The following is a 70,817-nucleotide window of genomic DNA, read 5'->3' as shown; positions in this document are numbered from 1 at the left end:
CCCCTGAGAGGAGATGGGAGTCGACCTGTCCGTCAGAAAAAAATAAGTATCAAATCATCTACTGATCCCCAAATTCTTGGAAACATTTACTGCTACTATCAAATGACTTGGACCAGGATCCCTCTCTCTCTCTCTCTCTCTCTCTCACATTTTTAGATTCCAGATGAAAAGGTGTTTGGACTTATCCTCCCAGAATATTTCCCCAATCCATTTTCAGGAGAAAGAACTCGGGTTAGGATGTTGCTTTTACTCCTCAAAATCCGGGCAGGGAGAGAGAGGAGGTATGGGGAGTTATTAAATAGGAAGAAATAATAAGGAAAGTCAGAGAGAGATTAAAAAGAGATTTAAATTTCCCAGGGAAATTTACCTCCTGTCCCCCTCGAAAGAAAGAATAATCCACCCTAAATTGAGGCTCCCCGCTGTTAGAGCAGTTCACTCTCCTGACTACTGGGATTGGGATTATATTCCCTGTGAGGCTTGGATTTGTTTTTAGGAGAGAGAAAAGACAATTCTTGCCCATCTTGTAAAGGTGTGTTTCTGAATGCGATCTGGACAGGAATTCCTGCCGTAAAGCGGTGGTAGAGTCCGAGTTGAAACCCAGGTGGATATTTTTCAGAGACTTCACCTGTCCATTTCTGGGAGCCCCTCGGACCGGCAGGCATCCACCCCGGGCATCGAGCTGCAGCCTCAGACGTCGGCAGAAGCTGACCTACAGGAGAGCGAGAAGGGCTAGATGATAAGATGCTGGCAGCAGCCGAGGTAGGAAACCAGATGGGAAGTGTTTGGGGGTGGGAAGAGAGAACTCTGCACCCCGTTCCAGGCCGGCCAGAGGGAAGAGGGATCAAGGCAGGGAGAGATTCCTGCGCCTGTCTTGAGGGATTTTTGACCAACGATGCTAGCCTGATTGCAGCTCATGCTACCTGTACAGATCACTAAGGCTAATGAAGGTATTTTCTTTTTCCACCCCAGGACCGCGGCCTGATTTCCAAGCCTCCGATTGACCCGGCTTCTCCAAAGCTACCGGAAGAATGAAGACTGCCGTGAGAGAAGACCTACCATCTGGATCGGGCGGCAAGTGGTGGATAAAGGGAAAACTCTTTTAGGCCCCTACCTAATCCCTTCAGCTGTATCCCAAGTCTTTGAGGCCAGGAAGATGAAGGAAAAAAATAGTTTTCTATAGGCAAAGTGTCTCCTGCTTTTATTTATCGACTTATGGTCTTCACAGCCTGAAAGGAGCCTATGGTCTGTTTGAGAAGAAAAAGGGAGGCGGACTGGCTGGAAAATTAAGAAATCATGGCCTCTTGTCCTGGGCTACAGGGAAGTTGGATTCACGTCCTAGGCAGACCCTGATTTGCAAAGTGTATTTCTAGCCACTGCGAATTTTGCCACACCACAGGAATGGGCAATCTTAGTTGGGAAAACTGCCGTTGAATGTAAATTTCCTATCTCCATATCTATTTAGGAAGCAAATCAAATGTCTTCTTCCGTGGGTCCCCTTCTCTTGACTCCTGACATTGGGAACCTTGTCCCTAGGAGGTGTGGATCGATTTAAAGAGAGAGAATTGAAATGACTTGCCTGTCTCGAGGCCATATGAATTAATGGTGGCTTGGGAAAAGGAATTCCTTGCTGTTCTCTAGGAAAGGCCTCTCATCTCTCGGTGTTGAAACCGAGGTTGGAAATTTGAAGTGCCCACTTGACCCTCGGCTCCAGGAGATGAGAGGGGGAAGCACCCGAGGAGGAAGGAGGAGACTCGAATGTCCTGACCACCCCCGCGCCAACCAAGCCGGACAGGGAGATCCCGGCGGCAGCGGTGAGGCCCAAAATGGTAGGAGAAATTCTTCGCTTGGACTGAGTGAGATCGTGATCGACAGGCTCTCGGGGAGGAAGAAGGCCTGTTATGTGGGTGGGAGGGATTGACTGTGTCCTTGGGTACCGGGGGTATTTGATTGACTCATCCAACTTTTAGCTTTCTTTTTTTCCTGGTAGAAAAAAGATGAAGAAAGCTCTGTAATGAATATGAGGAATCCCCACCAAAGTCCAGAAGGCACCGTGTTGCTTCTCCTGCTCTGCAGTGAGGTCAAATTGCCTTTTAAATACCTCTGGCAGGGATTTGGGCCAGCGAGCCACACCCAAGGGGAAGAGGACAAGGCAGAAGTCGAACGGGGGATCGACCCAACCCGGGGAGACCAGGACACCCCTGAGAGGAGATGGGAGTCGTGCTGCCCACCAGCCAAAAATAAGCATCAGATCATCTACTCATCCCAAAACTCTTGGGTAAATTTCCTGCTAGCATGAAATTATTTGAACCAGGATCAATCTCTCTGACATTTTTAGATTCCAGATGAAAAGGTGTTTGGATTTTTCCTCCCAGAATATTTCCCAATCCATTTTCAGGAGAAAGAACTCTGGTTAGGAGGTGGCTTTTCCTCCTCAAAATCCAGTCAGGGGAGAGAGAGGTGGTCCAGGGAGCTATGAAATGGGAAGAAATAATAAGGAAAGTCAGAGAGAGATTAAAAAGAGATTTAAATTTCCCAGGGAAATTTACCTTATGTCCCCTTCAAAAGAAAGAATAAACATCAGTCACATGAGGCTCCCCGCTGGGATTGGGATTATATTCCCTGTGAGTGAGGCTTGGATTTGGTTTTAGGAGAGAAAAAAGAATCTTCACGCAGGTTCTCTAAAGGTGCGTTTCCGAAGGCGATATGGAAGAGAACTCTTGCCCTGAAGCGGTGGTAGAGTCTGAATTGCAACCCAGGCGGGCATTTTTCAGAGCCTTCACCTACCTACTACTGGGAGCGCCCCCGACCGGCAGGCATCCGCTCAGGTGGAGAGCTGCAGCCTCAGTCGTCGGCAGAAGCTGACCTCCAGGAGAGCAAGAAGGACTAGATGAAAAGATGCTGGCAGCAGGCAAGGTAGGAAAGCAGGTGGGATGATGGAACTAGAAACCCATTTCCAGGCCAGCCAAAGGGAAGAGTGATCTTAGCATCGGGGCAGGGTGAGATTCATGCACAGGTCTCGAGGGAGGGATTTTTTGACAAACGTTGCCAACCTGATTGCGGTTCACGCTACCTCTACGGCCATCTAAGGCTAATGAAGGTATTTTCTTTTTCCACCCCAGGACCGCGGCCCAATTTCCAAACCTCCGCTTGGCTGGGATTCTCCAAGGATACTGGAAGAATGAAGACTGTCGTGAGAGAAGACATTCCATCTGAATCGGGCGGCAAGTGGTGGATAAAGGTGAAACCCCTTTAGGCCCCTCCCTAATCCTGCCAGCTGTATCCTAGGTCTTTGGGTCCCGAAGATGGAGGAAAAAGTCAGTTTTCTTTAGGCAAAGAATCTCCTGCTTTTATTTATCGGGTTCAGGTCTTCATGGCCTGAAAGGGTCCTTCGGTCTGTTGGAGGAGAAAGAGGGAGGCGACTGGCTCGAAAATTAAGAAATCATGTCCTCAGGTCCTGGGCTGCCAGGAAGTTTGAATCGCCTGCAACCAGGCCCTCCTTTTCAAAGTGTATTTCTAGCCACTGCGAATTTTGCCACAGCACAGGAATGGGCAATCTTTAGTTGGGAAAACTGCCGTTGAATGTCCATTTCCTTCCTCCATATCTATGTAGGAAGCAAATCAAATGTCTTTTTCCATGGGTTCCCTTCTCCTGACTCCTGACATTGGGATCCTCTCCTAGGAGGTTTGGATGGATTTAAAGTGAGAGAATTGAAATGACTTGCCTGTCTGGTGGTCATATGAATTAATGGTGGCTTGGGAAAAGGAATTCCTTGCTGTTTGCCCAGGCAAGTCCTGTTTTCGCTCTGTGTTCAAGCCAAGGTTTGAAATTTGAAGTGCCCACTTACCCACGGCTCGAGGAGATGAGGAGGGGAAGCACCCGAGGAGGAAGGAGGAGACTCGTATGTCCTGACCACCCCTGTGCCAACCAAGCTGGCCAGGGAGATGCCGGCGGCCGTGAGGAGGCCCAGAATGGTAGGAGCAGTTCTTCGCTTGGGAGTGAGATAGTGATCGACGGGCTCTCAGGGAGAAAGAAGACCTGTTGGGTGGGAGGGATGGACTGTGTCCTTGGGTACCTGAGGAATCTGATTGACTCATCCAAGTTTTAGCTTTCTTTTTTCCTGGAAGAAAGAAAATGAAGAAAGTTTGTCATGTCTACAAGAAATTCCCAACCAAGGCCAAAGGCCACTGTGTTGCTTCTCCTACTCTGCAGTGAGGTCGAGTTGCCTTTTAGATACCTCTGGCAGGGATTTGGGACAGAGAGCCGCACCCAAGAGGAAGAGGACAAGGCAGATGTCGACTGGGGGATCGAGCCAACACGTGGAGACCAGGACAGCCCTGAGCGGAGATGGGAGTCGACCTGTCCACCAGAAAAAAATAAGTATCCAATCATCTACTAATTCCAAAATTCTTGGAAGAATTTCCTGCTAGTATCAAATTATTTCAACCAGGATCAATCTCTCTGACATGTTTAGATTGCAGATGAAAATTGTTTGGATTTTTCCTCCCAGAATATTTCCCCAGTCCATTTTCAGGAGAAAGAACTCTGGTTAGGAGTTCTCCATATCCAGTCAGGGGAGAGAGAGGTGGTCCGGGGAGCTATGAAATAGGAAGAAATAATAAGGAAAGTCAAAGAGAGATTAAAAAGAGATTTAAATTTCCCAGGGAGATTTTCCTCATGTCCCCTTCAAAAGAAAGAGTAAACATCAGTCACATGAGGCTCCCCGCTGTAGAAGAGTTCACTCTCCTGACTACTGGGATTGGGATTATATTCCATGTGAGTGAGGCTTGGATTAGTTTTAGGCGATAAAAAAGACAATTCATGCAGGTTCTCTAAAGGTGCGTTTCTGAAGGCGATATGGAAGAGAACTCTTGGCATGAAGCAGTGATAGAGTCCGAGTTAAAAGCCAGGTGGATATTTTTCAGAGCCTTCACCTACCTACTTCTGGGAGCGCCCCCGACCGGAAGGCATCCCCAGAGGCGGAGAGCTGCAGCCTCAGACGTCGGCAGAAGCTGACCTACGAGAGAGCGAGAACGGCTAGATGAAAAGATGCTGGCAGCAGGCAAGGTAGGAAAGCAGGTGGGATGATGGAACTAGAGACGCATTTCCAGGCCGGCTAAAGAGAAGAGTGATCTCAGCATCAGGGCAGGGTGAGATGGATGCACAGGTCTCGAGGGAGGGATTTTTGACAAACGTTGCCAGCCTGTTTGCGTCTCAGGCTACCTCTACGGACATCTAAGACTAATGAAGGTATTTTCTTTTTCCACCCCGGGACTGAAGCCCGGTTTCCAAACCTCCGAATGGCTCAGATTCTCCAAGGATACTGGAAGAAGGAAGACTGCTGTGAGAGACGACCTTCCATCTGAATCGAGCGGCAAGTTGTGCATAAAGGTGAAACCCTTTAAGGCCCTTACCTAATCCCACCAGCTGTATCCTAGGTCTTTGGGTCCAGGAAGATGGAGGAAAAAATTCGTTTTCTTTAGGCAAAGAATCTCCTGCTCTTATTTATCAAGTTAAGGTCTTCACAGCCTGAAAGGATCCTTTGGTCTGTTGGAGAAGAAAGACGGAGGCGATTGGCTCGAAAATGAAGAAATCATGGCCTAAGGTCTTGGGCTGCCAGGAAGTTTGCAAAGGAGGGCCTGGCTAGGACGCGATTCAAAGTGTATTTCTAGCCCCTGCGAATTTCGCCGCACCACAGGAATGGGCCATCTAAGTTGGGAAAACTGCCATTGAATGTCAATTTCCTCCCTCCATATCTATTTAGGAAGCAAATCAAATGTCTTCTGCCATGGGTTTCCTTCTCCTGACTCCTGACGTTGGGATCCTTTTCCCTAGGATCCTTGTCCCTAGGAGGATTGGATGGATTTAAAGTGAGAGAATTTAAAAGACCTGCCTGTCTGGTGGTCATAAGAATTAATGGTGGCTTGGGAAAAGGAATTCCTTGCTGCTTGCCAGGAAAGTCCTGTTATCGCTCTGTGCTCAAACCAAGGTTTGAAATTTGAAGTGTCCCCTTAACCCACGGCTCCAGGAGATGAAGAGGGGAAGCACCCGAGGAGGAAGGAGGAGACTGGCATGTCCTGACCACCCCTGCGCCAACGGACCTGGCCAGGGAGATCCCGGCGGCAGTGAGGAGGCCCAGAATGGGAGGAGCAGTCCTTCGCTTGGGAGTGAGATGGTGATCGACAGGCTCTCAGGGAGAGAGAAGGCCTGTTATGTGGGTGGGAGGGATGGACTATGTCCTTGGGTCTCTTGGAAATGTGATTGACTCCTCCAGCTTTTAGCTTTCTTTTTTTTTCCTGGAAGAAAGAAAATAAAGAAAGCTTTGTGATGTCTATAAGAAATCCCCAACAAAGGCCAAAAGCCACTGTGTTGCTTTTCCTGCGCTGCAGTGAGGTCGAGTTGCCTTCTAGATACCTCTGGCAGGGATTTGGGACAGAGAGCCGCACCCAAGAGGAAGAGGACAAGGCAGAAGGCGACTGGGGGATCAAGCCAACACGGGGAGACCAGGACACCCCTGAGAGGAGATGGGACCTGTCCACCAGCCAAAGGTAAGTATCAAATCATCAACTAATCCCAAAACCTTTGGAAAAATGTACTGCTAGCATCAAATTATTTGAACCAGGATCAATCTCTCTGACATTTTTAGATGCCAGATGAAAAGGTGTTTGGATTTTTCCTCGCAGAATATTTCCCCAATCCATTTTCAGGAGAAAGAACTCGGGTTAGGAGGTGGCCTTTCCTCCTCAAAATCCAGTCAGGGGGGAGAGAGGTGGTCCGGGGAGCTATTAAATAGGAAGAAATAATAAGGAAAGTCAAAGAGAGATTAAAAAGAGATTTAAATTTCCCAGAGAAATTTACCTCATGTCCCCTTCAAAAGAAAGAATAAACATCAGTCACATGAGGCTCCCCGCTGTTAGAACAGTTCACTCTCCTGACTACTGAAATTGGGATTATATTCCATGTGAGTGAGGCTTGGATTTGGTTTTCGGAGAGAAAAAAGACAATTCATGCAGGTTCTCTAAAGTAGCGTTTCTGAAGGCGATATGGAAGAGAGTTCTTGCCCTAAAGCGGTGGTAGAGTCCGAGTTGAAGCCCAGGCGCGTAGTTTTCAGAGAATTCACCTACCTACTTCTGGGAGCGCCCCTGACCGGCAGACCTCCACACAGGCGGAGAGATGCAGCCTCAGACATCGGCAGAAGCTGACCTCCAGAAGAGGGAGAAGGGTTAGATGAAAAGATGCTGGCAGCAGCCAAGGTAGGAAGGCAGGTGGGAAGTGTTTGGGGGTGGGATGATGGAACTGGAGACCCATTTCCAGGCCGGCCAAAGGGAAGAGTGATCTCACTGTCAGGGCAGGGGGAGATTCATGCACAGGTCTTGAGGGAGGGACCTTTGACCAACGTTGCTAGCCTGATTGCGGCTCACGTTACCTCTACCGATATCTAACGCTAATGAAGGTATTTTCTTTTTTTCCACCCCTGGACCGCGGCCTGATTTCCAAACCTCCGCTTGGTTCGGCTTCTCCAAGGATGCTGGAAGAATGAAGACCGCCGTGAGAGAAGACCTTCCATCTGGATCGAGCGGCAAGTGGTCGATACAGGGAAAACCCTTTTAAGCCCCTAGCTCATCCCTCCTGCTGTATCGCAGGTCTTTGGGGCCAGGTAGATGGAGGAAAAAAATTAGTTTCCTTCAGGCAAAGAATCTCCTGCTTTTATTTATCGTCTTAAGGTTTTCACGGCCTGAAAGGATCCTATTTGGGTAGATAAGGAGAATTCCTGGGCTGCAAGGAAGTTTGACTCGTATCCTAGCCAGACCCTCATTTGCAAAGTGTATTTCTAGCCACTGCGAATTTCACCGCACCACAGCAATGGGCAATCTCAGTTGGGAAAACTCCCCTTGAATGGAAATTTCCTTCCTCCATATCTATTTAGGAAGCAAATCAGATGTCTTCTCCCGTGGGTCCCCTTTTCCTGACTCCTGACTCTCTCCTGACTCCTCACATTGGAATCCTTGTTCCTGGGAGGTTTGGATTGATTTAAAGAGAGAGAATTGAAATGACTTGCCTGTCTAGGGGCCTTATGCATGAATGATGGCTTGGGAAAAGGAATTCCTTGCTGTTCCCTAGGAAAGCCCTCTTATCTCTCTGTGTTCAAACCAAGGTTTGAAATTTGAAGTACCCACTTGAACCACGGCTCCAGGAGATGGGGGGAAGCAGCCGAGGAGGAAGGAGGAGACTCGAATGCCCTGACCACCCCAGTACCAAACAAGCCGGCCAGGGAGATCCCAGCCGCAGTGGTGAGGCCCAAAATGGTAGGAGAAATTCTTCGCTTGGACTGAGTGAGATTATTATCGACAGGTTCTCAGGGAGATCGAAGGAATGATATGTGGGTGTGAGGGATTGACTGTGTACCTGGGTACCCGGGAAATTTTGGCTTATTGACTCATCCAAGTTTTAGCTTTCTTTTTTTTTCCTGGAAGAAAAGAAATGAAGAAAGCGTTGTAATGTCTGTAAGAAGTCCCAAACGAAGGTCAGACGCCACTGTGTTACTACTCCTACTCTGCAGTGAGGTCGAGTTGCCTTTTAGATACCTCTGGGAGGGATTCGGGACAAGAGAGCCGCACCCAAGAGGAAGAGGACAAGGCAGATGTCGACTGGGGGATCACGCCAACACGTGGAGACCGGGACACCCCTGAGAGGGGATGGAAGTCGTCCTGTCCATCCGAAAAAAAATAAGTATCGAATCAACTACTAATCCCCAAACTCTGGGAAAAATTTCCTGCTAGTATCAAATCATTTGAACCAGGCGCAATCTCTCTCCCATTTTTAGATTCCAGATGAAAAGATGTTTGGAGTTTTCCTCCCAGAATATTTTCCCAATCCATTTTCAGGAGAAAGAACTCTGGTTAGGATGTTGCTTTTACTCCTCAGAATCCAGTCAGAGGAGAGAGAGGACATGCGGGGAGCTTTTAATTAGGAATAAATATAGGGAAAGTCAAAGAGAGATTAAAAAGAGAGTACTGGTAGGATGTTAAAAGTAGATTAAAAAAACCCTGAAACTTCACTGTAAATTTCCCAGGGAAATTTACCTCCTGTCCCCTTCCAAAGAAGGAATAAAGCAGCCTAAGACGAGGCTCCCCGCCCTGTAGAACAGTTCGCTCTCCTGACTACTGGGATTGGGATTATATTCCATGTGAGGCTTGGATTTGTTATTAGGAGAGAGGCAAGAATATTTTTGCACGTCCTCTAAGGGTGTGTTTCTGAATGTGATGTGGAAAAGAATTCCTGCTGTAAAGTGGTGGTAGAGCCCGAGTTCTAACCCAGGTGGACAGTTTTCAGAGACTTCAGCTACCCACGTCTGGGAGCGCCCCCAACCGGCAGGCATCTCCCCGGGCGGAGAACGGCGGCCTCCGACATCGGCCGAAGCTGACCACCAGGAGAGCGAGAAGGGCTAGATGAAAAGATGCTGGCAACAGCCAAGGTAGGAAACCAGGTGGAAAGTGTTTGGGAGGAGGGGGAGGATTGAACTATAGACCCATTTCCACAGCAGCCAAAGGGAAGAGTGCTCAAGACAGGAAGAGATTCATGCACGTGACTTGTGGGAGGGATTTTTGACAAACGATGCTAGCTTGATTGCGGCTCAGGCCACCTCTGCCGATAACCAAGGCTAATGAAGGTATTTTCTTTTTCCACCCCAGGACCGCGGCCTGATTTCCAAACCTAGGATTGGCTCGGCTTGTCCAAGGCTACCGGAAGAATGAAGACTGCCGTGAGAGATGACCTTCCTTCTGGATCGGGCGGCAAGTGGTGGATAAAGGGAAAACCCTTTTAGGCCCCTAGCTAATCCCTCCAGCTGTATCCCAGGTCTTTGGGGCCAAGAAGATGGAGGAAAAAAATTAGTTTCCTTCAGGCAAAGCATCTCCTGCTTTTATTTATCGACTTAAGGTCTTCACGGCCTGAAAGGGTCCTATGGGGGTCAAAAAAAGGAGAATTTTCTTTTAGGCACAAACTCTCTGGGTTATTGGATTACCTAAGGGCTTAAAAGGCTTTCAAAGAAAATACATGAGGAGCGAAAGGAGAGATCTGCCGTATGGCGAAGCCGTCTTCTGTATGTTAGTCCACCTCATGTCTCCAAGGCCTTTTATTGGAGAATACAGCGAGAGTTATTGAGGTGTCAGAGGAGAAAGCTTTTTGTACCTGCACAAATTCTCCAGATTTCATTTCCCTCCCTTGGGTCATCAAGGCCTTCAAAAGAATGTTTGAGGTGACAAGGGAGAAATTTGCTTCAAGCGAATACTCTCCACCTTTTCTCTCTCTGTCGAAGGTCTTCAAGGCCTCCAAAGAGAATATTGGAGTGAAAAGGAGGAAATTTGCTTTGTCCAAAACAATCTGCTCTTTTCTCTCTTCTCACGGTCTTCAAGGCCTGAAAGGACAATCTATGGAGTTCAAAAAAGAAAAAACGGGAATTTTCCTTTGTGCAGAATCTCCCTGCTTCTCCCTCCACCTAGGGTCTTCAAGGCCTCTGAAGAGAATACTGGGGGAGTAAATGGAGAAATGGCTTGTTGCAGATCCATCTCCTGTCCATTACTCCACCTCAGGCCTTCAAGGCCTCTGAACGGAGAATGAATGAGAGACTTTTGGAGGCGTAAGAGGGGAAATTTGCTTCATGCAAAAATCTCCAGATTGTATTTCTCTATCTCTGGTCTTCAGGGCCAGAAAAGAGAATAGTAATGGGCAAAAAGGAGAAAATGGCCTCATATTAAGCTCTGGCTGCAAAAAGGAGAAAATCGCCTCATGTTAACCCCTGGCTTTCCGATCCCTACTGAAGGTCTTCAAGTCCTCCGGTGAGGGTATTTGAGGTGAGAAAGTGAGTTTCATGGACGCAGCTCCCAGTTTATGTTTCCCTAGGGTCTTCAAGGCCTCCAAAGAGAATATTTCAAGGAAAAGGGAGAAATTGGCTTCATGCAACCAATTTCCTGCTTCCAGTTCCCTCACTCAGGTTATCAAGGCCCCGATATGTATAACATTTAAAAAGAGAGAGTTTGGCTTCATGCCAAAACCTTCCAGCTCATTTGTCCGGCTGTGGTCGACGAGACCTTCAAAGATAGCATATGCAGTGAAAAATGATCAATTTGCTTCATGCAAACCATCTCCAGCTTTTCTTTCTGCAGGGCTTTAAAGGCCTGGCAAGGGAATGATTGAGGTGAAAAGGGAGAAATTTGCTTCATGCAGTAGATGCATCTCCCGTTGATTCCTCCATTTGAGGCCTGCAAGGCTTTTGAACTGAGAATGAATAGAGACGAGTTGAGGTGGCAAAGGAGCCAATTGCTTCATGCCAAGCATCTCCAGCTTGTATGTCTCTCCCTGAGGTCTTCCAGGCCTTCCAGGGAAATATTTGAGGTGCAAAAGGAGAAGCAAACTCTAGTTTTGGTTCCTCTAGGGTCTTCAAGGCCTCCCAAGAGAACACTTGAGGTGAAAAGGGAGAAATTGGTTTCATTCCAAACTGTCTCTTGCCTTCTTTCTCTCATGTCTCTAAGACCTGAGAAGATAGTTTATGGCATACAAAAAGGAGAATTTTGGTTCCTGCCAAATCTGTTCAACTTATTGGTCAATCTGAGGTCTTCAAGACCATCAAAGAGAATGTAAGAGGCTTCCTGCCAAAAACCTCCTACTTTCCTTTCTCTCCCTGAAGTCTTCCGGACCAGAAAAGGGAATAGTTGAGATTGGAAAAAAAACAGGAGAAATTTGCCTCATGCAAGCCACCTCCCAATTTCATTTCTCTACCTAAGGTCCTCAAGACCAGAAAAGAGAATATGTTTGACAAGTCCAAAAGGGGCAAGTTTTCTTCCTGCAAAGCATCTCCTGCTTTTGTGTCTCTACCTAAGGGCCAGAAGGAGTAATGTATGGGGTCCAGAAAGGAAATCTTTTCCTGCTACAAAACCTCACCTCATCATTTTTTCACCTAAGGTCTTCAAGACCTGAAGAGAAACTACATGAACTGGAAAAGGAGTCATTTGCTTCATGCGGAAACATCTCCCGTGCCTTGGTCCACAAGAGGCCTTTAAGGCCTTTGACAAGACAATAAATAGAGAACATTGGTGGTGAAAAGGAGAAATGTGCCTCATGCAAAACAAATCTGCTTTCATTTCTCTGCCCAAGGTCTTCATGGACCTGAAATGAGAATCTTTGAAGTGAGAAAGGGGAGGTTTGCTCCATGCAGAAACCTCTCCTGTTCATTACTCTTCTTGAGGTCTTCAAGGCCTTTTAAGAACCTAAGAATGGAGAATATTGGTGGAGAAAAGAGGACCCCTGCTTTATGCAAAAAAAAAAATCTGCTTCTGTTGTACTTTCTAAGGTCTTCAGGGCCTGAAAAGAGAAACTTGAGGTGAGAGAGGAGAAGTTTGCTTCATGCAGAAACCTCTCCTGTTCACTTGAGGCTTTGAAGGCATTTTAAAATATGATGACTAGAGAATATTGGTGATGAAAAGGAGACCTTTGCTTCATGCAAAAAAAAAAAAATCTCTTTCACTCTCTAAGGTCTTCAGGGCCTGAAAAGAGAATCTTGAGGTGAGAAAGGAGAAGTTCGCTTCATGCGGAAACCTCTCCTGTTCGTGACTCCATTTGAGGCCTTCAAGGCCTTTGAAGAAAGAAAGAGGTGACAAAAGGAGAAATTTGCTTCATGCAAATCGTCTTCTGCTTTTGTATCTCCACCTAAGGTCTTCAAGACCTGAAATGAGAATTCAGGCCGTACAAAGACCAAGGGAGTTTTCTTAATGCATTCTCCTGCCAGGGTTTCTCCACCTAAGGTCTTCAAGGCCATCCAAGGGTGGGGGGAAAAAAGGAGAAATTTTCTTCATGCAGATCTACTTCCTGTACAGTTCTCCACCTCAGGCCTTTAAGGCCTTTTCATGGAGAGAAAATAGGGACCATCTGAGGTACAGAAAAAAGCATTGGGTTCATGCAAAGCATCTCCAGCTTTGATTTCTCTCCCTGAGGTCTTGACGGCCTCAAAAGGGGTGATTTGAGGTGAAAAATGAGAAATTTGCTTCATGCAAACAAGCCCCAGCTTCTCCTTCTTTACCTAAGGTGTTCAAGGCCATAGAAGAGAACATCTGCAGTGAGAATGGAGAAATTGGCTTTATGCATGCAATCTCCAGCTTTTATTTCTCAGAGGTCTTCAAGGCCTCAAAAGAGAACATTTGAGGCTTCAGTGGAGACATTTGCTTCATACTAATGATCTCCTACATTGATTTCTCTTCCTAAGGTCTTCAAGGCCGCCCAAGAGAATCGTTGAGGTTGAAAAGCAGCAGTTGGCTTCATGCCAACTACCTCCCGCTTTCAGTTCTCTCCGTAAGGTCTTTAGCCCCCAAAGGAGAATATCTGTGTGGAAGATGGACACGTTTTCTTCATGGAAACAACCTCCTGCTTCTGTTTCTCCCCCTGAGGGCCGGAAAAGGCAATACGTGAGTTTCAACAAGGAGACATTTGCTTCACGCAGACACTCTCCTGCTGATCTGTCTAAGGTCTTCAAGACCTGAAGAGAAAAATATATGAACTGGAGAAGGAGACATTTGCTTGGTGCAGAATCATCTCTCTGGCATGAGTTCATTTCAGGTCTTCAAGGCCTTTGACTCAAGAGTGAAGAGAGAATATGTCATTTGAAAATGGGGGAATTTACTTCAAGTCACTTTCTCCCACTTTTCTTTCCTTAGTCCAAGGTCTTCATGGCCAGAAAAGAGAATATTTGGGTATGAAAAAAGAGAAATTTGCTTCAGTGTGCCAAATCTCCTATTCATTATGCCACATCTCACCTATGAAGGCGTTGCAGTTGAGAATATTTGGAAAATCGCCAATGTGCAAGAGAAAGAATTTGCTCCCTGGGAAAAAAATGATCTCACTTATTTCTCTGCCCGCGATCTTCAAGGCCTGGCAAGAGAATACGTATGAGCTGGAAGAGGAGCAGTTTTGCTTCATGCAAAAAGATGTTCCCGTTGCTTAGTCCGCCTAAGGCCTTCATGGCCTTTGATTGAGAAGTTAAGAGTAGACAAGGTGGAAAAGGAGAAATGTACTTCCAGGTCTTCATGGCCTGAAAAGAGAGCGTCTATGAGGTGGCAAAGGGAGAAATTTGCTCCCTACACAAACCACCCTGATCATTTTTCTTACTTAGGGTCTTCAAGGCCTGAAGAGAAAACGTATGAGCTGGAAAAGGAGAGATGTTTCTCCTCCGGACCCATCCCCTGTGCATCAGTCCACCTCAGGCCTTTAAGGCCTTTGAATTAAGAGTCATTCTCGAATCTGTGAGGTGAAAAACCTCCTGTTGATTCCACTAGCTCAGGCCTTCAAGGCCCTTGATGGTAGCATTGAGATGAAAAAGGAGGCAGTGGAGGTAGACCACCTGGACTGCAGTAAAGAGGATAGATTCCTACCCGCGGTCTAACTGGTTCCATGCAAAAATCTAACTGTGCATCCTCCTGAGCTCTCTTTGGGCTCCACCCCTGGTCATTAGGGCCTGGGCTTTGGGAGAGAGCAAAGAGGTAGGAATGGAGTGAAGAGCTTCCTGCTAATAATCCCGGAAAGGGTTTTCCCTTTTATCCTTCCACTCTGCCTGCTCTGCCCTCTTAACCGTGGACAAAGTCACCAAGCCACTCTGGGCCGTCTGACCAGGTAAGAATTTGCAGGTTGAGGATTCTTCGGGAATGCTCATTACGGATGCTTTTGGGGCTCAGTCACTCCCGATGTGTTGGGGATTTCCAAAATGTATATGAAGCTGCAGCTTGGAATTCTTTCAAAATCACCAAGGCTTTACTTCAACATTGTGCCTTGGTTGAAATATCTCCTTCAGACCTGCATGAATATGTTAGTTTCTTCTCTCCACATTGCAGTTGACTCTTGACTCTCTTGCCTCTTGGCTAGAGCCCTGCATCCTAAGAGCTGAGCTCATCTGATGTGGAAATGACAGATGAAGAAAGAGGTAAGCAGCCCTTGCAGACCATACATGGCAAGATGCAAAAAAGTGTAATTTACAGTTCCACAGGTGGGATGCCTGGTTGATTTTTCCTTTCCTATTGGGTGTGTCCGGTGAAGTATTGGGACCTGAAACCAATCTGGCATCCCTCCTCATTGCTTAAACAAGCTTTAATCAAGCTTTGCGAAGGAGAAAGAGGTATAAAAATGAAGCTGATTTGAACTCCTGAATCTAAGTACTAGATGTATTTTTGAGGTGGCCTCATTTTCTGTTTGTCTGCAGGGCCAAGCTCCACTACTCCAGAAAGGCTCCATTTCCTCCAGAGAAAGTTCATCTCTAGAAGAATAGAGGATGAAGGAAATCATCTGATGGTTGGGTTTGGAGAAAATCCGGCTACTGTTTAAGGGGAAACTGTTCTGGACCCAAGGCTCAGTCGGGGACCTCTGGTCCAGGCTATTGGAGGGTGATCCAAGAAAATTTGAGGTGGAGGAGGAGGGAGGGATTTGGCATCATGCCCAATTCTTGTAAAACATAGCTTGATGTCAAACTTAACCTCTCCTCTGATGATCTCCTGCCTTGGGTCTTCAAGGCCCAGGGCCGAGTTGGGAGAAAGTAGCCTTATGCAAAAGCGTCCTGTTTGATACATCATCTCCCATCCTGGCTACTCCGGTCTTTGTGGTGGATGGTGGGGATGGGGCGACGGGGGGACGGGGGCAGCTCACCCCAGAGAAACCCATCAGGGGGCAAGAGAGAAATTGTCTTCTTGCAGAACCTCCTGGAAAGCATGGTCTAGCCTTCCAAGAACTCCCAAGTTTGGGCTTTATGGCTGCACTTCTGCACCAAGCGAGTATCCTCATAGACCACCTGGGCTATTTTTCTTGTGGGCCTTCTGGTTTTCAGAGAGGTTAGAGCTGCTCGAATTTGACCATGTTGGTTGATTTTACCTGTGAAGAAGTCATCCAGTACTAGAGGGAAATACCTTTTACAATTCTATAGTGTTAGGTCAGGATTACAATTGGAAACCTGTATGACGAAAGCACAACAGAGTCAACTCCTTGTCCTCCTGTAAATCCTGATTGACCAGCTCAATGTTCAATGGAATGGTATTTTTCTCTCACCCGGTTGACATGAAAGAACTAGAAGACCTAGGCAGTCCATCACACCAGCAAGCATTTCGTAAGTCAATAAAATAGCTAAATAGAATTAAACTAAATATAAAACGCAACTCCGGGTAGCACAATAAAATACAATAAAATAGTTTAAAATAAAAATAACTACTAAAATCATTAACATATAAAATAATGACATATAAATGCATACAGCACTCATTCCATTGAACGTAGACGTCTGGGAAATCTGAGGATTAAAAAAAAAAAACCAAACCCCGGACTTGGGAAGACCAAAAATGGGGAGCGAGGTTTATCTCTCTGGCTTTAATAATGGCATCTGCTGAATGGCTTTATGACCGCAAACTGACTCTAACACTATAGACCCACCCAAAAACTCTGAGGGGAAATTCAATCCAATTTCAAGGGAGTTTTGCCTGGCCTGCTAGGTTTCAGAATGTCTGTCACCTGGAGTATTTTGTCCCCAAGGTTTGGATTCTATACAGATTTAGGGGACTGCTGTTGTGGGCTGGACCTTGCCTGTCTATGGTCGGCCTGGTAGGACCTGAGGTAAGCGCGGGCCCGGAGGGAGAAATGGACTAATTCCCACAAAGGGTGGGTTGAAGGGCTATCCTGAGGGTGGCCCTGGGAGCTGGCAAGCGTTGCCTCGATGAACATCAGTGCGTTTCCACCTGCCTTAGCTTTTGCATCTGAGAATCTGCCGGTAGGATTTGTATTCCGCTGCCTACAGCAAGGGGAGAATCGAGGGTCCTAGGTCTGGAGAAAACAACTGGAGGTGAAGGTGCAGCAGAGCAAGAAGAAGAATCCCCGCGATTGTGCCCGCCCCGGGAGGAATGGCCGCTGCCCCTGCGGCCCCGTCTTGTGGGGCGGGGTGGGGGGGAAGCAGGGGCAGCCTGGTAAGAGGGGCCGGAGGGAGGAGGGATGTCACGGACCAGGCCTGCGGAGGTGGGACGGAGGGTCTGAGCCCGCTGCAGCACTGCCACTCGGTGCCCCCTGATCATCAGTGGGAGGTCCACTGCAGGGGGGACAGTGGCAGTGCAGGGGAGGGAGCGGCCGGGAAGAGGGTGTTGCTGGGGATCCCTTCTCTATCTTTTCCCCTCTTCATTCCCCCCTCGCCCCCCCCGACGCCCCCGCTTTTCTTCCAGCCACTTCCATTTCTCCTTCTTCCCTTTCTTCCGTAAAATAAAAGTTAAAAAAAGGTTGTTTCAACAGCACCTCAACGGTTCGAGGAGCACATCCCTCCAGCCAAGCCAGCTCTAGCTTCTTCCCGGACTGGATTTGCAACAGCCCCAGAGAACAACCACCTGAAGCGTTCCTGTCTCCAGCCCAACGCCACACCAGCCCGGACCCAAGCCTCCGCATGTCTTCTGGGATCTGAAGTTGCCTCTCAGCCCTCCAGCCAAGCCAGCTCTAACTTCTTCCTGGACTGGACTTGCAACCGCCCGAGGGAACAGCAACCTGAAGCACTCCTGACTCCACCCCAGCCCCACACCAGCCCAGACCCGAGCCTCAGCTTGTCTTCTGAGGCCGGCCCGGAGATCCCTCTGACCAGCCCTGCCACCCACACTTGAGCCCTGCCCCTGGCCTCACCCTACCCCCTTTCACTTAATCCACCCCTCCCCCTTCCAGAATTTCCAAGAAAACCTTTACTTGGTCCAAACTCTATGTTAATAAATAAAAATCGTTCATATCCCATCTGAAACCTGAGGGTCTCCCTTTGTTTTGTAGATTGGGTTCTCCTATGGTTCAAAGTCATGGTGTCAGCCCAAGATAATACCGATAGTCCATTAGGGGTAATGACTGAAACCCCTGCTTGTACAAAGGAAAGGGAAGGTGGCAGCCCTGCTCCCCCCAGGGCTGAACAGTAAACAGAGGGGTGGGAACTCGTGAGGCAGATAAAGATGTGTCAGTTCTGTGGGGGAAAGTGGAAGGGTGATCTATGACACTTAGATGCCCCATCTTCCTTAGAAGTTTTTTTTTCTTTTTTTCTCTGCCATCTCCCAGGAGACCTGGTGTGCAAAGGAGAACTCCCAGGACATCTGGATCAGTGCCAAGTATAGTTGGTTGTGTGTTTCACTTGCCTTAGTGTAACCACTGGCTCCTAAACCACTCTTTGGCACATTCCCTCACTACACAACCCTAGCACACCCTACTTGTCTACTTCCCTTTACCCACCCTCATTAATAATGATAATGATAATACCTGTGGTATTTATGAAGGGTTTTCTATGTGCCAAGCGCTGTACTAAGCAGCGCAGTGGGTACAAGCCAATCAGGTTGGATAACAGTCCCTGTCCCTCTTGGGGCTCACTGTCCAAATTCCCCATTTACAGATGGGTTCACTAAGGCCCAGAGAAGTGAAGTGACTTGTCCAAAGCTACACAGCAGGCAGATGGTGGAGCTGGGATTAGAACTTCTGACTTTCTGACTCACGGGTCTGTGCTCTATCCATTTCCCCAGGCCCCTAACCCTCCCACATTAACCCACACCTTTGCTTTTCCCTTATGGTCCACACTTCTTCACACATACTGCTCTAACTTTCTTCCTGCGCTGCCCACTACTAAAGACACAACCCCATGCACATTCCTAGCACTTCCCAATCCACCTGAGACACATGCAACCATTCCTCTTCAGAGCTGGTGAAGAGGAGAAGACAGCGGTAGAGCAGATGAGAAAAACTTGCTGCTGCCGACAACAGCAACAGGTCTCAGGAGTTGCTCCTAGGGCTAGACCGGTCTACTTTACCCATGGCAAAAACTGTACCTGTGCTTTCCTAATCAGCCTTAACCCTCAACTTTCAGGTTTTCCCACTTGCATGTTTCACCCCGTTCAAAATTTAGGGATGTAGAGCATAGCCTCTCCTCACCCCCTCCACAATGAAACCCTGACTCGTATGGTAAAGCAGCATGGCTCAGTGGAAGGAGTCTGGGCTTGGGAGCTAGAGGATGTGGGTTCTAATCCCAGCCCCGCCACTTGTCTGTTCTGTGACCTCGGGCAAGTCACTTAAGTTCTCTGTCCCTCAGTTACCTCATCTGTAAAATGGGGTTTAAAAGTGTGAGCCCCACGTGGGACTACCTGATTACCCTGTATCCAATCCAGTGCTTAGAACAGTCCTTGGCACGTAGTGAGCGCTTAGTAAATACCACAATTGTTATCATCATTATTATTGCGTAAAAAGTCATAGAACTTTTTTAGGTGTTTTACAGTTGAGTCTAGAAAAGTTATGTGACTACTGTGCATGGGCTGGGGAGTCAGAGGACCCGGTTCTCATCCCAACTCTGCCATGCGTCTGCTGTGTGACCTTGGGCAAGCCACTTCACTTCTCTGAACCTCGGTTATCAAATCTGTAAAAATGGGGATTAGGACTCTGAGCCCCCCGGAGGACAACCTGATGGTCTTGTTTCTAACCTAGTGCTTAGAACAGTGCTTAGAACCTAGTAAGGGCTTCACAAATGCAGTTATTATTATGATTCTAATTACGGCATGACGGTAAAATCAGTTCAGATGATGAGCGTTTTTAATTGTGTTTCTAATGAAGAGAAAGAATTCGTTATAAGGTTCCACCCCAAGGATTTCTATACGCCATGAACTGTTCTCAGCGGTTGGGTTGATTCGAGGTCAACGGGTTGATCAGAGTCCCTGTCCAGGGCTGGGGCTCACAGCCTTAGCTCCTGCTTGACAGATGAGGAATTGATAGATGGACTCGGGTGGAAAGGTTAAGTGGAGAAGACGATTTGGAGGGGCAGGGGAAGAGGAGGAGCTACACCACAGTCCTATTGACCTGTTGAGTATTGGCAGAACACCCGTGGGCCGCTAGCCTGCTGGTTCGATGAAATGGAAGACTGGGGCAGGGGAGAGAGATAAGGGTTAGCAAGATAGTTGTGGAAGTTATCCCCACTGAGATGGTACCTAAAGGCATGGGGGTGGATGAGTTTCCGAAGGAAAGGAACCTAAAAGGAGAAGAATAGGAATGACACAGTTCATTCCTTCATTCATTCAATCATATTGATTGAGCCCTTACTGCGTGCAGAGCACTGTACTGAGCGCTTAGGAAAGTACAATGCGGCAACAGAGAGAGACGATGCCTGCCCACATTGAGCTCAGGGTGAGAGGCTAAAGAGCGGAAGCAGTGACAAAAAAATGCCTCATAAACATTTCCATATCTTCCATTACTTCTTAATCCCTGTTTTACAGATGAGGCAACTAAGGCCCAGAGAAGTGAAGTGACTTGCCCAAGGTCACGTGGCAGACAAGTGGCAGAGCCAGCATGTGACCCCGGGTCCTTTTGACTCCCAGGCCTGTGCTCTATCCACTAGACCACACGACCTCTCTGTACCCTGTAAACTCCTTATGGATAGGGAACGGGTTTACCAATTCCATTATATTCTATTTCCCAAGCACTCTGTAATAATAATAATGATAATATATTATATAATAGGGATAATTATTATATAGATGAATAATAATTATGGTATTTGTTAAGTGCTTACTATGTGCCAAGCACTGTTCTGAGCACTGGGGCAGACGCAAGGTAATGAGGTTGTCCCTCTGAGGGGCTCATATTCTTAATCCCCATTTTACAGGTGAGGTAACTGAGGCCCAGAGAATTTAAGTGACTTGCCCGAGGCCACAGAGCAGACCAGGGGCGGGCCCCGGATTAGAACCCATGACCTTCTGGCTCCCAGGAAATGAAGGCCTTGGGTTCTAATCCCAGACCCACCACTTCTCCGCTGTGCACCCTTGGGCAAGTCTCTTCACTTCTCTGGGCCTCACTTATTAATCAAGAGAGTCTCTCCGGGGTAATGACTGGAAACTCTTCTTTATAGAAAGGAAAGTGAAGGTGGCAGCCCAGCTCCAGTCAGTATAGCTGAACAGTAAACGGAGGGGTGGGAAGTCCTGAGCTAGACAAAGGTATAACAGTTCTGGAGGTGAAAGTGGAAGGGTGATCTATGACACTTAGATGCCCCATCTTCCTTGGAAGTCTTTTTTCTTTGTTTCCTCTGCCCCCTCCCAGGAGACCTGGTGTGCCCCAGGTCCAGCCCGATCTGGATCAGTGTGCAAAGTCTAGTTGGTTGTGTGTTCGACTTACCTTGTTGGAACCACTGGCTCCTAAACCACTCTTTCACACCATTCCCTCACTACACATCCCGAGCACTCCCAACTTCTCTCCTTCCTTTTACCCACCCTCCTTAATAAGTCCCTGTCCAGGGCTGGGGCTCACAGCCTTAGCTGCCGTTTGACAGACGAGGAATTCCCAGCTTGATCGATGGACTGTGGTGGAAAAGTTAGCGGAGAAGAGGATTTGGAGGGATAGGGGAAGAGAAGGAGCTACACCACAGACCTGTTGACCTTTTCAATATTGGCAGAACACCCGTGGGCCGATGTCCTGCTGGTTCGATGAAATGGCAGACTGTGGAAGGGGACAGAGATAAGGTTGGCAAGATAGATGTGGAAGTTAACCCCACTGAGATGGTAACTAAGGGTAGGGGAGTGGATGAGTTTCCTGAGGAAATGAACCTAAAAGGAGAAGAATAGGAACGACACAGTTCATTCCTTCATTCATTCAGTCATATTGATTGAAACCTTACTGTGTGCAGAGCACTGTTCTGAGCGCTTAGGGAAAGTACAATCCCAGCCCCACCACTTCACCGCTCTGCGACCCGGGGCAAGTCCATTCACTTCTCTGGGCCTCACTTACTGCATTTCTAAAATGGGGGTTAGGACCGTGAGCCCTACGGGGGACAAGCTGATTTCCTTGTGATTAGAACAGTGCTTGGCACCAGAGGAGTGTTGAACAGATAGCACCATCATCATCATTTTTATTACGATACGGCAATAAAGAGAGTCGATCCCCGCCCACAATGAGTGCCGAGGGAGAGGCTGAAGAGGTTGAAGCAGTGACCCCAAAATGCCTCCTAAACCTATCCATCTATTCCATCCCTTGCCCTCATTTAATCCTAGTAAGAATGCGAAATAGGGCATCTGCCAAGTGCTCGTTATGTGCAGAACACTGCTCTCAGCGCTTGGGTTGGGTTACTATGTGTCGATCAGTGTTTTGAGCACTGGGGCAGCAGTGTGGCTCAGTGGAAAGAGCCCGGGCTTGAGAGTCCAACGTCCTGGGTTCGAATCACTGCTCTGACACTTCCCAACCGTGTGACAGGGGGCAAGTCACTTCAGTTCTTTGTTCCTCAGTTGCCTCATCTGTAAAATGGGGATGAAGACTGTGAGCCTCACGTGGGATAACCTGATTACCCTGTAGCTACCCCAGCGTTTAGAACAGTGCTCTGCACATAGTAAGCGCTTAACAAATACCACAAAAAAAACCTTGTCCCTTTGAGGGCTCACGTTCTTAATCCCCATTTTACAGATGAGGTAGCTGAGGCCCGGCAGACCAATGGCAAGACTGGGATTAGAACCCAGTCTTGGAGAAGCAGCGTGAGAAGCATTCTTGGAGAAGCAGCGTGGCTCAGTGGAAAGAGCACGGGCTTTGGAGTCAGGGCTCCTGAGTTCGAATCCCAGCTCTGCCACTTGTCGGCTGTGTGACTGTGGGCAAGTCACTTCACTTCTCTGTGCCTCAGTTCCCTCATCTGTAAAATGGGGATTAAGACTGTGAGCCCCACGTGGGACAACCTGATTCCCCAGTGTCTACCCCAGCGCTTAGAACAGTGCTCGGCACATAGTAAGCGCTTAACAAATACCAACATTAATTAATTAACCCATGACCTTCCAGCTCTCAGAAAATGAAGGAGCTGGGTTCTAATCCCAGCCCCGCCACTTCGCTGCTGTGCGTCCTTTGGCAAGCCATTTCACTTCTCTGGGCCTCACTCACCGCGTTTGAAAAAGGAGGATTAGGACTGTGAGCCCTACAGGGGACTAGCTGACTACCCGGTGCTTCAAAGAATGCTTGGCACATAATGAGTGTTTAACAGAAACCATCGTCATCATCATTATCATTATTACCATACGGCAATAATAATGATTATGGTAATTGGGTAAGCGCTTATTATGTCCTGAGCACTGTTCTAAGCGCTGGGGTAGATAGAGGGGAAAGAGATTGTCCCACGTGGAGCTTACGTTTTTTAATCCCCAATTTTTTTTACAGATGAGGAAACCGAGGCATAGAGAAGTAAAGTGATGTGCCCAAGTTCACACAGCGGACAGATAGAGGAGCCGGGATTAGAACTGACGACCTCTGACTCCCACGCCCAGGCTCTTTCCACTAAGCCATGCTGCTTCTCAACAGAGAGAGACAGACAATCCCTGCCCATGATGATTTCCGGAGTGAGAGGCCGAAGAGGTTGAAGCAGTGACCCGAAAATGCCTCCTAAACATATCCATCTATTCTATCCTTTGGCCTAATTTAATCCTAGTAAGAATGAGAATTAGGGCCTCTGCCAAGTGCTTGTTATGTGCTGAGCACTGCACTCAGCGCTTGGGTTGGGTTACTAAGTGTCAATCACTGTTTTGAGCACTGGGGCAGCAGCGTGGCTCATTGGAAAGAGCCCGGGCTTGGGAGTCCGAGGGCCTGGGTTCGAATCCCTGCTCTGCCACTTGTCAGCCGTGTGACTGGGGGCAAGTCACTTCCCTTCTCTGTGCCTCAGTTCCCTCATCTGTAAAATGAGGATGAAGACTGTGAGCCTCACGTGGGACAACCCGATTACCCTGTAGCTACAACAGCGCTTAGAACAGTGCTCTGCACAGAGTAAGTGCTTAACAAATACAAAAAAAAAAGTTTTTCCCTTGAAGGGCTCAGGTTTTTAATCCCCATTCTCCAGATGAGGGAACTGAGGCCCGGCAGACCCATGGCGGGACTGGGATTAGAACCCATGACCTTCCGGCTCCCAGGAAATGAAGGTCTTTCTTGGGTTCTAATCCCAGCCCCGCCACTTCACCGCTCTGTGACCAGAGGCAAGTCCCTTCACTTCTCTGGGCCCCACTGACCGCATTAGAAAAATGGGGGTAAAGACCCCATCCCCTACGGGGGACAAGCTGATTTCTTTGTCCTTAGAACAGTGCTTGGCACCGGAGGAGTGTTGAACAGATAGCACCGTCATCATCATTTTCATTACGATACGGCAATAAAGAGAGTCGATCCCCGCCCACAATGAGTCCCGAGGGAGAGGCTGAAGAGGTTGAAGCAGTGACCCCAAAATGCCTCCTAAACCTACCCATCTATTCCATCCCTTGCCCTCATTTAATCCTAGTAAGAATGAGAATTAGGGCATCTGCCAATTGCTCGTTATGTGCCGAGCACTGCTCTCAGTGCTTGGGTTGGGTTACTATGTGTCGATCACTGTTTTGAGCACTGGGGCAGCAGCGTGTCTCAGTGGAAAGAGCCCAGTCTTGGGAGTCTGAGGTCCTGGGTTCGAATCCCTGCTCTGCCACTTGTCAGCCGTGTGACTGGGGGCAAGTCACTTCCCTTCTCAGTGCCTCAGTTCCCTCATCTGTAAAATGGGGATGAAAACTGTGAGCCTCACGTGGCCCAACCTGATTACCCTCTACTCTGTACCCTGTACTATGTGCTCTGCACATAGTAAGCGCTTAACAAATACCACAAAAAAAAATCTTCTCCCTTTGAGGATTCACGTTCTTAATCCCCATTTCACAGATGAGGTAGCCGAGGCCCGGCAGAACAGTGGCAAGACTGGGATTAGATCACATGACCTTCCAGCTCTCAGAAAATGAAGGTCCTGGGTTCTAATCCCAGCCCCGCCACTTCCCCGCTGTGCGATCTTGAGCAAGCCATTTCACTTCTCTGGGCCTCACTCACCGCATTTGAAAAAGGGGGATTAGGACTGTGAGCCCTACAGGGGACTAGCTGACTACCCGGTGCTTCAAACAGTGCTTGGCACATAATGAGCATTTAACAGATACCATCGTCATCATCATTATCATTATGACCATACGGCAATAATAATAATTATGGTAGTTGGTAAGCGCTTATTATGTGCTGAGCACTGTTCTAAGCGCTGGGGTAGATAGAGGGTAATGAGATTGCCCCACGTGGAGTTCACATTTTTTAATCCCCATTTTTTTTTTACAGATGTGGTAACTGAGGCATAGAGAAGTAATGTGACGTCCCCAAGGTTCCACACCGGACAACTAGCAGAGCCGGAATTAGAACCGACGACCTCTGACTCCCACGCCCAATTTCTTTCCACTAAGCCACGCTGCTTCTCAATAGAGAGAGAGAGAGACAATCCCTGCCCATGATGATTTCCGGAGTGAGAGGCTGAAGAGGTTGAAACAGTGACCCCAAAATGCCTCCTAAACATATCGATCTATTCCATCCCTTGCCCTCATTCAGTCCTAGTAAGAATGAGAATTAGGGCATCTGCCAAGTGCTCGTTATGTGCAGAGCACTGCTCTCAGCGCTCGGGTTGGGTTACTATGTGTCGATTACTGTTTTGAGCACTGTGGTAGCAGTGTGGCTCAGTGGAAAGAGCCCGGGCTTGGGAGTCCGAGGTCCAGGGCTCGAATCCCTGCTCTGCCACTTCCCAACTGTGTGACTGGGGGCAAGTCACTTCATTTCTCTGTGCCTCAGTTCCCTCATCTGTAAAATGGGGATGAAGACTGTGAGCCTCACGTGGGATAACCTGATTACCCTGTAGCTACCCCAGCGTTTAGAACAGTGCTCTGCACATAGTAAGCGCTTAACAAATACCACAAAAAAAACCTGGTCCCTTTGAGGGCTCACGTTCTTAATCCCCATTTTACAGATAAGGTAGCTGAGGCCCGGCAGACCAATGGCAAGACTGGGATTAGAACCCATGACCTTCCAGCTCTCAGAAAATGAAGGTCCTGGGTTCTAATCCCAGCCCCGCCTCTTTGCCACTGTGCGACCTTGGGCAAGCCATTTCACTTCTCTGGGCCTCACTCACTGCATTTGAAAAAGGGGGATTAGGACTGTGAGCCCTACAGGGGACTAGCTGACTACCCGGTGCTTCAAAGAATGCCTGGCACATAATGAGTGTTTAACAGATACCATCGTCATCATCGTTATCATTATTACCATACGGCAATAAGAATAATTATGGTAACTGGGTAAGCGGTTATTATGTGCTGAGCACTCTTCTAAGCGCTGGGGTAGATAGAGGGGAATGAGATTGTCCCACGTGGAGCTCACATTTTTTAATCCCCATTTTTTTTTTCGGGTGAGGTAATTTAGGCATAGAGAAGTAAAGTGACATGTCCAAGGTCACACAGCGGACAATTAGAGGAGCCGGGATTAGAACCGACGATCTCTGACTCCCAGGCCCATGCTCTTTCCACTAAGCCATGCTGCTTCTCAACAGAGAGAGACAGACAATCCCTGCCCACCATGATTTCCGGAGTGAGAGGCTGAAGAGGTTGAAGCAGTGACCCCTAAATGCCTCCTAAACATATCGATCTATTCTATCCTTTGGCCTAATTTAATCCTAGTAAGAATGAGAATTAGGGCCTCTGCCAAGTGCTTGTTATGTGCTGAGCACTGCACTCAGCGCTTGGGTTGGGTTACTATGTGTCAATCACTGTTTTGAGCACTGGGGCAGCAGCGAGGCTCAATGGAAAGAGCCCGGGCCTGGGAGTCCGAGGGCCTGGGTTCGAATCCCTGCTCTGCCACTTGTCAGCCGTGTGACTGGGGGCAAGTCACTTCACTTCTCTGTGCCTCAGTTCCCTCATCTTTAAAATGGGGACGAAGACTGTGAGCCTCACGTGGGGCAACCCGATTACCCTGTAGCTACAACAGTGCTTACAACCGTGCTCTGCACAGAGTAAGTGCTTAACAAATACCAAAAAAAAAAGTTTTTCCCTTGAAGGGCTCAGGTTTTTAATCCCCATTCTCCAGATGAGGGAACTGAGGCCCGGCAGACCCATGGCAGGACTGGGATTAGAACCCATGACCTTCTGGCTCCCAGGAAATGAAGGTCTTTCTTGGGTTCTAATCCCAGCCCCGCCACTTCACCGCTCTGTGACCAGAGGCAAGTCCCTTCACTTCTCTGGGCCCCACTGACCGCATTAGAAAAATGGGGGTGAAGACCCCATCCCCTACGGGGGACAAGCTGATTTCTTTGGGCTTCGAACAGTGCTTGGCACCGGAGGAGTGTTGAACAGATAGCACCGTCATCATCATTTTCATTACGATACGGCAATAAAGAGAGTCGATCCCCGCCCACAATGAGTCCCGAGGGAGAGGCTGAAGAGGTTGAAGCAGTGACCCCAAAATGCCTCCTAAACATATCGATCTATTCCATCCCTTGCCCTCATTTAATCCTAGTATTACTAGCATGAGAATTAGGGCATCTGCCAAGTGCTCGTTATGTGCCGAGCACTGCTCTCAGCGCTTGGGTTGGGTTACTATGTGTCGATCACTGTTTTGAGCACTGGGGCAGAAGTGGTGCTCTGTGGAAAGAGCCCGGGCTTGGGAGTCCGAGGTACTGGGTTCGAATCCCTGCTCTGCCACTTCTCAGCCGTGTGACTGGGGGCAAGTCACTTCACTTCTCTGTGCCTCACTTCCCTCATCTGTAAAATGGGGATGAAGACTGTGAGCCTCACGTGGGACAACCCCATTACCCTGTAGCTACCCCAGCGCTTAGAACAGTGCTCTGCACAGAGTAAGTGCTTAACAAATACCAAAAAAAAAAAAAGCTGGTTCCTTGGAGGGCCCAGGTTCTTAAGCCCCATTCTCCAGACGAGGGAACTGAGACCCGGCAGACCCATGGCGGGACTGGGATTAGAACCCATGATGCCCTCCCTCCTCACCTCCGCCAAACTGATTCTCTTCCCCTCTTCAAAACCCTACTTAAAACTCATCTCCTCTAAGAGGCCTTCCCAGACTGAGCTCCTCTTCTCCCTCTACTCCCTCTACCACCCCCCCTTCACCTCTCCGCAGCTAAACCCTCTTTTCCCCCTTTCCCTCTGCTCCTCCCGTTCTCCCTTCCCATCCCCTCAGCACTGTACTCGTCCGCTCAACTGTATCTATTTCCATTACCCTATTTATTTTGTTAATGAAATGTACATCGCCTCGATTCTATTTAGTTGCCATTGTTTTTACGAGATGTTCTTCCCCTCGACTCTATTTATCGCCATTGTTCTCGTCTGTCCGTCTCCCCCGATTAGACCGTAAGCCCGTCAAACGGCAGGGACTGTCTCTATCTGTTGCCGATTTGTTCATTCCAAGCGCTTAGTACAGTGCTCTACACGTAGCAAGCGCTCAATAAATACTATTGAATGAATGGATGGATGAATGAATGAATGAATGAATGAATGAATGACCTTCCGGCTCCCAGGAAATGAAGGTCTTGGGTCCTAATCCCAGCCCCGCCACCTCACCACTCTGCGACCCGGGGCAAGTCCCTTCACTTCTCTGGGCCTCACTTATCGCATTGGAAAAAATGGGGGTTGGGACCGTGAGCCCTACGGGGGAGAAGCTGATTTCCCTGTGCTTAGAACAGTGCTTGGCACCGGAGGAGTGTGGAACAGATACCACCGTCATCATCATTTTCATTAGGATACGGCAGTAAAGAGAGTCGATCCCCGCCCACAATGAGTCCCGAGGCAGAGGCTGAAGAGGTTGAAGCAGTGACCCGAAAAAGGCCTCCTAAACCTATCCATCTATTCCATCCCTTGCCCTAATTTAATCCTAGTAAGAATGAGAATTAGGGCATCTGCCAGGTGCTCGCTATGTGCCGAGCACTGCTCTCGGCGCTTGGGTCGGTAGGAGTTAATGGGGTCGGACAACCTCCCTAGCCAGGGATGGGGCTCAGTAGTCCCCCCCGTTTGAGAGACGAGAGAACCGAAGCCCAGAGAAGTCAAGTGAGCGGCCCAGGTCACAGAGCTGACAGGGGGCGGGGCAGGGACTAGAACCCACGTCCTCGGACTCCCGAGCCTGTGCTCTTGCCACTAGGCCAGGCCGCTTCTCCACTCTATCTTCCTATCCGAGGCTCCCACGATTTGTACAGGGCCTCGGGGGGGGGGGGGGGGGGGGGGGTGGTGGTGAGCGGGGAGGAGTGGGGGCAAGAAGACCTCAGTCCAGGGCAGAAAGCAAGCCCATTTCATTGCCGTTTTTTGTTTCTTTGTGTGTTTCTGTTCGATCGTCGGTTTGATTCAAGTATCGATTACAGAAATCTCCTCCAACTGTCCTTGGTGGCATACCCCCCAAAGGCTTCAGCACCGGCAATCTATTAGCCGTGGTTAGTTAGTGGTTATTCTCCTCTCTAAAGGCAGAGTTCACGGGAGTTAAAAGAATAGGTAGGAAATGAGTTAGGCAAGTAGGTAGAGGAGGGAGGGAGGGAGTGGAGAGAGAAGCAGCGTGGCTTAGTGGAAAGGGCACGGGTTTGGAAGGCGGAGGAGGTGGGTTATCTAATCCCCTCCCCGCCGCTTGTCCTTTATGGTTATTATGGTATTTGTTAAGCAAGCGCTTACTATATGCCGAGCACTGTTCTAAGCGCTGGAGTAGATGCAGGCTAATCAGCTCGTCCCACGTGGGCTCACGTTTTTTTAATCCCCCTTTTTACAGATCAGGTGACTGAGGCCCAGAGAAGTCAAGTGACTTGCCCAAGGCCACACAGCAGACAAGGCCCGCCTCCGGGGCGGGATTAGAACCCACGACCTCTGCCCCCCAAGCCCGTGCTCTTTCCACTGAGCCACGCTGCTTCCCATGACCTGGGCTAAGTCACTTCACTTGGCTGGGCCTCAGTTACCGCCTCTGGAAAACGACCTCTCTGGAAGCCAATAAGGCTTGACCGAAATCTCATTCCACTTTATTAAAAAGAATTTCTAGGAAAACGATGTCGCCCCAAGGGCTCCAGACTGCCTGCGTCTCTTGCCCTAGAAAAGACTGACTCCCCCCTTTCGAATTCCTGGGCATGCGCCGCGGCTCAGAAAAGCTGAGGAGATTTGGGGTTTTTTTTCTTTCTTTCCCGTCGTCCTGCAAGGGGGTGAAGGAGGCGGGGAGAAGCAGAGCGACTCCAGTCCGAACCAAAGGGAGGGAAGGTCTTGGCTCCGCCCCCCGCTCTCCTCAGGCCCCGACTAGAAAAGGCGGCGGCGGCGGCGGCGGCGTGGGCGTGGGCGTCGTTGTTTCCCAGGGTGCAGCGGGCGGAGCCGTGAAGCGGAGCGAGCGAGAAAGAGAAAGAAAGAAAGAAAGAAAGAGGGCCTGGTGAGGGCAGTCCCGGGGACAGGCCAGGACCGGGGACAGGGGACAGCGGACAGGGGACAGGGCAAAGGGCTGGGGACAGGGCAAAGGGCGAGAGGAGAGTTGAGGAGAGGCGGGCGGGGTGGGCTGGGCTGTATGTGAGGGGGAGGGCGGGGGCGGCGGCGGAGGAAACGCCGCTGGCTCCCTCAGAGCCAGGCTGAGGAGAAACGGCAGGTTGAGAAAGAAGGGGGCAAAAAGCAAAGGAGCTGCCAGGAACTGAAAGAGGGCGGCACCTAGTCCGGGTGCCATCCCCTCGGTGGAGTTGATTCCAAGAGGCCAAGTGCTTTGAAGGAATGAGGTGGGCCCGAAGCGGTGTTCGTTCTAAGCTGTTCTCTCCCAATTTGGGGAAGGGGTGGGGGGCGGGGGAGCCGTGGAAATGGGAGAAGAAAGAACATCCTGGGGGAGGACGAGATGGCTCCACTGCCCGAGCCATTATCCGGGGAGGCGTAAAACTGAGGTAAAAAGAGCAAAGTCTGAGGGAGCAAGAGCCGTTTGGGAGGGAGGGAGGGCGGGCTGAACCAAAGGAAAGACTTGCTCTGAAATGAGGCCCCACGGGTGGAGTTTTTTTCCCCGGAGCACTCAGTCAAAATGTGAATTGCAACTATCTACTCCGTTGGCTCACCCCGATAGCTCTCTCCTGAAGGGATTCATTTCAGAGCGAGTTGGGCCAGAGGGGAGGATGAGGGCCCAGGTCGGGCTGTGGCCCCCGGGTCTGTTTGAGAAGAGAAGGGGAGGCGACGGGCTGGCAAAGCAAGCCGGTCAGGGCCTCGACTCCCGGGCCGCGAGAAGGTTGAATGGCGTCCCGGCCGGTCCCTCCTTGGAAAGGGGTATTTCTAGGCACTGCCAATTGCGCCACAGCACAGCAACGTGCCGTTGAAGTGGGGAAAACTGCCCTCGAATGGAAATTTCCTTTTTGCCTAGCTCCTTAAGAAGTAAATTAAATGTCTTCTTCCGTGGGTCCCCCTCTCCACACTCTCGACTCTCTCCTGACACCTCACATTGGGATCCTTGTCCCTAGGAGGTTTGCATCGATTTGAAGAGAGAGAATTGAAATGACTTGCCTGTGGTGGAGCCAGATATATTCATGATGGCTTGGAAAAAGGAATTCCTGGCTGTTCCTTAGGAAAGCCCTCTTATCTCTCTCTGTTCCAACCAAGGTGTGAAATTTGAAGTTCCCACCTGACCCGCGGCTCCAGGAGATGATGGGGGATGGTAAGCACCCGAGGAGGAAGGAGGAGACTCGCATATCCCGACCACCCTAGTACCAACCTAGCCGGGCAGAGAGATCCCGGCGGTGGCGGCGGCGGCGGCGGCGGGGGCGGGGGCGCTGGTGAGGCCCAAAATGGTAGGAGAGATTCTTCACTCGGACTGAGGGAGATCGTTATCCACAGGCTCTCCGGGAGAAAGAAGGCCTGTTAGGTGGGTGGGAGGGATTGACTCCGTACTTGGATACCCGGGACGATTTGGCTTATTGACTCATCCATTTTTAGCTTTCTTTTTTGGTCCTGGTGGAAAAAAAATGAAGAAAGCTTTGTAATGTCCGTAAGAAATCCCCAACAAAGGCCAGAAGCCACTCTGTTACTTCTTCTACTCTGCAGTGTGGTCGAGTTGCCTTTCAGATACACTCTGGGAGGGATTCGGTTCAGAGAGCTGCACCCAAGAGGAAGAGGACGAGGCAGAAGTCGACTGGGGGATCGAGGCGCCACGTGGAGACCGGGACACCCCTGAGAGGAGATGGGAGTCGACCTGTCCGTCAGAAAAAAATAAGTATCAAATCATCTACTGATCCCCAAATTCTTGGAAACATTTACTGCTACTATCAAATGACTTGGACCAGGATCCCTCTCTCTCTCTCTCTCTCTCTCACATTTTTAGATTCCAGATGAAAAGGTGTTTGGACTTATCCTCCCAGAATATTTCCCCAATCCATTTTCAGGAGAAAGAACTCGGGTTAGGATGTTGCTTTTACTCCTCAAAATCCGGGCAGGGAGAGAGAGGAGGTATGGGGAGTTATTAAATAGGAAGAAATAATAAGGAAAGTCAGAGAGAGATTAAAAAGAGATTTAAATTTCCCAGGGAAATTTACCTCCTGTCCCCCTCGAAAGAAAGAATAATCCACCCTAAATTGAGGCTCCCCGCTGTTAGAGCAGTTCACTCTCCTGACTACTGGGATTGGGATTATATTCCCTGTGAGGCTTGGATTTGTTTTTAGGAGAGAGAAAAGACAATTCTTGCCCATCTTGTAAAGGTGTGTTTCTGAATGCGATCTGGACAGGAATTCCTGCCGTAAAGCGGTGGTAGAGTCCGAGTTGAAACCCAGGTGGATATTTTTCAGAGACTTCACCTGTCCGTTTCTGGGAGCCCCTCGGACCGGCAGGCATCCACCCCGGGCATCGAGCTGCAGCCTCAGACGTCGGCAGAAGCTGACCTACAGGAGAGCGAGAAGGGCTAGATGATAAGATGCTGGCAGCAGCCGAGGTAGGAAACCAGATGGGAAGTGTTTGGGGGTGGGAAGAGAGAACTCTGCACCCCGTTCCAGGCCGGCCAGAGGGAAGAGGGATCAAGGCAGGGAGAGATTCCTGCGCCTGTCTTGAGGGATTTTTGACCAACGATGCTAGCCTGATTGCAGCTCATGCTACCTGTACAGATCACTAAGGCTAATGAAGGTATTTTCTTTTTCCACCCCAGGACCGCGGCCTGATTTCCGAGCCTCCGATCGACCCGGCTTCTCCAAAGCTACCGGAAGAATGAAGACTGCCGTGAGAGAAGACCTACCATCTGGATCGGGCGGCAAGTGGTGGATAAAGGGAAAACTCTTTTAGGCCCCTACCTAATCCCTTCAGCTGTATCCCAAGTCTTTGAGGCCAGGAAGATGAAGGAAAAAAATAGTTTTCTATAGGCAAAGTGTCTCCTGCTTTTATTTATCGACTTATGGTCTTCACAGCCTGAAAGGAGCCTATGGTCTGTTTGAGAAGAAAAAGGGAGGCGGACTGGCTGGAAAATTAAGAAATCATGGCCTCTTGTCCTGGGCTACAGGGAAGTTGGATTCATGTCCTAGGCAGACCCTGATTTGCAAAGTGTATTTCTAGCCACTGCGAATTTTGCCACACCACAGGAATGGGCAATCTTAGTTGGGAAAACTGCCGTTGAATGTAAATTTCCTATCTCCATATCTATTTAGGCAGCAAATCAAATGTCTTCTTCCGTGGGTCCCCTTCTCTTGACTCCTGACATTGGGAACCTTGTCCCTAGGAGGTGTGGATCGATTTAAAGAGAGAGAATTGAAATGACTTGCCTGTCTCGAGGCCATATGAATTAATGGTGGCTTGGGCAAAGGAATTCCTTGCTGTTCCCTAGGAAAGGCCTCTCATCTCTCGGTGTTGAAACCGAGGTTGGAAATTTGAAGTGCCCACTTGACCCTCGGCTCCAGGAGATGAGAGGGGGAAGCACCCGAGGAGGAAGGAGGAGACTCGAATGTCCTGACCACCCCCGCGCCAACCAAGCCGGACAGGGAGATCCCGGCGGCAGCGGTGAGGCCCAAAATGGTAGGAGAAATTCTTCGCTTGGACTGAGTGAGATCGTGATCGACAGGCTCTCGGGGAGGAAGAAGGCCTGTTATGTGGGTGGGAGGGATTGACTGTGTCCTTGGGTACCGGGGGTATTTGATTGACTCATCCAACTTTTAGCTTTCTTTTTTTCCTGGTAGAAAAAAGATGAAGAAAGCTCTGTAATGAATATGAGGAATCCCCACCAAAGTCCAGAAGGCACCGTGTTGCTTCTCCTGCTCTGCAGTGAGGTCAAATTGCCTTTTAAATACCTCTGGCAGGGATTTGGGCCAGCGAGCCACACCCAAGGGGAAGAGGACAAGGCAGAAGTCGAACGGGGGATCGAGCCAACCCGGGGAGACCAGGACACCCCTGAGAGGAGATGGGAGTCGTGCTGCCCACCAGCCAAAAATAAGTATCAGATCATCTACTCATCCCAAAACTCTTGGGTAAATTTCCTGCTAGCATGAAATTATTTGAACCAGGATCAATCTCTCTGACATTTTTAGATTCCAGATGAAAAGGTGTTTGGATTTTTCCTCCCAGGATATTTCCCAATCCATTTTCACGAGAAAGAACTCTGGTTAGGAGGTGGCTTTTCCTCCTCAAAATCCAGTCAGGGGAGAGAGAGGTGGTCCAGGGAGCTATGAAATGGGAAGAAATAATAAGGAAAGTCAGAGAGAGATTAAAAAGAGATTTAAATTTCCCAGGGAAATTTACCTTATGTCCCCTTCAAAAGAAAGAATAAACATCAGTCACATGAGGCTCCCCGCTGGGATTGGGATTATATTCCCTGTGAGTGAGGCTTGGATTTGGTTTTAGGAGAGAAAAAAGAATCTTCACGCAGGTTCTCTAAAGGTGCGTTTCCGAAGGCGATATGGAAGAGAACTCTTGCCCTGAAGCGGTGGTAGAGTCTGAATTGCAACCCAGGCGGGCATTTTTCAGAGCCTTCACCTACCTACTACTGGGAGCGCCCCCGACCGGCAGGCATCCGCTCAGGTGGAGAGCTGCAGCCTCAGTCGTCGGCAGAAGCTGACCTCCAGGAGAGCAAGAAGGACTAGTTGAAAAGATGCTGGCAGCAGGCAAGGTAGGAAAGCAGGTGGGATGATGGAACTAGAAACCCATTTCCAGGCCAGCCAAAGGGAAGAGTGATCTTAGCATCGGGGCAGGGTGAGATTCATGCACAGGTCTCGAGGGAGGGATTTTTTGACAAACGTTGCCAACCTGATTGCGGTTCACGCTACCTCTACGGCCATCTAAGGCTAATGAAGGTATTTTCTTTTTCCACCCCAGGACCGCGGCCCAATTTCCAAACCTCCGCTTGGCTGGGATTCTCCAAGGATACTGGAAGAATGAAGACTGTCGTGAGAGAAGACATTCCATCTGAATCGGGCGGCAAGTGGTGGATAAAGGTGAAACCCCTTTAGGCCCCTCCCTAATCCTGCCAGCTGTATCCTAGGTCTTTGGGTCCCGAAGATGGAGGAAAAAGTCAGTTTTCTTTAGGCAAAGAATCTCCTGCTTTTATTTATCGGGTTCAGGTCTTCATGGCCTGAAAGGGTCCTTCGGTCTGTTGGAGGAGAAAGAGGGAGGCGACTGGCTCGAAAATTAAGAAATCATGTCCTCAGGTCCTGGGCTGCCAGGAAGTTTGAATCGCCTGCAACCAGGCCCTCCTTTTCAAAGTGTATTTCTAGCCACTGCGAATTTTGCCACAACACAGGAATGGGCAATCTTTAGTTGGGAAAACTGCCGTTGAATGTCCATTTCCTTCCTCCATATCTATGTAGGAAGCAAATCAAATGTCTTTTTCCATGGGTTCCCTTCTCCTGACTCCTGACATTGGGATCCTCTCCTAGGAGGTTTGGATGGATTTAAAGTGAGAGAATTGAAATGACTTGCCTGTCTGGTGGTCATATGAATTAATGGTGGCTTGGGAAAAGGAATTCCTTGCTGTTTGCCCAGGCAAGTCCTGTTTTCGCTCTGTGTTCAAGCCAAGGTTTGAAATTTGAAGTGCCCACTTACCCACGGCTCGAGGAGATGAGGAGGGGAAGCACCCGAGGAGGAAGGAGGAGACTCGTATGTCCTGACCACCCCTGTGCCAACCAAGCTGGCCAGGGAGATGCCGGCGGCCGTGAGGAGGCCCAGAATGGTAGGAGCAGTTCTTCGCTTGGGAGTGAGATAGTGATCGACGGGCTCTCAGGGAGAAAGAAGACCTGTTGGGTGGGAGGGATGGACTGTGTCCTTGGGTACCTGAGGAATCTGATTGACTCATCCAAGTTTTAGCTTTCTTTTTTCCTGGAAGAAAGAAAATGAAGAAAGTTTGTCATGTCTACAAGAAATTCCCAACCAAGGCCAAAGGCCACTGTGTTGCTTCTCCTACTCTGCAGTGAGGTCGAGTTGCCTTTTAGATACCTCTGGCAGGGATTTGGGACAGAGAGCCGCACCCAAGAGGAAGAGGACAAGGCAGATGTCGACTGGGGGATCGAGCCAACACGTGGAGACCAGGACAGCCCTGAGCGGAGATGGGAGTCGACCTGTCCACCAGAAAAAAATAAGTATCCAATCATCTACTAATTCCAAAATTCTTGGAAGAATTTCCTGCTAGTATCAAATTATTTCAACCAGGATCAATCTCTCTGACATGTTTAGATTGCAGATGAAAATTGTTTGGATTTTTCCTCCCAGAATATTTCCCCAGTCCATTTTCAGGAGAAAGAACTCTGGTTAGGAGTTCTCCATATCCAGTCAGGGGAGAGAGAGGTGGTCCGGGGAGCTATGAAATAGGAAGAAATAATAAGGAAAGTCAAAGAGAGATTAAAAAGAGATTTAAATTTCCCAGGGAGATTTTCCTCATGTCCCCTTCAAAAGAAAGAGTAAACATCAGTCACATGAGGCTCCCCGCTGTAGAAGAGTTCACTCTCCTGACTACTGGGATTGGGATTATATTCCATGTGAGTGAGGCTTGGATTAGTTTTAGGCGATAAAAAAGACAATTCATGCAGGTTCTCTAAAGGGGCGTTTCTGAAGGCGATATGGAAGAGAACTCTTGGCATGAAGCAGTGATAAGAGTCCGAGTTAAAAGCCAGGTGGATATTTTTCAGAGCCTTCACCTACCTACTTCCGGGAGCGCCCCCGACCGGAAGGCATCCCCAGAGGCGGAGAGCTGCAGCCTCAGACGTCGGCAGAAGCTGACCTACGAGAGAGCGAGAACGACTAGATGAAAAGATGCTGGCAGCAGGCAAGGTAGGAAAGCAGGTGGGATGATGGAACTAGAGACGCATTTCCAGGCCGGCTAAAGAGAAGAGTGATCTCAGCATCAGGGCAGGGTGAGATGGATGCACAGGTCTCGAGGGAGGGATTTTTGACAAACGTTGCCAGCCTGTTTGCGTCTCAGGCTACCTCTACGGACATCTAAGACTAATGAAGGTATTTTCTTTTTCCACCCCGGGACTGAAGCCCGGTTTCCAAACCTCCGAATGGCTCAGATTCTCCAAGGATACTGGAAGAAGGAAGACTGCTGTGAGAGACGACCTTCCATCTGAATCGAGCGGCAAGTTGTGCATAAAGGTGAAACCCTTTAAGGCCCTTACCTAATCCCACCAGCTGTATCCTAGGTCTTTGGGTCCAGGAAGATGGAGGAAAAAATTCGTTTTCTTTAGGCAAAGAATCTCCTGCTCTTATTTATCAACTTAAGGTCTTCACAGCCTGAAAGGATCCTTTGGTCTGTTGGAGAAGAAAGACGGAGGCGATTGGCTCGAAAATGAAGAAATCATGGCCTAAGGTCTTGGGCTGCTAGGAAGTTTGCAAAGGAGGGCCTGGCTAGGACGCGATTCAAAGTGTATTTCTAGCCCCTGCGAATTTCGCCGCACCACAGGAATGGGCCATCTAAGTTGGGAAAACTGCCATTGAATGTCAATTTCCTCCCTCCATATCTATTTAGGAAGCAAATCAAATGTCTTCTGCCATGGGTTTCCTTCTCCTGACTCCTGACGTTGGGATCCTTTTCCCTAGGATCCTTGTCCCTAGGAGGATTGGATGGATTTAAAGTGAGAGAATTTAAAAGACCTGCCTGTCTGGTGGTCATAAGAATTAATGGTGGCTTGGGAAAAGGAATTCCTTGCTGCTTGCCAGGAAAGTCCTGTTATCGCTCTGTGCTCAAACCAAGGTTTGAAATTTGAAGTGTCCCCTTAACCCACGGCTCCAGGAGATGAAGAGGGGAAGCACCCGAGGAGGAAGGAGGAGACTCGCATGTCCTGACCACCCCTGCGCCAACGGACCTGGCCAGGGAGATCCCGGCGGCAGTGAGGAGGCCCAGAATGGGAGGAGCAGTCCTTCGCTTGGGAGTGAGATGGTGATCGACAGGCTCTCAGGGAGAGAGAAGGCCTGTTATGTGGGTGGGAGGGATGGACTATGTCCTTGGGTCTCTTGGAAATGTGATTGACTCCTCCAGCTTTTAGCTTTCTTTTTTTTTTCCTGGAAGAAAGAAAATAAAGAAAGCTTTGTAATGTCTATAAGAAATCCCCAACAAAGGCCAAAAGCCACTGTGTTGCTTTTCCTGCGCTGCAGTGAGGTCGAGTTGCCTTCTAGATACCTCTGGCAGGGATTTGGGACAGAGAGCCGCACCCAAGAGGAAGAGGACAAGGCAGAAGGCGACTGGGGGATCAAGCCAACACGGGGAGACCAGGACACCCCTGAGAGGAGATGGGACCTGTCCACCAGCCAAAGGTAAGTATCAAATCATCAACTAATCCCAAAACCTTTGGAAAAATGTACTGCTAGCATCAAATTATTTGAACCAGGATCAATCTCTCTGACATTTTTAGATGCCAGATGAAAAGGTGTTTGGATTTTTCCTCGCAGAATATTTCCCCAATCCATTTTCAGGAGAAAGAACTCGGGTTAGGAGGTGGCCTTTCCTCCTCAAAATCCAGTCAGGGGGGAGAGAGGTGGCCCGGGGAGCTATTAAATAGGAAGAAATAATAAGGAAAGTCAAAGAGAGATTAAAAAGAGATTTAAATTTCCCAGAGAAATTTACCTCATGTCCCCTTCAAAAGAAAGAATAAACATCAGTCACATGAGGCTCCCCGCTGTTAGAACAGTTCACTCTCCTGACTACTGAAATTGGGATTATATTCCATGTGAGTGAGGCTTGGATTTGGTTTTCGGAGAGAAAAAAGACAGTTCATGCAGGTTCTCTAAAGTAGCGTTTCTGAAGGCGATATGGAAGAGAGTTCTTGCCCTAAAGCGGTGGTAGAGTCCGAGTTGAAGCCCAGGCGCGTAGTTTTCAGAGAATTCACCTACCTACTTCTGGGAGCGCCCCTGACCGGCAGACCTCCACACAGGCGGAGAGATGCAGCCTCAGACATTGGCAGAAGCTGACCTCCAGAAGAGGGAGAAGGGTTAGATGAAAAGATGCTGGCAGCAGCCAAGGTAGGAAGGCAGGTGGGAAGTGTTTGGGGGTGGGATGATGGAACTGGAGACCCATTTCCAGGCCGGCCAAAGGGAAGAGTGATCTCACTGTCAGGGCAGGGGGAGATTCATGCACAGGTCTTGAGGGAGGGACCTTTGACCAACGTTGCTAGCCTGATTGCGGCTCACGTTACCTCTACCGATATCTAACGCTAATGAAGGTATTTTCTTTTTTTCCACCCCTGGACCGCGGCCTGATTTCCAAACCTCCGCTTGGTTCGGCTTCTCCAAGGATGCTGGAAGAATGAAGACCGCCGTGAGAGAAGACCTTCCATCTGGATCGAGCGGCAAGTGGTCGATACAGGGAAAACCCTTTTAAGCCCCTAGCTCATCCCTCCTGCTGTATCGCAGGTCTTTGGGGCCAGGTAGATGGAGGAAAAAAATTAGTTTCCTTCAGGCAAAGAATCTCCTGCTTTTATTTATCGTCTTAAGGTTTTCACGGCCTGAAAGGATCCTATTTGGGTAGATAAGGAGAATTCCTGGGCTGCAAGGAAGTTTGACTCGTATCCTAGCCAGACCCTCATTTGCAAAGTGTATTTCTAGCCACTGCGAATTTCACCGCACCACAGCAATGGGCAATCTCAGTTGGGAAAACTCCCCTTGAATGGAAATTTCCTTCCTCCATATCTATTTAGGAAGCAAATCAGATGTCTTCTCCCGTGGGTCCCCTTTTCCTGACTCCTGACTCTCTCCTGACTCCTCACATTGGAATCCTTGTTCCTGGGAGGTTTGGATTGATTTAAAGAGAGAGAATTGAAATGACTTGCCTGTCTAGGGGCCTTATGCATGAATGATGGCTTGGGAAAAGGAATTCCTTGCTGTTCCCTAGGAAAGCCCTCTTATCTCTCTGTGTTCAAACCAAGGTTTGAAATTTGAAGTACCCACATGAACCACGGCTCCAGGAGATGGGGGGAAGCAGCCGAGGAGGAAGGAGGAGACTCGAATGCCCTGACCACCCCAGTACCAAACAAGCCGGCCAGGGAGATCCCAGCCGCAGTGGTGAGGCCCAAAATGGTAGGAGAAATTCTTCGCTTGGACTGAGTGAGATTATTATCGACAGGTTCTCAGGGAGATCGAAGGAATGATATGTGGGTGTGAGGGATTGACTGTGTACCTGGGTACCCGGGAAATTTTGGCTTATTGACTCATCCAAGTTTTAGCTTTCTTTTTTTTTCCTGGAAGAAAAGAAATGAAGAAAGCGTTGTAATGTCTGTAAGAAGTCCCAAACGAAGGTCAGACGCCACTGTGTTACTACTCCTACTCTGCAGTGAGGTCGAGTTGCCTTTTAGATACCTCTGGGAGGGATTCGGGACAAGAGAGCCGCACCCAAGAGGAAGAGGACAAGGCAGATGTCGACTGGGGGATCACGCCAACACGTGGAGACCGGGACACCCCTGAGAGGGGATGGAAGTCGTCCTGTCCATCCGAAAAAAAATAAGTATCGAATCAACTACTAATCCCCAAACTCTGGGAAAAATTTCCTGCTAGTATCAAATCATTTGAACCAGGCGCAATCTCTCTCCCATTTTTAGATTCCAGATGAAAAGATGTTTGGAGTTTTCCTCCCAGAATATTTTCCCAATCCATTTTCAGGAGAAAGAACTCTGGTTAGGATGTTGCTTTTACTCCTCAGAATCCAGTCAGAGGAGAGAGAGGACATGCGGGGAGCTTTTAATTAGGAATAAATATAGGGAAAGTCAAAGAGAGATTAAAAAGAGAGTACTGGTAGGATGTTAAAAGTAGATTAAAAAAACCCTGAAACTTCACTGTAAATTTCCCAGGGAAATTTACCTCCTGTCCCCTTCCAAAGAAGGAATAAAGCAGCCTAAGACGAGGCTCCCCGCCCTGTAGAACAGTTCGCTCTCCTGACTACTGGGATTGGGATTATATTCCATGTGAGGCTTGGATTTGTTATTAGGAGAGAGGCAAGAATATTTTTGCACGTCCTCTAAGGGTGTGTTTCTGAATGTGATGTGGAAAAGAATTCCTGCTGTAAAGTGGTGGTAGAGCCCGAGTTCTAACCCAGGTGGACAGTTTTCAGAGACTTCAGCTACCCACGTCTGGGAGCGCCCCCAACCGGCAGGCATCTCCCCGGGCGGAGAACGGCGGCCTCCGACATCGGCCGAAGCTGACCACCAGGAGAGCGAGAAGGGCTAGATGAAAAGATGCTGGCAACAGCCAAGGTAGGAAACCAGGTGGAAAGTGTTTGGGAGGAGGGGGAGGATTGAACTATAGACCCATTTCCACAGCAGCCAAAGGGAAGAGTGCTCAAGACAGGAAGAGATTCATGCACGTGACTTGTGGGAGGGATTTTTGACAAACGATGCTAGCTTGATTGCGGCTCAGGCCACCTCTGCCGATAACCAAGGCTAATGAAGGTATTTTCTTTTTCCACCCCAGGACCGCGGCCTGATTTCCAAACCTAGGATTGGCTCGGCTTGTCCAAGGCTACCGGAAGAATGAAGACTGCCGTGAGAGATGACCTTCCGTCTGGATCGGGCGGCAAGTGGTGGATAAAGGGAAAACCCTTTTAGGCCCCTAGCTAATCCCTCCAGCTATATCCCAGGTCTTTGGGGCCAAGAAGATGGAGGAAAAAAATTAGTTTCCTTCAGGCAAAGCATCTCCTGCTTTTATTTATCGACTTAAGGTCTTCACGGCCTGAAAGGGTCCTATGGGGGTCAAAAAAAGGAGAATTTTCTTTTAGGCACAAACTCTCTGGGTTATTGGATTACCTAAGGGCTTAAAAGGCTTTCAAAGAAAATACATGAGGAGCGAAAGGAGAGATCTGCCGTATGGCGAAGCCGTCTTCTGTATGTTAGTCCACCTCATGTCTCCAAGGCCTTTTATTGGAGAATACAGCGAGAGTTATTGAGGTGTCAGAGGAGAAAGCTTTTTGTTCCTGCACAAATTCTCCAGATTTCATTTCCCTCCCTTGGGTCATCAAGGCCTTCAAAAGAATGTTTGAGGTGCCAAGGGAGAAATTTGCTTCAAGCGAATACTCTCCACCTTTTCTCTCTCTGCCGAAGGTCTTCAAGGCCTCCAAAGAGAATATTGGAGTGAAAAGGAGGAAATTTGCTTTGTCCAAAACAATCTGCTCTTTTCTCTCTTCTCACGGTCTTCAAGGCCTGAAAGGACAATCTATGGAGTTCAAAAAAGAAAAAACGGGAATTTTCCTTTGTGCAGAATCTCCCTGCTTCTCCCTCCACCTAGGGTCTTCAAGGCCTCTGAAGAGAATACTGGGGGAGTAAATGGAGAAATGGCTTGTTGCAGATCCATCTCCTGTCCATTACTCCACCTCAGGCCTTCAAGGCCTCTGAACGGAGAATGAATGAGAGACTTTTGGAGGCGTAAGAGGGGAAATTTGCTTCATGCAAAAATCTCCAGATTGTATTTCTCTATCTCTGGTCTTCAGGGCCAGAAAAGAGAATAGTAATGGGCAAAAAGGAGAAAATGGCCTCATGTTAAGCTCTGGCTGCAAAAAGGAGAAAATCGCCTCATGTTAACCCCTGGCTTTCCGATCCCTACTGAAGGTCTTCAAGTCCTCCGGTGAGGGTATTTGAGGTGAGAAAGGAGTAAGTGGGTTTCATGGACGCAGCTCCCAGTTTATGTTTCCCTAGGGTCTTCAAGGCCTCCAAAGAGAATATTTCAAGGAAAAGGGAGAAATTGGCTTCATGCAACCAATTTCCTGCTTCCAGTTCCCTCACTCAGGTTATCAAGGCCCCGATATGTATAACATTTAAAAAGAGAGAGTTTGGCTTCATGCCAAAACCTTCCAGCTCATTTGTCCGGCTGTGGTCGACGAGACCTTCAAAGATAGCATATGCAGTGAAAAATGATCAATTTGCTTCATGCAAACCATCTCCAGCTTTTCTTTCTGCAGGGCTTTAAAGGCCTGGCAAGGGAATGATTGAGGTGAAAAGGGAGAAATTTGCTTCATGCAGTAGATGCATCTCCCGTTGATTCCTCCATTTGAGGCCTGCAAGGCTTTTGAACTGAGAATGAATAGAGACGAGTTGAGGTGGCAAAGGAGCCGATTGCTTCATGCCAAGCATCTCCAGCTTGTATGTCTCTCCCTGAGGTCTTCCAGGCCTTCCAGGGAAATATTTGAGGTGCAAAAGGAGAAGCAAACTCTAGTTTTGGTTCCTCTAGGGTCTTCAAGGCCTCCCAAGAGAATACTTGAGGTGAAAAGGGAGAAATTGGTTTCATTCCAAACTGTCTCTTGCCTTCTTTCTCTCATGTCTCTAAGACCTGAGAAGATAGTTTATGGCATACAAAAAGGAGAATTTTGGTTCCTGCCAAATCTGTTCAACTTATTGGTCAATCTGAGGTCTTCAAGACCATCAAAGAGAATGTAAGAGGCTTCCTGCCAAAAACCTCCTACTTTCCTTTCTCTCCCTGAAGTCTTCCGGACCAGAAAAGGGAATAGTTGAGATTGGAAAAAAAAACAGGAGAAATTTGCCTCATGCAAGCCACCTCCCAATTTCATTTCTCTACCTAAGGTCCTCAAGACCAGAAAAGAGAATATGTTTGACAAGTCCAAAAGGGGCAAGTTTTCTCCTGCAAAGCGTCTCCTGCTTTTGTGTCTCTACCTAAGGGCCAGAAGGAGTAATGTATGGGGTCCAGAAAGGAAATCTTTTCCTGCTACAAAACCTCACCTCATCATTTTTTCACCTAAGGTCTTCAAGACCTGAAGAGAAACTACATGAACTGGAAAAGGAGTCATTTGCTTCATGCGGAAACATCTCCCGTGCCTTGGTCCACAAGAGGCCTTTAAGGCCTTTGACAAGACAATAAATAGAGAACATTGGTGGTGAAAAGGAGAAATGTGCCTCATGCAAAACAAATCTGCTTTCATTTCTCTGCCCAAGGTCTTCATGGACCTGAAATGAGAATCTTTGAAGTGAGAAAGGGGAGGTTTGCTCCATGCAGAAACCTCTCCTGTTCATTACTCTTCTTGAGGTCTTCAAGGCCTTTTAAGAACCTAAGAATGGAGAATATTGGTGGAGAAAAGAGGACCCCTGCTTTATGCAAAAAAAAAAAAATCTGCTTCTGTTGTACTACCTAAGGTCTTCAGGGCCTGAAAAGAGAAACTTGAGGTGAGAGAGGAGAAGTTTGCTTCATGCAGAAACCTCTCCTGTTCACTTGAGGCTTTGAAGGCATTTTAAAATATGATGACTAGAGAATATTGGTGATGAAAAGGAGACCTTTGCTTCATGCAAAAAAAAAAAAATCTCTTTCACTCTCTAAGGTCTTCAGGGCCTGAAAAGAGAATCTTGAGGTGAGAAAGGAGAAGTTCGCTTCATGCGGAAACCTCTCCTGTTCGTGACTCCACTTGGGGCCTTCAAGGCCTTTGAAGAAAGAAAGAGGTGACAAAAGGAGAAATTTGCTTCATGCAAATCGTCTTCTGCTTTTGTATCTCCACCTAAGGTCTTCAAGACCTGAAATGAGAATTCAGTCCGTACAAAGACCAAGGGAGTTTTCTTAATGCATTCTCCTGCCAGGGTTTCTCCACCTAAGGTCTTCAAGGCCATCCAAGGGTGGGGGGAAAAAAGGAGAAATTTTCTTCATGCAGATCTACTTCCTGTACAGTTCTCCACCTCAGGCCTTTAAGGCCTTTTCATGGAGAGAAAATAGAGACCATCTGAGGTACAGAAAAAAGCATTGGGTTCATGCAAAGCATCTCCAGCTTTGATTTCTCTCCCTGAGGTCTTGACGGCCTCAAAAGGGGAGATTTGAGGTGAAAAATGAGAAATTTGCTTCATGCAAACAAGCCCCAGCTTCTCCTTCTTTACCTAAGGTGTTCAAGGCCATAGAAGAGAACATCTGCAGTGAGAATGGAGAAATTGGCTTTATGCATGCAATCTCCAGCTTTTATTTCTCAGAGGTCTTCAAGGCCTCAAAAGAGAACATTTGAGGCTTCAGTGGAGACATTTGCTTCATACTAATGATCTCCTACATTGATTTCTCTTCCTAAGGTCTTCAAGGCCGCCCAAGAGAATCGTTGAGGTTGAAAAGCAGCAGTTGGCTTCATGCCAACTACCTCCCGCTTTCAGTTCTCTCCGTAAGGTCTTTAGCCCCCAAAGGAGAATATCTGTGTGGAAGATGGACACGTTTTCTTCATGGAAACAACCTCCTGCTTCTGTTTCTCCCCCTGAGGGCCGGAAAAGGCAATACATGAGTTTCAACAAGGAGACATTTGCTTCACGCAGACACTCTCCTGCTGATCTGTCTAAGGTCTTCAAGACCTGAAGAGAAAAATATATGAACTGGAGAAGGAGACATTTGCTTGGTGCAGAATCATCTCTCTGGCATGAGTTCATTTCAGGTCTTCAAGGCCTTTGACTCAAGAGTGAAGAGAGAATATGTCATTTGAAAATGGGGGAATTTACTTCAAGTCACTTTCTCCCACTTTTCTTTCCTTAGTCCAAGGTCTTCATGGCCAGAAAAGAGAATATTTGGGTATGAAAAAGAGAAATTTGCTTCAGTGTGCCAAATCTCCTATTCATTATGCCACATCTCACCTATGAAGGCGTTGCAGTTGAGAATATTTGCAGAATCGCCAATGTGCAAGAGAAAGAATTTGCTCCCTGGGAAAAAAATGATCTCACTTATTTCTCTGCCCGCGATCTTCAAGGCCTGGCAAGAGAATACGTATGAGCTGGAAGAGGAGCAGTTTTGCTTCATGCAAAAAGATGTTCCCGTTGCTTAGTCCGCCTAAGGCCTTCATGGCCTTTGATTGAGAAGTTAAGAGTAGACAAGGTGGAAAAGGAGAAATGTACTTCCAGGTCTTCATGGCCTGAAAAGAGAGCGTCTATGAGATGGCAAAGGGAGAAATTTGCTCCCTACACAAACCACCCTGATCATTTTTCTTACTTAGGGTCTTCAAGGCCTGAAGAGAAAACGTATGAGCTGGAAAAGGAGAGATGTTTCTCCTCCGGACCCATCCCCTGTGCATCAGTCCACCTCAGGCCTTTAAGGCCTTTGAATTAAGAGTCATTCTCGAATCTGTGAGGTGAAAAACCTCCTGTTGATTCCACTAGCTCAGGCCTTCAAGGCCCTTGATGGTAGCATTGAGATGAAAAAGGAGGCAGTGGAGGTAGACCACCTGGACTGCAGTAAAGAGGATAGATTCCTACCCGCAGTCTAACTGGTTCCATGCAAAAATCTAACTGTGCATCCTCCTGAGCTCTCTTTGGGCTCCACCCCTGGTCTTTAGGGCCTTGGCTTTGGGAGAGAGCAAAGAGGTAGGAATGGAGTGAAGAGCTTCCTGCTAATAATCCCGGAAAGGGTTTTCCCTTTTATCCTTCCACTCTGCCTGCTCTGCCCTCTTAACCGTGGACAAAGTCACCAAGCCACTCTGGGCCGTCTGACCAGGTAAGAATTTGCAGGTTGAGGATTCTTCGGGAATGCTCATTACGGATGCTTTTGGGGCTCAGTCACTCCCGATGTGTTGGGGATTTCCAAAATGTATATGAAGCTGCAGCTTGGAATTCTTTCAAAATCACCAAGGCTTTACTTCAACATTGTGCCTTGGTTGAAATATCTCCTTCAGACCTGCATGAATATGTTAGTTTCTTCTCTCCACATTGCAGTTGACTCTTGACTCTCTTGCCTCTTTGCTAGAGCCCTGCATCCTAAGAGCTGAGCTCATCTGATGTGGAAATGACAGATGAAGAAAGAGGTAAGCAGCCCTTGCAGACCATACATGGCAAGATGCAAAAAAGTGTAATTTACAGTTCCACAGGTGGGATGCCTGGTTGATTTTTCCTTTCCTATTGGGTGTGTCCGGTGAAGTATTGGGACCTGAAACCAATCTGCCATCCCTCCTCATTGCTTAAACAAGCTTTAATCAAGCTTTGCGAAGGAGAAAGAGGTATAAAAATGAAGCTGATTTGAACTCCTGAATCTAAGTACTAGATGTATTTTTGAGGTGGCCTCATTTTCTGTTTGTCTGCAGGGCCAAGCTCCACTACTCCAGAAAGGCTCCATTTCCTCCAGAGAAAGTTCATCTCTAGAAGAATAGAGGATGAAGGAAATCATCTGATGGTTGGGTTTGGAGAAAATCCGGCTACTGTTTAAGGGGAAACTGTTCTGGACCCAAGGCTCAGTCGGGGACCTCTGGTCCAGGCTATTGGAGGGTGATCCAAGAAAATTTGAGGTGGAGGAGGAGGGAGGGATTTGGCATCATGCCCAATTCTTGTAAAACATAGCTTGATGTCAAACTTAACCTCTCCTCTGATGATCTCCTGCCTTGGGTCTTCAAGGCCCAGGGCCGAGTTGGGAGAAAGTAGCCTTATGCAAAAGCGTCCTGTTTGATACATCATCTCCCATCCTGGCTACTCCGGTCTTTGTGGTGGATGGTGGGGATGGGGCGACGGGGGGGACGGGGGCAGCTCACCCCAGAGAAACCCTTCAGGGGGCAAGAGAGAAATTGTCTTCTTGCAGAACCTCCTGGAAAGCATGGTCTAGCCTTCCAAGAACTCCCAGGTTTGGGCTCTATGGCTGCACTTCTGCACCAAGCGAGTATCCTCATAGACCACCTGGGCTATTTTTCTTGTGGGCCTTCTGGTTTTCAGAGAGGTTAGAGCTGCTCGAATTTGACCATGTTGGTTGATTTTACCTGTGAAGAAGTCATTACAATTCTATAGTGTTAGGTCAAGATTACAATTGGAAACCTGTATGACGAAAGCACAACAGAGTCAACTCCTTGTCCTCCTGTAAATCCTGATTGACCAGCTCAATGTTCAATGGAATGGTATTTTTCTCTCACCCGGTTGACATGAAAGAACTAGAAGACCTAGGCAGTCCATCACACCAGCAAGCATTTCGTAAGTCAATAAAATAGCTAAATAAAATTAAACTAAATATAAAACGCAACTCCGGGTAGCACAATAAAATACAATAAAATAGTTTAAAATAAAAATAACTACTAAAATCATTAACATATAAAATAATGACATATAAATGCATACAGCACTCATTCCATTGAACGTAGACGTCTGGGAAATCTGAGGATTAAAAAAAACACCAAACCCCGGACTTGGGAAGACCAAAAATGGGGAGCGAGGTTTATCTCTCTGGCTTTAATAATGGCATCTGCTGAATGGCTTTATGACCGCAAACTGACTCTAACACTATAGACCCACCCAAAAACTCTGAGGGGAAATTCAATCCAATTTCAAGGGAGTTTTGCCTGGCCTGCTAGGTTTCAGAATGCCTGTCACCTTCAGTGTTTTGTCCTCAAGTTTTGGATTCTGTACAGATTTAGGGGACTGCCGTTCTGGGCTGGACCTTGCCTGTCTATGGTCGGCCTGGTAGGAGCTGAGGTAAGTGCGGGCCCGGAGGGAGAAATGGACTAATTCCCACAAAGGGTGGGTTGAAGGGCTATCCTGAGGGTGGCCCTGGGAGCTGGCAAGCGTTGCCTCGATGAACGTCAGTGCGTTTCCACCTGCCTTAGCTTTTGCATCTGAGAATCTGCCGATAGGATTTTTATTTCACTTCCTACAGCAAGGGGAGAATCGAGGGTCCTAGGTCTGGAGAAAATAACTGGAAGTGAAGGAGCGGCAGAGCAAGAAGGAGAATCCCCGCGATTGTGCCCACCCCGGGAAGAATGGCCGCTGCCCCTGCGGCCCCGTATTGTGGGGTGGGGTGGGGGGAAGCAGGGGCAGCCCGGTAAGAGGGGCCGAGGGCAGGAGGGATGTCACGGACCAGGCCTGTGGAGGTGGGACGGAGGGTCTGAGCCCGCTGCAGCACTGCCACTAGGTGCCCCCCGATCATCAGTGGGCGGTCCACTGCAGGGGGGGCAGTGGCCGTGCAGGGGAGGGAGCGGCTGGGAAGAGGGTGTTGCTGGGGATCCCTTCTCTGTCTTTTTCCCTCTTCCCCCCCCCCCCCACCCGCTTTTCTTCCAGCCCCTTACATTTCTCCTCCTTCCCTTTCTTCGCTAAAATAAAAGTTAAAAAAACGTTGTTTCAACAGCACCTCAACGGTTCGAGGAGCGCATCCCTCCAGCCAAGCTAGCTCTAGCTTCTTCCCAGATTGGATTTGCAACAGCCCCAGAGAACAACAACCTGAAGCGCTCCAGCCCAACCCCACACCAGCCCAGACCCAAGCCTCAGGATGTCTTGTGCGATCCGAAGTTTTCTCTCAGCCCTCCAGCCAAGCCAGCTCTAACTTCTTCCTGGACGGGACTTGCAACAGCGCTAGGGAACAACAATCTGAAGCGCTCCTGACTCCACCCCAATCCCACACCAGCCCAGACCCAAGCCTCAGGTTGTCTTCTGAGGCTAGCCTGGAGGTGTCTCTGACCAGCCTTGCAACCCACCCGCGAGCCCTTCCCATGGCCCCACCCTACCCCCTTTCACTTAATCCACCCCTCCCCCTTCCAGAATTTCCAAGAAAACCTTTACTTCCCCAAAACTCTATGTTAATAAATAAATATCATTAAAATCCCAGCTGAAACCAGAAGGTCTCCCTATGTTTGTGGATCGGGTCCTCCTATGGTTCAAGGTAATGGTGTCAACACAAGATAGGATAGTCGTTCAGAGGTAATGACTAAAACTTTTCTTTATACAAAGGAAAGTGAAGGTGGCAGCTCTCCTCCAGCCAGTATAGCTGAACAATAAACGGAGGGGTCGGAACTCCTGAGCCAGACAAAGGTATGACAGTTCTTTGGGGGAAAGTGGAAGGGTGATCTATGACACTTAGATGTCCCATCTTCCTTAGAAGTTTTTTTCTTTTTTTCCTCTGCCAGCTCCCAGTAGCCCTGTTGTGCTCCAGGTCCAGCCTGATCTGGATCAGTTCAAAGTATAGTTGGTAGTGTGTTGGACTTACCTTGTTCTACCTGCTGGCTTCTAAACCACTCTTTCACACCATTCCCTCGTGACACCCGTCCGTGCCCCCCCCCGGGCTGGGGTGATGGACAGGGACCCGTTGGGCTGGTGGATATGGGGGCGGGGGGGTGGATGGGCCCAGGGGAGGGTTTTGAGTCTAGATGATCGGTGTGGAGAGGAATAGAGCTTGGAATTTGGGGAGAGGAGGAGGAGGAAGACCAAGTCGATACGCTACGGTGGGAGAAGCAGTGGGGCCTAGTGGAAAGAGCACTTGCTTGGGAGAGGACCTGGCTCTGCCACTTGTCTCTAGCGTGACCTTGGACGAGTCGCTTCACTTCCCTGGGCCTCGGTTCCCTCCTTTCAAATGGGGTGAAAACCGTGAGCCCCATATGGGGAATGGGCTGTGTCCAACCTGACTAGCTCATGCCCACCCTAGCGCTTAGAACAGTGCCTGTCATATGGTAAGTGCATGACAGATATTTTAAAAAAAAAAAGCCCCTGGAAGAGCGTGGGAAGCTGAATCGTCTTGGCATCAACGAGATGTGGCGGCGGGGCTTGATGCTGTCGTGGAACAGATGGGGAGGAGGTGTCTGGAGCATGGCAGGGGTGTCTGGAGAAGGGGGATTGGATTGTTCTCTCCCGAAAACTGAAGATTGCAAATGGCCCAGGTCTGACCTCATGGGCCCTGCAAAAAAGCCTGGAGAAAGGCCAGTTTCTCCAGCACTTCCCCATCCTACAGTGACTGTGGGCAAGTCATTTAACTTCTCTGTGCCTCAGTTACCTCATCTGTAAAATGGGGATTAACTGTGAGCCTCACGTGGGACAACCTGATTACCCTGTATCTCCCCTAGTGCTTAGAACAGTGATCGGCACTTAGTAAACACTTATTATTACACATCCCTAGCACTCCCTACTTCTCTCCTTTCTTTTACCCACCATCCTTAATAATAATAATAATAATAATAATAATAATGATAATACCTATGGTATTTGTGAAGGGTTTTCTATGCCCAAGCACTGTACTAAGCACTGCATTTGATACAAGCCAATCAGGTTGAATAACAGTCCCTGTTCCTCTTACTTCCTTTTACTTACCCTCATTAATAATAATGATAATAATAATAATGACAATACTTGTGGTATTTGTGAAGAGTTTATGATGTGCCAAGGACTGTACTATGCACTGCAGTGGATACAAGCAAATCAGGTTGGATAACAGTCCTTGTCCCTCTTGGGGTTCACTGTCCAAATCCCCCATTTACAGATGGGGTCACTGAGGCCCAGAGAATTGAAGTGACTTGCCCAAAGCTACCCAGCAGGTAGATGGTGGAGCTGGGATTAGAACTCATGATTTTCTGACTCCCTGGTCTCCGTTCTATCTATTACACTGAGCTCATTCCCCTCACTCATTAACCCACCCCTTTGCTTTCCTCTTATTGTCCCCATCTCTTTACACATTATCCTCATTTTTACTCCGCCAGCTCCCAGGAGCCCTGATGTGCTCCAGGTCTAGCCTGATCTGGATCAGTCCAAAGTATAGTTGGTAGTGTGTTCGACTTACCTTGTTCTACCTACTGGCTTCTAAACCACCCTTTCACACCATTCCCTCACTACACATCCCTAGCACTCCCCACTCCCCTTCTCTTCCACACTTTATCTCACCTTGGCTTCACGGATTCTGTTCTCTCTTTTTCTCCTCTTATCTTTTTGGCCATTCATTGTAGGTTTTCCTTGAGGGCTGTTCTTCCCCTCCCATCCGCTAACTGTAGGGATTCCTCAAGGGTCAATTCTTGGCCCTCTTCTGTTCTCTATCCAAACTCACTCCCTTGGTGAACTCATTTACTCGCACGGCCATCTTTCTGGGAAGTTTTTTTTTTCTTTTTTTCTCTGCCACCTCCCAGTAGATCTGGTGTGCCCCAGGTCCAATCTGATCTGGATCAGTCCAAAGTATATTTGGTAGTGTGTTTTACTTACCTTGATCTACCTACTGGCCTCGAAACCACCCTTTCACACTATTCCCTCACTACACATCCCTAATACTCCCCAGAGACATATCCCTACTTCCTTTTATCTACCCTCATTAACAATAAAAATAATGATACTTGTGGTATTTGGGTTTACTATGTGCCAAGCACCATATTAAGCGCTACAGTGCATACAAGCAAATCAGGTTCAATAACAGTCGTCCCTCTTGGGGGTCACTGTCTAGCAGACACTGGTAGAGCAGATGAGAAAAACTTGCTGCTGCCAACACCAGCAGGTCTCAAGAGTTGCTCTTGACCTACTTATACAGGGTTGATGACTAAAACTCCTCTTTATACAAAGGATGATGAAGGTCATGGCCCTGCTTTAGGGCTTTACAAGTAAGCAGATGGATGGAAACTCCTGAACCAGCTAAAGATATGACAGTTCTATGAGGAAAGTCGAAGGGTGACCATGGCACTACATCCCACCTCTTTGTTAGAAGTTTTTTTTCCCCCCCTTCTGTAGCTCCCAAGAGATCTGGTATAGCCCAGAATCAGACTGAAATTTACAGCTTCCTTTGATTAATGGACCAAGAATAAGGCTCTGAAAACTCACACATCCACATTGTACTACTGGCTTCTGAACCCCCTTTCACACCTTTCCTCCAATACCACCATTACCCTTTCCCACAGACATAACTGTACCCTTTTACCCATCCTCTTTAACATATAAACACAGTCCCTTGTTCTCTACTTGTATTCAATACTTCACAGACATTTGTCCAAAAACACAAAGCAGACAAGTGGCAGAGCCAGGTTTAGATCCCAGGTCCTTCTGACTCCCAGAGCCATGCTCTACCCATTAGGCCACACTGCTTCTCTTTAAGCCACCTACTTGAGAAGAATGAAACATGCAAACTGGGATGTAGGGAGAGAAGAATGAGGATAAGCTGGAGGGAGAGAGGTGATAGAGCCCGGACCTTATATATGAGGAAACCTCATATATAAGATGAGCACTTAGTGTTGATCTTGCCCCTCATCATGTGCCTTAATGTTTGCAATTTGTGGTTAGGTTGCTATCTCTTATTAAGTGGCTTAATAAATTCTACAGAAAGTAGCTTTTAGGAGAATTTGGTAAGGGAGACAAACTGAAAAACAGTTAAGGGCTCTTGGCACTAAGCCAAAACCGAACCAAGAATTCCCAAACTGATAATGGATCTTTGGGATGTCAGTCACATCTCAAACCCATGAATCTGCTTTGCCTGGCACTAATCAATCCATCAGTCGATGGTATTTACTGAGTGCTTACTGAGTACAGAGCACTGTACTAAGCGCTTGGGAGTGAACAGTACATTACAGAGTTGGTCAACAAGTTCCTTGCCCACAACGAGCTTTCAGTATAGAGGGAACACAACCATATGAGATAAATCAACCAGTCAGTGGTCTTTATTGGGCACAACTGTGTACCCAAATCCATACCAAGTACTTGGGAACTCATTATGGGCAGAAAATGTGTCTACTAATTCTGTGGTATTCTCATCTCCTAAGCTCTTAGTACAGTGTACAGTGTTCTGCACATAGGAAGGGCTCAATAAATACCATGGATTGAGAGTGCACAATGGAATTATTGGACATAATCCCTGCCCACATGGAACTTACAATATGGGTCTGTGTGTGTGTATGTTTGTGTGTGTGTGTGTGTATTTCTTCTCCCTGCAACTGTCTTACGGACTTGCAGCAGAAGAAATGTAGGTATAATGATGAGGATATTTATTAAGCAGTTTCTTTGTGCCTAAAAATTGCACCAAACCCTGGAGAAGATAGATTTCCTTCTGCACCACACTTGGACTTGAATTTGAACCCTTTATTCACTCCTCCTTCAGTGCCACAGCACTTATGCACGTATCCATAATTTATTGATTTATATTAGTGTCTACCTCCCCCTCTACACTGTAAACTCCTTGTGGCCAGGAAATGTGTCTAGCAACTCTGTTTTACTGTACTCTCCCATGCGCTTAGTACGGTGTTCTGCACACAGTAAGTGCTCAGTAAATACTATTGATCCCTTTATTGAAGACAATCACCTCAGACAAAATTTATGTCCCACTTGGGACTCAGAATCTGTTCCCCACCCCTGGCCTGTTTGTTTGCAGCACAAGACAGCCTCTGACTGTTTCCAGCCTCATTACCTTGTACCTACCGCAGTGTTTAGAAAAGTGCTTTGGTCTTGAGCATTCTTTGTCAGCTAAGGAGTTTGAACTGAAAAGACCCATTTACAAAGTCTGTCCTACATGGAGCTCACAGTCTTAATTGCCATTTTACAGATGAGGTAACTGAAGCACAGAGAAGTGAAGTGACTTTCCCAAAGTCACACAGCAGACATGTGGAATCTAGGTTCATTTTCTGCACCCTAAAATTAAGATCCTGTTCTGTGGTAAATCCTGAGGGGCCTTGTGTGGCATGTCCCCACCCCAAAGCATTTTGGGAGAGGAGACCGGAGAACCCCACAGCAGACCTGCTGTGTGGCCTCAGGTGAGTCACAGGCCCACAGACAAGGTGGCCAGTAGAACAGCCATTTATCCGATTTGACCCCTAACTTAATCCAATTCTCTCCAACCTGGTCAATATGGTACAGGTCAGTCCTGAATACCTTCTTATCCACCATTTTTATTTTCCATGCCCAACCTCCCTCCACTCTTTTATTCCAACTGCTAAGTTCTATGGTTTACTCGTTTTGTCGCCAGACTTTGTTTTGTTCTGTTTTGTTTTGTTGTCTGTCTCCACTGTTTAGACTGTGAGCCTGGTGTTGGGCAGGGATAGTCTCTATCTGTTGCCAAACTGTATATTCCAAGTGTTTAATACAGTGCTCTGCACATAGGAAGCGCTTAAGAAATACGATTGAACAAATGAATGAAGTGGTGCCAGTGCTTTCAGGGATCAGAGAGGGGAACACTACTGGAAAAATGCCCAAGATTCAGGCAAACCTTTGAGAAGCAGTGTGGACTTGTGGAAAGAGCCCAGGAATGAGAGTCAAAAGACCTGAGTTCCAATCCCAGCTCCACCAAATGTCCGCTGTGTGACTTTGGGCAAGTTGCTCCACTTCTCTCGGCCTCGGTTTTCCTGTTCTCCTTCTTACTTAGATTGTGAGCCCTATACAGATCAGGGACTGTGTTCAACCTAATGAACTCATATCCAACCTCAGCACTTAGAACTTCAGTGCTTAACAAATAGCATAAAATAAAGTGTTCCGTGAGACATGTGACACCCTGGGCATCAGTGCTTAGTTCAGTGCTTGACATAAAGTAAATACTTAACAAATACCATTATTATTATCTTTGGTCCAAGATCTGCAAGGGCCATCAGTGGCCTTCCTAGTTAGTGGTCCTTTCTCTCCTTCTGGCGCCCCACAACCTTTCCCTCCATTCTCCCCAGGTTCCTGAGTTAAGAGCCCTCCCAAGTTGGGCTTCTCTACCTACTTTTTACACCAACAGTCCTTCACTGGAAGCTGAATGGGACAGAAGCAGGGAGGAGAGAAGCAGTGTGGTCTAGTGGAAAGGGCATGGGCCTGGGAATCAAAGGACCTGAGTTCCAACCCCAGCTCTGCCAACCATCTGCTGTGCAACCCTGGGCAAGTGACTTCACTTCTCTGGGCCTCAGTCACCTCATCTGTAATATGGGATATCAAGCATGCAAGCCCCATGTGGGACATGGACCACATCCATCCTGACTATCTTGTACCCACCATGATGCCCAGTACAGTGCCTGGCCCATAGAAAGTGCTTAACAAATATCATTAAAAAGGAAACAAAAAGGAGAAACAGAATGGAGGGGACAGTGGGGCATGGGGACTTGGGAGGCCTCATTGAAGAACTTGAGTTCATTCATAGATTCATTGATTAATTGATTCAAACATTCACTCATTCATTTTTATTTATTGAATATCCTTCTGGGTGCAAAGTGCTATTATACTAAGCGCTGGGAATGCACTGGATGAAAATTAGACCTGATCCTCAAGAAGGATGTGAATGGTTGCAGGTGTCTATAATTAAGGATGTTTTTCCAGATCTTTTTAATGATGGGCAGCTGCAAACCCCCTTCTTAATAGGCTTCTGCCTCTTTACCTGATCCTTCAGCCCCACCCCTTGAAACCCAGTCTCTTAATTAAGTGTCTTTCAGTAAGGCAAGTGGCACTGCCTCTTTAAGCCCCAGAGACTTCTGAATTTTTCCCTACCCCATATAAGGCCCATGGGCAGTACTTTTTCTAGGTTGTGGAGAGGAAGTCTTTTGCTTGGGAATGTGGTGAGTTGGGCCTGTAATGCCTTCTTGGTTACTTCATCTTTTGTTCTGTTATGATAGTTGATGTTATTGAATTGGTAGTGCTGATAGGTGTGGGGGGAAGATGGCTTGGTTCTGATGGCTCAGGAGTAACTGGGGTTAATGTTTTGGGGGGGCAATTTAAGGCTGGGCTAATTGATGTTGACTTCATTGGTGATGAGGTCGATGGTAGGGGAAGTTGGGTTTATAGGTATGACTCAGAAATGGGTTGGCAGCTTAAGGTTAGGATACTTGGTGACTTTATTGATTAGGGTGATTGAAGAGGGTGAGGAATAAACTGGTCTCAAGGGTTTGAAGTTGAGGGGTGGGGAGGATAGACCCAAGTCTGGGATAAGTGACTTAAATAGTGGTGACAACTTGGGGGTGGAGGAGGGGGCTGCAACTGGGGGTTCCATTTTACTCACCCAAGTGCCTAGTACAGAGCCCTGCCCACAGTGAGTACTTAAATATTACTGAGTTTGGGTGTGTATTGATATGATTTATTTGGGTTGATAATCTAAGGTTGGTATAACTGATAGCTATTGTAGCAATTTATCCAGGAGGGGTTGAGAAAACTGGAGTTAATGTTGTGTGGGGGTGAAACCAGGGCAGGACAGTCAGTGTTGACTACATTGATGCAGGGTTTATGGATTGGGCTAAGGGTGGTGTGGGGAACGTGTTTGATGCCACTGATTTGTCCATACTGCTGTGATGATGATGGTATTTGTTAAATGCTTACTATGTATCAAGCACTGTTCCAAGTGCTGAGGTAGGTACAAGATAATCAGATTGGATACTGATATGTGGTGTTAGTGTTTGTGGCCCAGCCAATGATTTGTTTACAGTACTCAGATCCTAGAGGTGCAGGGTATGCCAGAGGCTATACAGGTTTTGGTTTATGCTGACTGGGAGATGAGAACCAGGATCCAGGAAGAGAACCATTTCATTGGTTTTCTCTGGAGCAGAGGAAGTTGAGGGGTTGTGATGTTCTGAAGTCTTTTTTTTTTTTTTTAGGGGGATGATTAGTGCTGTGGGTCTAGAGATAATGGTTTTTTGGGGGGAAAAAGAGATGGGGCAGAAACCATGGGGTGTGTGCTCACTGTCTCTGTGCCCTTCTCCTTGTGCTCTTGCCAGCCCCCACTTATCTAGTATTTCCCACTAAACCATAAAGTCACCAAGGCCAGTGACATTTCACAACTTCAAAAAGAGTCCCTGTGCCTAGAATGTAGTAGGTGAGGGGCTGCTTCTGCAAGGCTTGTGCCTCTTCTTTCGCCCCTCCCTCTCCCCCACCCCCCACATCATCCACAAAGGGAGACCCATCCACTGGAAACCTCCACCTTTCCACCTGTCCCTCCACCATCCTCACTGGATTCAGCACTGTAGGCTGGTGCTGGAAGCGTATCAGAGCTGCAGACTGTGAACTCCTGGGGCAGGAACTGAAACCCTCCAAATGGGGAGGGATGGGGTGATGGTACTGCTATGCACCCCTTTAGGGTTCTTAAACTGGAAGCCCCTCAAGGGCAGGATTGCTCCTACCTCAGCTGGCTTTATAAGGACTCCTTTTTTTGTCTTCTCAATTCCTGTACCCCAAGATACAAGTCATCCGTTCACTCCTGTGGGACTCCATCACAGCCCCCGAAAAGTCCAGCAGTGAGTTACGGTTCAGTAGCCACACCGGTGTGTAGTAGATTGTAAGCTCATTATGGGTAGGGAATGTCTGTTATATTGTACTGTCCTAAGTACTTAATATAATAAAAGCATCCCCCTTTTATTATTATTAATAATACCAATGGTATAAATACTAATGGAACTTACTATGTGCCAGGCACTGAACTCAAGAGCTGGGGTGGAACTGGTATTAAATCCCTATTTTGCAGATGAGGAAATGAGGCCCGGAAAGGTTAAGAGAGTTACCTAAAGTCACACTGCAGGCAGGTGGCAGATCTGGAATTAGAACCCAAGTCCTCTGACTCCTAGGCTTGTACTTTTTCCAACAGGCCAATCTGCTTCCCACTACCTTCTGCCATGATCCGTTATCTAAAGAGCATTGGGAAGGAGAGTTACCTAGGGGAAAGTGACTTGGCTTGGAGTCAGAGGCCATGGGTTCTAATTTCTGTCTTGCTGGTACCTGCTATGTGACTATAGGTATGTCACTTCACTTCTCTAGGTTTCATTTTCAACAGCTGAAGAATGAGGACTCAATACATGTTCTTCCTCCTACTTGGACTGTGAGCCTCATGCAGAACTTATCTTGTATCTGCCCTAGTGTCTAGTACGTTGTTTGACACACAGTAAACACTTAAATATCAATATTATTATCGTTATTATTACCACATCTTCTCTCATCCTTAAAGCCTCCTGAAACCCCTCCTTTTCCTCCTCCTTCCAGTAAGCCTTTTTATCTTCCAACACCTTAAGTCCTAGTATTCCTACTCTATTAGCAATTCAGTATGTTGCCCTAAATCCTGAACATAGACATGTACCGATAAGTAGATTGGTGATATATGATAGAGAAGCAGAGTGGCTCAGTGGAAAGAGCACGGGCTTTGGAGTCAAAGGTCATGGGTTCGAATGCCAGCTCGGCCACTTGTCAGCTGTGTGAATTTTGGCAAGTCACTTAACTTCTCTGGGCCTCAGTTACCTCATCTGTAAAATGGGGATTAAGACTGTGAGCCCCACGTGGGACAATCTGATTCCCCTGTGTCTACCCCAGCGCTTAGAACAGTGCTCGGCACAAAGTAAGCGCTTAACAAATACCAACATTATTATTATTAGTTCTCCTGCTCACCGTTTCACTGGCCACTTGGTCCTTGCTTCTGGTCCTCCTCTTGTTGAATCCTCTGTGTCACCCCTATGACAATTTGGTGACCTTACCTACATGGAATCCTATTAAATCATGGTGCTATTTAAATGTTTATTATGAGCCAAGCTCTTTTCTGAGTGTTGGGGAAGAGATGAAATAATCAGGTTGGCCATAGTCCCTGACTTGTCTGCTTTGTGACCTTAGGCAAATCATTTAACTTCCATGTGCCTCAGTTACTTCATCTGTAAAATCAGGATGAAGACTGTCCCATGTGGGCCATATACTATGTCCAATTTGATATCTTGTTATCTATCCCAGTGCTTAGTACACTACCTGGTACATAATAAAGTGCCTAACACTATTAAAAAAAAAAAGGGAGAATAGGTATTGAATCCCCATTTTACAGATGAAGAAACAGAGTGGCTAAGTCACTTAACTCAGGTTCACACAGCAGGCAAGTGGCAGAGGCAGGATTGGAACCAGGCCTTCTGACTCTCAGATCAGCTCTTTTTCCACTAGGTGACAGGGCTTGGTGTTATCTCTGACAGGAATAACCTCCCTCAGATGAATCCCCAGTTTTCTGAGTCCCAGGGTGGACAGAACCAGACCTCAGAGCCCTAGTGGGACAGAACTGGGCCTCAGGGCCCCATGAGGACTGAACCAGGCTTCAGACCTTCTTTTCCCAGCAGACTTCCTTTCTGGAGAGGATTCTAGTGGCCCTCCTGGGTGATGGGGCCTAGTCTCCCATTCCCCCTGTGCCCCTTTCCAGTCACCAGTTTGCCTCACATGGTATGGGAATTGGCCAGGGAAACCAGGCTGCAGTGAAAACTGGAGGGTTCTCTTCAGCTCAGGGATTTTGGCTAGAAGGTAGACTGTAAGTTCATTGTGGGTGGGGAACTTTTTTTTTGTTATATTGTACTCTTCTAAGCACTTAGTACAGTGATTTGCACACAGTAAGAGCTCAGTGAATACAATTGCATGAATGGAAGTTGCAGGCAGGAAACCTGTCCACCAACTCCTGAAGCACTTAGTACAGTGCTCTGCACACAGTAAGTGCTCAGTAAATACAACTGAGAGACTTTCCAAGATAATAATTATGGTATTTAAGTGCGCACTCTGTGCGAGGCACTGTACTAAGTGCTGGGATGGATACAAGCAAATTGGGTTGGACACATTTCCTATGCCTCGTGGGGCTCAGTCTCAAACCCCATTTTACGGATGAGGTAACTGAGGCAGAGAAAGTGACTTGTCCAAGGTCAGACAATAGACAAGGGGTGGAGCTGAGATTAGAACCTATGACCTTCTGACTCCCAGGCCAGTGCTCTATCCACTCAGATAAACTCAGAGTATTCAGGAGAGGGATTAAAGCATTAAACCTATACCAGGGTCCAGAGAGGGTCTTCAAGGGCAGACCTACTGCTTCCAGGCAAGGGTTAAGTGGATGTCCTGTCTCAGGTGCCACCATTCTGAGGCTCTGCCCATTAGATGAACTGCAGGACTCTCAGCTGGGAGACTGAGTACTCAGTAAGTAGTAGCGTGTCTCAGGGGAAAGAGCATGGGCTTTGGAGTCAGAGGTCATGGGTTCGAATTCCCGCTCTGCCACTTGTCAGCTGTGTGACTGTGGGCAAGTCACTTCACTTCTCTGTGCCTGTTACCTCATCTGTAAAATGGGGATTAAGACTGTGAGCCCCACGTGGGACAACCAGATTCCCCTGTGTCTACCCCAGTGATTAGAACAGTGCTCTGCACATAGTAAGTGCTTAACAAATACCAACCTTATTACTATTATTACTATTAGTAGCCATTGCTTTCTCTGAGGTGGCTAACCAGGCTGAAAAAGTAAGCAGACCCTACTACCTATTACACAGTTTCTTATGTCTAAACCCCCATACCACCTCACAAGTCCCAGCATGGGTGACCCCAGACAGAGGGTGCCTAGGAGACCAACAGACAGGAACCTGAAGTTTGGTTTGTTTTTCTCAGGCAACTTCACCTATCGAACAATACTATCTTTCCCTAAAATAAAGGGAAGGATGGTTCTGTTTTGACTTAAATCTATACAGTTTTTTTTTTTTTCAAGTTGTGGAAGATGGGTCCAGAGGCAAAGTGGAAGGCAAGGTGGACAAGTTGTTCTCATAAACCTTAGAGTGACATCTGCAGACACTGGAGCAGAAGAGTGGCCTAGTAGATAGAACACAGGTCTGGGAGTCAGAGGGACCTGGGTTCTAATCCTGGCTGCTGTGTGACCTTAGGCAAGCCACTTCACTTCTCTGTGCCTCAGTTCCCTCATCTATAAAATGGGGATTAAGACTGTGAGCCCTACTGTGAGACAGGGACTGTGTCCCACCCAATTATTTTATATCTACCCCAATGCTTAGAACAGTGACTGGAAAATAGTAAGCACTTAAATAATACAACTATAATTTTTATTATTATTAGTATAAGTAGACACTATTCCTTCAAACTCTGATTTCCAACCAATTCTATGGACACACCCACTTCAGAACATCCCATCTTCTGTCATAAAGTTGTTCTGGTATGAGTAATCCATAGAGTTTTCTTGAAAAGATGCTATTTACATAAACACATTTTTCAGCTGTAGAACTTTAGCTCCTGAGTAGTTCTATTTTGCTCAACAAAAGAAACATTTGCTTAACTCGTAACAGCTATGTTTTCCAAGTATTCCCATGGTGTTCTCAGTTGTCAGATTATCCAGTAATTAAAAAATGAGATTTGGCTTTATTTTGCAAGTGGTTCTTCATTTGCATTAGTGGAGATTTAAAAGTGCTCAAGGGCCAAAACAAACAAATGGAATAGTCATAAAACAGAAGGGCTTCTTAACCTTCCGTACTGTTTCAACTTAATAGCTCACACATTACTCTAATAAAGATAAGTCAGCTTGAAATATTGTTTTAGCAATAAAACTATGGAAGATGGAGCTAACCTGTGATGTTTGGAAAGTATTTCCAAAGCAATATGCACCTTCAGACATTGCATTCAGATTCCTTAAGACAGTTATTGTATGTTCTACGATATTCCAAGCATTTTAAAGCACACATTGGGAATTTGGAAGACCCAACACAAACTTGATTATCATTTAAAGTATAATTTTTACTCCATTTAAAGAAATGTTTCAAATGTGACATTCGCCATTACCTCTCACTTAACACTGGCTTTAAGGCACTTAAATCACCTCTCTCCCTCATCAGAATTAACAACTCCTTGAAAGCAGGGTTTAGGTCTACTATCTCTGTTTTACTCTCTCAAGTGCTTAGTACAGTGCTAGTCACACTGTAAGTGCTCAATAAATACTATAGATTAATTAAAATGTGTGGTTAATGGTATATGACTCCAAAGCAGCATTCATTCAATTGTATTTATTGAGTGCTTACTGTGCGCAAAACACTGTACTAAGCAGCAGAGATCCAGGGATATGATGATGGCTATCAAACTAAGGAATTTTATCCATAACTAAAAAAAAAAACTATATGCCCCCAACGACATTCCACTTTAGCACTTTCAATTACAGGAAAATGGGATTTTCCCCAAAGACAAAAACTACTGTAATGAAATCCTCACAAGTCTTTCTTCATAGAGGAGGAGGCTCTCCTTTACATGGCAAATTGGCCAAAATGTCAGTTATGAGTTGAGGCTAAAATAATAGGCTAAGTAGCTTCCATAATCAAAGCCATGAAACATCAAACTCCTAAATTTGATGGCATTCCTGAAGAATTCTCTAAGCCAGGGAGGAACTAATATTCCAATAGCTGCACAAGATTTCTTCAAAGTATGTTATTCTGAGGAACATTACAAAACTTAAAAGTTGTGCCAAAATCACTGTTTTGAAGAAAAAAGGGAAAAACCTGGTTGTGAAACTGACTAACCCTGCTCTCTATTGGAAGTAAGATTTTAGATCCCATCGGAGCAGAATATTGAAGTACATAGCCAACCATTCAACCCCTAAACCAATTTGCTTCAGATGTCTAAAGATGCATGGTAGATTTTTTTTTTTTAATGGTACTTGTTAAGCTCTTATTATGTGTCAAACACTGTTCTAAGTGCTAAATATATACAAGTTAATCAGGCTGGATATAGTCTCTGTTCCTCATTGGACTCACAGTCTAAGTAGGGGGTTGAACAGGTACTTAATCCCAGTTTGTATTTGAGGAAACTGAGGCACACATTTTACATCTCCCCATCCTAGCCTAGCTCCCTCAGCTTATTTTGCCACCATAAATATGCCATTCCATCTTCTCCAAGGCCTGTTTCCTAGCTTCAGGGTTAAGCCTTTAATTTTTCTTAATCATATGGCTCCTACCCTCATCATGGTATGCAATATCCTCTGAAATATTGCCAACCATCAAATATTTTTGAAGTTACAAAGCACTAAAGAGATTGTTAGATTGTGAGCCCCCCACCCCAAGGGACAGGGACCATCTCTAACTCTCAACTTTGTATTGTCTCCTAGTGCTTAGTGCAGGGCTCTTCACCCAGTATGCTCTCAATAAGTACTATTATTACTACTACTACCAATAAGGAAAATATTTACTTAGCAATCCTGCTCAATGGTAAATTTAAGAGAAGGTTAAAATTATACACTAGCATGAAGTTTGTGGACGACTTATTTGTTCCAGCTTCTATATTATCCCTGGCCTTCAATTACAAGAAACTGGATTTAATTGTTTTAAATCCAGCCTCACAGGTGCATTGGAATGGTGTAGTATATGATATACTATATCAGAGCTGAAATAATGCAGAGCATTGGAAGCCTATCTAGTGAACTTGGGAAGCAGTGTAGTCTAGTGGAAATAGCACAGGCCTGGGAATCAGAGGACTTGAGTTCTAAATACCAAATCTGCCACTTTTCTGTTGTGTGACTATGGGCAGTCACTTTAACTTCACTGTGCCTCAGTTTCTTCAGCTGCAAATGGGGATTTGATATCTGTTCTCCCTCCCACTTAGACTGTGAGCCCCATGTGGAATAGGAACTGCCTGACCTGATTTAACTTGACTCTACCCCAGTATGTAGAAGAGTGTTTGATACACAGTAAATGCTTAACATACCATACAAAATTGACCAAATAATTCAGTTAAAAAGTGAGTGAGCAAGTATCTACAAATCCAAGTATCTATTCTTATAAGTATCATAAAATATATGGAAATCAATTTAATCCTAGGGTATAAACATCTTATTTTGAAAAGTCCTTTAATTGTCCAGTGTCCCATGAGAAACTCAAATACTACTACTACTGCTGCCAGGTTTGAAAAGATAAGAAATCATAATCTATTAAAGAAAAGAAGCCACTTCAGTGGGAAGAAAACTGGAAGGAACAAGAGTGTATGAGTTGCACTATAAGACTTCTATCAGAATATTCAATTCCTCCATGCAGGTTAGGTGTCTTGAAGTATCAGGATTGTTACTCATTTGTTATTCTGCATTAAAGACAATGGCATCATCGTCATTGATCTTTTTTTTATGATTTTTTTTAAGCACTTATGTGCCAGGCACTGTACTAAGCACTTGGGTAGATACCAGATAATCATGTTGGACAAAGTTGATGTCCCACAGTAGAGTTCACAGTTTCAGTCCCCATTTTACAGATGAAGTAACTGAGGTACAAAGAAGTTTAAACTATTTGCCAAGGTCACAGCAGGCAATTGGCAGAGTTGGTATTAGAATTCAAGTCTTCTGATTCCCAGCCCTGTGCTATTTCCACTAGGCCATGCTGCTTCATTATCATCATCCCAAACAAGGAAGCAAGAGAAAATGGAAAATGAGAAATAAAGCTGGACCCTTGGACAAGGACCTTTCTTTAATCATTGTTTCCTTCAGCAGCATTATTGATAATTGTTGCATATGTTAGGCACATACAATATGCCAACCACTCCATTCTAAATGCTAGGATAGATACAAGATAACCAGGTCAAACATGGGGCTCAGAGTCTAAGAACTAGGGAGAACAGGTATTGTATCCCTATTTTGAAGATGAGAGAACCTAGACAGAGAAGTTTAAGTGACTAGCTCAAGGTTACATAGCAGTCAAGAAAGGATTAAAACTCTGGTCCTCTGACTCCCAGGCTTATGATATTTTTACTACTGAGTCTACTAAATGCAGAACACCTTGGAAACAGTTATTTTAGTAAAAGACATATGGACTGACTCTAGATATAGTTTAATGGACACGAAAAGTGGGCCTATATTTCCAACCATAAGAACAAGAGCATATGATTAACAGACATAATAAAGCATTTTTAATGTAGGGATAATGTTTTTCAAATATGAATCTGGGGAGAAAACTGGGGACAGTTTTAATTTGGTAGCATAGCACCATAAATTCAAATTATTGTAAGCAGAGGATATGACAAAATAATGATGGATGTGGTTGTGACATCATCAAAAATCAGGATCACCAAACAGTACAGGCTTCCTGTCCTTACTTTTCTTACATATTTAATCAGTAGTACCATTTGAGCATCTCAGTGTACAGAGCTCTGTTCTGAGAATCTAGGACAGTATAGTGGCAATAAAAATTATAGTCCATGACCTTGCAGAGCATAAAATCAAACTGAGGAGCCAGACACAAATTATTTACAATTAGGAGAAAATGCAGATACAACTGGCAATAACAAGGAATATGAAAGATTAATTTCTTGTTACCTGGAGAGGAGGAAATTAATTGGGTAATGTCTCCTGCAGGAAATGATATTTCAAAAGTAGTTTGAAGCCTGGGAGAATTGTGGTATATTATATTTGAGAGGAAGATGTTCTAGGCTTTGGAGGTATAAAGGACTTGAACTGGGAAATGCTAAGTATGAACTGTAGAGGAACAGGTGAAGAGGGCAGATAAGAAGGACAGAACTAGTGAAAAGTCTTGAAACCAATTGTCAATTTTTTTTTCTTTATGCAGTGGGATAAGGATGGCCACTGGAGGTTTTTGAGGAGGAGAGAAATCTTTAAAAAGGTGATCCAGATTGCAGAATGTATTATAGATAAAAGGAGAGATTGAAGACAGGGAGATGTTGAGGTGGCCAGTTCAGTAGACTCATCAGGAGATATCAAGAGCTTTAAAACCAGGTTATGTTTATTTGGATTGAAGGGAAAAAATGGAAACAAGATATAATATGGGAAAAAAGTCTGTGACAGTTTTTCCCACATTTTTAGCATCTTAATAATATCACAAGAGCTGTCAACAAGGATTTTTTTTTTTGGATTAATATCACTAGCTCAAAACTGTCCCCAATTAGCATATTAAGAGTAACATCACACAATCTCATCTTGGTTGAATGATTAAGGTTAAAAAAACTTCAAACCCCAAACAAATGTTTGGCAACAGATGAAATACTTAAAATTAAAAAATCTAGAAATTGTGAATATTACCCTAATTAACATTAGATAATATTCCATTTTAAAAAATGAAATAATAGAAAAATTCAACTAATGCTAGTTGCCATCTATGTTTTCAACATCTTGACTTAGAGGCCTGCCAAATTGAAAGTCTATCATTTTCCATTGCTAACATCAGGAACAATAGATTACCTGCCCTTGAACACACAAAAGGGAAAACGATTACAATTAATGCCATGAAAATTTTGTAAAAATGAACTTGAGAAGGAAAACTCTTTCAGATGTTTATGATCTTGGAAAAATCACCCAACTTTAAAGGACTTTAAAGTAGACACTGAAGGCTATTTAGTTTGTCAGCTGTATAAGAAGCCTACAAAGTATAGCTGAGAGATTGTTTTTTATAATTCCTAGGAAAATGATTGTATTCTTTTAGACCCTCTTTCAGTGTTGGAAGGAGTATGATGGAGTTCTTGTCCTCTCTGTAAAAGTCCCTTATTAACTTCAGTGAAGGTGGAGTGTTATATTTTCCTAAGGGGTTCTGTGTTGGAGAGAGAGAGAGTGGTATATCTGTCAGTCTTTGGTTTTTGCATAATATAAACAGGGTACAAGAGGAACCTGTTTGTTCATAGATACCTTCAGTGCCAATGTGCCTGTGTATCCTTTTACCTATATCTTTTTCTTTGTGTGTGTGTGTGTGTGTGTCTCTATCATTTCCCATCTCCCCATAGCAGAGCTAAAGAAAGGAGGAGGGGTAGTTCAATTGAACTTGGTTGCGCCAGGATTAGCCAAGTGTAGTTGGTATCAATTAAATCTTAAGGGATTAATGGGACTAAGGTCAGAGGATGTGGTCATTTAGAGCAGAGTTTGAAAAGGTTTGTGATTTTCAAACCTCTGTGGTTGTCAAGGAAAATTTACCCTTTATCTCTATCAGGCAATTGTCCGAAAATGATTATAATACTCCTATGAAGTCACCAAGTTACTTATTAAATAACTGTCCCATCTTCAACTCTAATTCTCAATGTCCTAGCAGCTTATTTCACAGAGAACATCAAGAGAGTGAGGGACAGGAGTAATATTAGCTTGCATGCTCTTGCATTTTTCCCATATTTCTCATGCTGTGAGACTCATTTTGTTGGAAGCTACATTAGGATTGAAGATATGCATAGTTAATTATATCCTTCAGGAGCAGGTCCAGAGGGATTCTGGCTAGATTCTCCATTAGTTTTCACAGTCAATTATCTCACCTCTTTTTGTTGAAACTATTGATTATGGTGGCATCTTTGAAATACTGTTTGATATCTTCAGTGTTACATGTGTGGAGGAAAGTTCATAGAAAAAGTATATGGAAATCTTAAAGTAGTATCAAAATGTAACACACTATATTTATATATATATATATTGTGGAAACTTTCAATACCACAAAATGGAAAAAATCACTGGACCTTGGAATTTGAAGCTAAATTAGATTTCTAATCAGCTAATATGACAATCATAAGCTTGTTATCATGAACACTATCTCCATCTCGCAAATAAGAAAAACTTTCAGAGTGTGAACAATATCTCATTAAGTCTATAGTGCCTGAAAGAGAAGCAGCTCAGCTTAGTGGAAAAAGCATGGGCTTCGGAGTCAGAGGTCGTGGGTTCTAATACCAGCTCCACCACTTGTCTGCTGTGTGACTTGGGCAACCAATTAGCTTTTCTGTGTCTGTTAACTCATCTGTAAAATGAGGATTAAGATTGTAAGCACAATGTAGGACAATCTGATTAGCTTATATTTACCCCAATGTTCAGAACAGTGCTTGGCAAATAGTATGCACTTAACAAATACCATAATTACTATTATTATTATGAAAGCAGAACTGGAAAGATATGAGGGCAGAAACCATGCAAGATGTTATAGGCTAGAGTGACCATTTATGTTCTAGCTTGAATTAGCAAACAGATCCCTGTAGAAAGCAAACTCCTCATGGGCAGAAGTTGCACCTACTTACTTTATTGTATTGTTTTCCAAGCACTTAGTGCTGTGCTTAATTTACTGACATAGATAGTAATTCCATCAATGTTGGTAAAAGTGAGAAGCAATCTATCATGAAAAGCACTTGGAGGCTAAGAAAACTTGCAAAACATTCTGTGACTATAATCAAAAAACATCTACTGGAAAAGAAACACAGTTAAAAGTACTATCATGAGAAGCCTTTCTCTGAGACACTGTCTATTAGTTTTTAAGACTGTCAAGAAGACACAATAAAACTTGTTCCTATGAAATGACATAGAGATGAATAAATTGGGTAAAGATTTGCAATTAAATCTTCTTGGTATCTCATGATTATAACTGAATTCATTCTTTACACTACCTGTAATATGAAGCAAAACTAAAGGTTAGAAAATGATGGAACAAGAGGAAAAATAAAACTGAAGAGACCAGGGTAGTCTAATCATCACTGATTCGGACTTCTGAGTCTGGATTCATACTGAAGAAGCTATATGGACCAATATACACTCCCAAATCACCCCTAAAGAGTACACATGGAATTACCTTCATCACAAAATGAGAATCTTATGCAGGTGGCAAGCCTGCTACAATGATCTTCTGAACATGCCTAAGAGCAGTGAGAAGAAGGTCCTTTGAACCATGGAAAAATCAGGCAAAAGCTGAATTAATGGCTTTCATTCTGTCTTCTGAGAAAATTACTATGGTCAAAGCTATGCCATGATTACTGCATCTGCCTGTTTGCTGACCTCCCTGCCTCCTGCCTCTCCTCACTTCAGTTCATACTTCACTCTGTCTACACATTGTCTACAAAGCCATTCATCCTTGTTTTCCCCACTCCTCAAGAACCTCCAGTGATTGTCCATCCTCCTCCATATCAAATAGAAACTCCTCACCATAGCCTTCAAAACAATCACCTTGCCCCCTTCTACCTTACCTTCCCAGTGTCCTACTAGAACCCAGCTTGCACAATTTGCTCCTCTAATGCCAATCTACTCACTGTACTTCGATCTCATCTACCTCACCTCCGACTTCTTTCTGATGTCTTCCCTCTGACCTGGAATGCCCTCCCTCTCCATATCCAATTGCTGATAATTCTCCCCACCTTCAAAACCTTATGAAAAAGCACCTCTCTCCTAAGAAGCCCTCATCTCCTTTTCTGCCACTTCCTTTTGCGTCACCCTTGCACTTGGATTGGTCCCTGTGGTGAGGAGTGACTCCATTTTGTACCATTTGACCCCTGGAGCAAAAGGATGACTCCATCTTGTCACATAGATTATTTGACCCTGGGAGCTACAAGACCAAAGGAAGAATTGGAGGAGAAACTGTATTTTGTTTCTGAGGAGTTTGGAGGACCTGAATTGCTGAAGAGGAACTGAATTGTTTGGCAGAGGGCTTAAGAAGGGGCTAAATTGCTTAGCTGGGCAGGAAAAACACTAATGTATGGGGGCTATGCCCATGGGGTAATAAGCACAGCGCGGGAATCACCTTCCCTGCCTGCTCCCCCCCCCCCCCATCCCCCTTACTCAGTAACGAGCAGAAGACAACAGGCAATCCTGAGCAGCTTCCCTGCTGCAGCCCCCAGAAAAATGGATAAAAGGGGGAAGGAACTGGCCCTCTTTGCCCAGTTCAGAACCACGTAAGCCAGGCACTAAAACATCTAAGGCTGCCATGGCCAAGCACCTAAGACTTGAATCAGTCTGACAAACGAGACGAGGGCAGTTGGACTCCTTGAAACTCTTCCAATGTGGGATCACCTTAACAAAGACTTGGGGAAAACAAGTTGGATTTGTAACTATAGGTGCTGTGCTGGGTATGTGTGTGAGATAATAACAATGATGGTATTTGTTAACCACTTACTATGTGCCAAGCACTGAGCCTAATCACTGTTTTGGTATAAAATAAAGCTTTCCACTGTAACAGTGGGGTTTGGCTTTACTTTTGGAACATGTCATTTGAGCACTCGAATTAAAAAGGGAATCAAATCTATAGGCTAAGGGTTCATAGGTTGAGTGCCTGATATTGTAGGTGGGGGTCATGACAGTACCCTTTATTCACACCTCCCTCAGCCCCGAGGTGCCCATGGCATTTATGTACATATCTGTAATTTATTTAGATTATTGTCTGCCTCCCAGTCTAGACTGTAAGCTCGTTGAGGTCAGGGAACTAGTCCTTAAATAAGACAAGTAATATTTCATGCTCATCAACTCTGAAGAAACACAAAAGTATATATCAGTGTGTCCAGCAGAGTGGCTCTAGTTTATCAGTCTACTTATTTTTGTTTTCATTTTATCCATGGTGGAAA

The 70,817-nt window shown here is 46.6% G+C and overlaps 3 long non-coding RNA genes across 38 annotated transcripts in view; all 3 read left to right on the top strand.

Moving 5' to 3' along the window:
- Positions 1-7,579, top strand: part of LOC120637985 — a 7,970-nt gene extending 391 nt beyond the window's left edge. Inside the window, exons 1-10 of one of the 29 annotated variants that reach the window (XR_005660460.1) lie at positions 1,639-1,826; positions 1,988-2,072; positions 2,649-2,684; positions 2,772-2,913; positions 3,120-3,238; positions 3,815-3,972; positions 4,211-5,065; positions 5,279-6,546; positions 7,164-7,251; positions 7,523-7,579. This is a non-coding gene — a long non-coding RNA (uncharacterized LOC120637985). Of the gene's footprint in view, positions 1-1,638; positions 1,827-1,967; positions 2,914-3,119; positions 3,239-3,814; positions 3,973-4,181; positions 5,066-5,248; positions 6,547-7,163; positions 7,252-7,522 lie in introns of those variants that run through there. The other 28 variants (XR_005660463.1, XR_005660459.1, XR_005660446.1 and 25 more) reach the window with 28 other exon arrangements.
- A 22-nt stretch (positions 7,580-7,601) lies between these two features.
- LOC114814752 lies at positions 7,602-17,786 on the top strand. Of its 7 annotated transcripts, none has more exons than XR_003762508.2 (6): positions 7,602-8,017; positions 8,154-8,289; positions 8,473-9,473; positions 9,691-14,656; positions 14,906-14,963; positions 15,240-17,786. It is a non-coding gene; the product is annotated as an uncharacterized LOC114814752 (long non-coding RNA). The 7 variants fall into 7 exon arrangements; XR_003762507.2 differs by having other exon boundaries at positions 8,451-9,473; XR_003762506.2 differs by having other exon boundaries at positions 8,154-8,304.
- A 21,792-nt stretch (positions 17,787-39,578) lies between these two features.
- LOC114814754 lies at positions 39,579-49,728 on the top strand. 2 transcript variants are annotated; one of them, XR_003762561.2, is made up of 6 exons: positions 39,579-39,994; positions 40,131-41,450; positions 41,668-46,641; positions 46,891-46,948; positions 47,225-48,593; positions 48,775-49,728. It is a non-coding gene; the product is annotated as an uncharacterized LOC114814754 (long non-coding RNA). The 2 variants fall into 2 exon arrangements; XR_003762562.2 differs by lacking the exon at positions 48,775-49,728 and having other exon boundaries at positions 39,580-39,994; positions 40,131-40,281; positions 40,428-41,450; positions 47,225-48,292.
- Positions 49,729-70,817: the final 21,089 nt, after the last annotated feature.

Source organism: Ornithorhynchus anatinus, chromosome 10 (genome assembly GCF_004115215.2).
Source record: "Ornithorhynchus anatinus isolate Pmale09 chromosome 10, mOrnAna1.pri.v4, whole genome shotgun sequence".
In the NCBI taxonomy this organism is placed as follows: Eukaryota; Metazoa; Chordata; class Mammalia; order Monotremata; family Ornithorhynchidae; genus Ornithorhynchus; species Ornithorhynchus anatinus.
This window is presented reverse-complemented; position numbering and strand designations above follow the sequence as displayed.